Here is a 72,089-nt window from a genome sequence, read left to right on the forward strand (position 1 = left end):
ATTTTTACCCCTATACTATTCAACGCTTTCCCTACTGTTGCACCCTCTGGAGTGGGAATAGTAATTTTTACCCCTACGCTAGCCAACGCTTTTCCTACTGTTGCTCTCACTGGAGTGGGAATAGTAATTTTTACCTCTACGCTATCCAACGCTTTCCCTACTGTTGCACTCTCTGGAGTTGGATTAGTAATTTTTACCTCTACGCTATCCAACGCTTTCCCTACTGTTGCGCTCACTGGAGTTGGAATAGTAATTTTCACCCCTACGCTATCCAACGCTTTCCCTACTGTTGCACTCTCTGGAGTTGGAACAGTAATTTTTACCTCTACGCTATCCAACACTTTCCCTACTGTTGCACTCTCTGGAGTGGGAATAGTAATTTTTACCCCTACGCTATCCAACGCTTTACCTACTGTTGCACTCTTTGGAGTGGGAATAATAATTTTTACCCCCACGCTATCCAACGCTTTCCCTATTGTTGCACTCACTGGAGTGGGAATAGTAATTTTTACCCCTACGCTATCCAACGCTTTCCCTACTGTTGCACTCACTGGAGTGGTAATAGTAAATGTTATATTTATTATTTCATTAATTTTAAATTACTTTTAAGACATGTAAATAATTTCGATATTTTGACTAACTATATTTTTTTAAACTATTTTTGTTTTCAATATTTTTGTACTTACCTGTTTGTAGATAGGAATTCGATATTTTTGCATTCTATATTTTGTCTTTGATATTTTGGTAATTCTAAATTTGTGAATTCGATATTATGTCAGTGATCCTAATTATTTGTCAAGACATCCTTTTAAACTAGATAAAAAACACATTGATGAACTAGAGGAATATGTACATTTTATAATCAAACCAGTGGTTTAAGAGATAATCTCAGATCAAGAATGTATCCATGATTCTAACAAGGATAACAATCGGACAGAAGTAAGAATAAGAATAAAGTTAAACAAGTTGAACAATGTAAATGTCATGACAAAATGTCAACCCGAAGTCTACAAGAGAGATGTGCTTGTTTTCAAAAACATACAGACAGAGTTGATGATAACTTCTTCTGGCATTCTTCTAAGAGAAAACCGAATAGTCATCCCGGGTGTTGAACAAAGACGTGTGATTAATCTGGCACATGAGAGCCACAAAGGGATATCAGCAAAACTCTGCTACATGAAAAAGTGTGGTTCCCAAAACTTGATAGCCAAGTAGAAGAAACAGTACAAGCTTGTCATCTCTGTCAATGTACTACAAAGGAAAGGTCTGTTGATGAATCACACATGCCCAAACTGCCAGACGCTTTACGGTCTGACTTAGCATGTGATTTCTATGGACCGTTAGACTCTGGGCAATATTTGCTTGTTGTAATTGATGATTACTCGAGATTTCCAATAGTGAAAATGGTGGCATCTACGTCTACATCTGTAATACTTCCTGTTCTCAATTACATTTTTTCTGCATGGGGTTTACCCAAATTATTAAAGACAGACAATGGTCCACCTTTCAATGGAGATGAATGTAGCAAGTTTCTTGAATATATGGAAGTGAAAAATAGGAACATTATTCCACTTTGGTCACAGGCTAATGGAATGGTAAAAAGACTGATGGCCACTATAAAAAAAGGTGCGCAAAGAGCCAAACAGTTACAAATCTCTATAAATCAAGCTGGTCCTATGTGATTATAGAAATACACCTCATGGGTCAACTGGAAAATGTCCTTCGGAGTTGTTTGCACAACGCAGACAAACATGTTTGCTACAAGTGCCTTTGAAACCCCTAAGGAACATGAACACATTGCAAAGAGAGATGAGATGATGAAAGGAACAATTAAGCAATATGCAGAAGAAAGGAAACATATTCAAACAAGAAATTATCAGGTTGGAGATCATGTGTGGTAAGAAAGAACCAGGTATGAAAATCTGTCAGCAGATTTAATTGATTTCCTTTGGAAATAGCAAAAGTAAAGGGGTCGGTAATCACTGCGCAGAATGAAAAACTAGCAATAGAAAGATACAAAGTACATTTAAAAAAGTTTATTAATCTAATTCAAGAACAGCGAGAAGTAAAGGAGAATGGTTGTGTTTCTTTAATAAGGACAGGAAGGACCCTCAAGAAACCATAAAGACTGATTGAACAATGATGAATTATTTCATTGTATTTTTCTTTACTGTTTTATTTTATTTTGTTAATGAATATTTATTTTGTTAGAAGGGGTTAAGATGTAGTGATGTCATATAGAGTTAGGGTGTGGCATGTAGTCATGGCCGCATATAGAATGTAGAACGTTAGGTTTTAATTCAGTTGTAACTAGGAACGCTGCGCAGGAGCAGAGCTGAAGGAGCTGCTCCGGTATATGAACCATAAACATTTTGGTTTGTAATCCCTGTCATTATAAAAAATAGGTCTTTCCTCTAAGTCCGCCTTCAGCCACTGATCCATCTGCCATCTTTTGGGCCACTGAGGGGCTTATTTATGAGAGCCCTAGTTCACTTTTGCACCATGTAAAGTGGTAGATGGGTGACGCAGGGCTCTGAATCAGATTTAGGAGTCCACGCAAAACCACCCTGCGTATGTTTGAGTGGCCTCATAAATCATGAGTAAGGCGTAGCAGGGGAAATTGCTGCATCACCTTACCCTGGGCCTGGGAGGCGTTCCATGGGCGTTGCCATGGGTTTTCCCATGCAGCATCGATAGAATATGACGTTGGCCCATAGTTAATAAGTGATTTAAACCTGGGGAAGCTTCAACTCCGTGCACCTTCTGAGGTGAGGCGCAACGAGGAGAAATATGTTCATTTCACCTCATTTTTTCCTCTTTCCACGTGTGCTGCTGCAGTGCACATACAAATAGGAAAACGCCTCTTGGGCTTGTTTATGTGCAGGAAGGTGCCCCTTCCTGCACAAAAACAGTCCTGCATGCACCCTGGTGCACGGGTGCCTACGTTGGCACTAGGCTGCAGAAATGGCGCCAGCACAGGTAGAATGTACAGGAATGCCCGTATTGCTTAAATACAGTGCATTCCTGCCCTTTCACTTTCACGTAGGACAGCGTAGAGCGGTGCCTTGCTGCGCTGCCCTATGTCAAACCCCCATAAATGAGGCACTGAGTGAGTCACTGAAAGTATGACTAGGGACTTTGAGAGGTCCCCGAGGTCCTTCGAGGTTTTATGCTAAAAGTGGCGTGATAGCGGTAAACAGTGACAGAACCTTGAGTGGTGTTTGATTGCATTCAGATTTATAAATTCCAACCAAATTTAGAAAAATGTTTAGACCCACCTGATTACAGAATTTACAGACCTGAGCACTGTAGAGAGTTCAAGAGACACTAAAAATAAAATGTCACAGATTTTTCTAAGCAGTGGTTCTGATTTTTTTTAAATCTCATACCTTTTTCAATTAGACTTATTGAAATTATGTGTTAACTATTTTGTAATTGCCTATTTTCTTTTAGTACATTTTGGAATTATCTTTCGCCTTAAGACAAAATGTTTGTTTTCTGAAAACATATTTTTGATCTAAAGATCTGTTCTTATTTTTTTGCTTTTTTAAATTTTGCTTTATGTAAATACATTTTTTAGTTTTTGAAATTGTTCTCTCTGCTTTCTGTGAGTGTGCTTTTTTACTCTTTGTGATTCTGTTTTTACTTTTTCCAATGGCTTCTCTGCATTTTTCAATTCTATTCTGTCTAAATAGTTTTTTTATTTTTTGCAGTTATTTCTGCTTCTTGAAATCCTTTTAGTTTAATCTTTTTGGAACTGGATTGTTTATGTTTGTCATTGTGTTTAAGTTTTTGGGACTTCAATTTCTTACTTTGATATGGCTCTCAACTTTAGTTTTATTTTACAGGTTGTTTCCACTTCTTTATTAAAAATAACTAAGAGTGTTGACTCTAATAGCGAAGATTACAAAGAAGGAAACAAACTGACACTGTTGACTTTAATGACTACAAAGAGGGAAACCGGGAAAGACACATTAAAGAGATTGGCTGAAATGTTAGAACCCGTTACATCAGCAGTGCTGAGGTCTGGGACACAATGTACTATGGATTAGAGCCTGTAACAAGTACAAAGGAGCTCACACTTACAAAAACACTCATTTTGTAAGAAGGGATCTGGTCTAGGCATGCCCAGGCTGCCCGGCGTTCTTCGGAAACAGTGACACAACGCGTCTGTCAACGAGAGATGGTTCCTCCATTCAAGGGCCCATGGCACGCCAAGCGGCCCACCAGGACACCAGGATGTCTCACCAAGCTGGCTCCTCTCAGGTCTGCAGGACTTGGCAATAGCCAGTGATCTGTCAATCTTCCTCTATGTAAATACCTACAGTGATTTCTGGGATACCCGCTGACCGCATGTGCTGCGAGCTGTTTGAAACCAGTCGTGCTGGATGTACCAATCAGGATGCAGAGATCCTACCTCATCAATAAAGATGAGGATGGGTCCCTTCAGTAGTAAATACAGAGATGGTGGCTTGCAAGGGACAGCATACCTCAGTTTCTTGGTTGGCGTGTGTGAAGTGTCAGCATTGAAGACTATGGGGCTTATTTACAAGCCCAGTGCTCTGCCGGAACATCACTTTTTTTGACGTTCAAGCAGCGCACTGGGCTTACCCATTTATACGAGACCACGGAAAGCCACCCTGCATGGCTTTCATAGCCTCGAAGGTATGGTGTAAAGCAACACAGCGCAAGTCGCTGCATTGCGTCACACTGCCCCGGGGGGCGTGCCATGGGTATCGCAGTTGCTGTTCTCAAGCAACACCCATGGGTTTTGACACATTCCCGGATTTACAAAGCCTCAAAACCCTGCGCCTCCCCAGGGGTGGTGTAAGGGTTGTTTTTGTGAAGGAAGGTGTCCCTTCCTCCACAAACAACCTGATTTCATCGCAGGTGCAAGGGTGCCTGCGTTGGCGCATGGCAGCCACTTGTGCACCAGCGCTGTGAAAGAGGACAGGGATGAACCATCTCTCATAGATACGGCACGTTCCAGACCTTTTGTATTGATGCACACAACAGTGCTAAAAAGTGACGTGCAGCTGTGGCCTGCGTCGAATTGTAGTAAATGAGGCCCCAAGTGCGTAAAAGGGCCAAAGGTTGTAATGGGGAAAAGTACATTGTGAAAGAGACATAAAGGTGTGTTTTGGAGTGGTATGTGGGATTGTGACTTGGTCATCCATGCCCACAATTATCATTTGTACAATGAAAGTTATCTTGCACGTCCAACTGACATCTTCAGTGGAGGGGGTCAGAGGGGGACCACGCACAGCTCCAGGTTTACTGGCCCCTTTGGGCCCCAACACCACAGCTATTGATTGTCCCCCCTGCCCACACTGGTGACAAAGAACAAAAACAGACACTGCCCCTTGCCTTACACATTAGTCTGTCCAAGTGGTTTAAACTGCAAAGCAGCAACTGTCTTAGTCAATAACAGAGCCCACATGTTTGCTTTAAATATTTAAACATGGGTGGTTTTGCACGCTTGTGTTTGTATAATTATAGACAAAGAAACATACACAGTTATGAGCTATTCAAAACTACAAATAAGTCATTACATTTAAAGTCTCATTATACATAGAGAATTCTCATTCATTGTTGTCTGTACGCAGGCTTTTTTTGTAATGTGTTTTGTGGCCCTTGGGATATATATTTTTCATGATAATTTTGAATAATTTCATAACATGAATACATTTGTCTATGGAATATAATGAGTTTAATTGGAATTAATATTAGAATGAATACTTTGAATTTGATTATATTTAATTTGAAAGATTATATATGTATAATAAAAAGTAAAATGTATTTAATCATTTACAATATTTTAATAGCTCATAACTATGTACATTTCATAGGTATCCTTGAAAAAGCTGGTTGTCCGCGAAACATGTATCAGCTGGCTGTGAAATTTATTTAGTGGCAATTTGAGAAGAATTAACATTGTGAAGATACATTTATCATTTTTTTGTCTGTGTTCTATAAGAAATAGATAGACTGATTTAAAATAAATTATTGGATGCTATGAAAAAAAGATGGGAGTCCATTACCCCCGAATTGCTTCTTAAATTATTGTTCAATACTACAGTCTACCTAGAGGGTAACTAGGAAACTGAGAGGTGAGACACAGGGCTTTTTCTTGGGTTACCCCATTGTGTATACATATTCAGTGAAAACAACAAAGCTAAAGGGATGTTATAGTTAAGTGAAAATATCAGTTAAAACATACTATTTTAAAAGAACAAAACCACTGAAATTCACACATTATAGTTATCTCAAGTAACTATAACTCATGCTCGAAAGTAACCATAACTTGTGCGCCCACAATGCACAGTGCATTCATTAGTAATGTCATTTCAGATGTTGCAGTGATGGTATCAATTATAACTGTGCCATTGTGCAGTTGTAGTTAGGACCAGGTTTCCATACAAAATGGATTTTGGTTTTGCTCTTTTAACTTTGGCACCGTTTGAAAAATCTTAATTAAACTTACAAAAAAAGTTCATCCACCTGAGCTCCTTTCCGGAAAATTTCGGGATATTCCATCAAGCAGGGGCCAACAAAAATGGGGGTTATAAAACACATTTTCCCATGCAATTTCCCATGGGAATTTTCAACAGAGCTATAGCCAAAACTTCTGAATTGAATTATACCAGATTTTCCAGAAAGCTAGAGCTTTACCTAGAAAGTGGACATTTTATGATTCAGTGTAAATCAATTTTTTTGAAATTAAGATTAAAAAATGTGTATATATATATATATATATATATTAATTTTAAAAAATCAAGTGTTCTGAACATCTGTGAAAGCAAAAGGGGCTTCTTGGAGCGTGCATGCTGATTGTCTAGCTGCAACATACACAGAAATGTCGTGGCCACCATTACAAGACTCTGGGACTTGGTTCTTGTGTCCTGAAAATGTTTTTTAAGAAAGTGTAGGAACTGGGTTTGCCAGGTCCCCGGGGGTAGCATGGACCCAGCAGGCAGGCACCCGAAGCTTAGGTGTTAAGTGACTATACAACACACACATCCACTGAGACAATAAGTGCACGCAAAGACTGAGTCCACACCAGAATGCGTGTTTCAAATAAATACGTTTTATCTGGGTTCAAAATCAAGTCAGTCAAAAATCACAGCAGCATTACCACATGCTTTCCATTTCTTGGCCATAAATACTTAAATAAATAAATATTAAATATTAAATAACGGTAGGCCTGGTAACAGCCTTGCTCCTAGTCAGCACCTGCAAAGATTTCCCTTTTAAGACATTTAAATAACATTTCATTACTCAGCAACAGTCACTTCGTCGCTGCAGGAATCAGCGTGTCAATAAATGGGGGGGTAAACATTTCCTAGCTGCAAAGATAAGCCAGTTATCAGCAAATGTAGTGCATCTCACAAGGCTGGAATAAAGCAGTTCAATAATTAGAAATAAGCGTTTCTTTTAGGTAAACTCCATTAGTTCATTAGATAAGCAACAGGCACTAATAACCTTTCCTGCCGGAAAAATTAGCATTTCTTTTGGTCAGAATAGGCAGGACATTACTCTCAGGAGCTAAGCATGACAATTCCAATAACAATCAGGCCACCATAACAGAATAACCTTTCCCCTACTAAGGGGTTTACTTTTCCCTAGGGATAGTCACAAAAGCCCCTTGGAGGGCTCCTCAAACGACACAGGGCTCCTGCCCAGTCCACAGTACTTATCGGGGCCAACGGGGCCCAACTGCAGTCTCCTACGGGGAGGGCGGTCTTGGAGCCTCCCCAGGGGTTTACCTTACTTCTTCAGCCCCTTCTCGGGCCCTTGCGGAGGTTCAGCACGCTGGGGTTGATACCCGGAGGTGCGCTCTCACTACTGCGCTCTCCGGTGAAGTCGGGGACAGGCGGGGGCTCCGGTAGTCTTCGCGAGCCCCCCGGGCAGGTGTCAGAGCCGTTCCCTGTCCTCCCTCAGTGCTTGCAGTGACCGGGAACCAATGGGAGGCCCAGGCGCCCAGCGACCGCCAATAGCAGAGCGGCTCGCGGGGCACAGCACAGGGACTCAATCAGCATACGGCGGGGCGGAGCCAACACGGGCGCCCCCGTCACGTAATGCCAGATCCAGGCTTCAGGCCTAGCGAGGCCTACTGCGGCCTGACGAGATTTCACGGCGGCACTCTCCTGGCTCCGGGGGCCTCCGAGGGGATGCAGAAGGTGGCGTTGGCGTCTCGGGGAACGCACCGGGCCGCGGTAATGTCGGTGAGGCTCAGAGGGCCCCTGGGCTGAAGCAGTAAGTTCAGGGGCGCACTCGGTGGAAAGCGCGAACAGAGGGGGGGCACAGCTGAGAAGCGCCTGGTAGCTAAAGCGCTTGGTCCTCGTAGCGCTTTTGGGGGCAATTCACGATCGCGCCTCGGGCAGCCCTCATTGGGCCCACACAGGATCTCCACACAGTAGCGCTTCTCAGGGGGGCACAGTGCTTGCCAGTCAACAGTTCACAGCGCTTCTCAGGGGGACCATAGGAAAGCGCTGGATAGGGGAATCAGACAGAGTTGCAGGTCAGATAGTCCAGGACAGGCCACACAACAGTGGCAAAACAGCAGAGGGGTCCCAGGTGAAGTCAGGGAGCGCAGGGGGTGACACAGCGCCAATACCTGGTCGATTCCCCACCTGTCCTGTGGGCAGTGAGAAGGTCTTCTTGGCGCTAGCTGGTTCCTACGCCCTTGTTAGAAGTTAATTGAAGAGGGGGGGGAGATTTTGAGTTGAAGGCTTGTCAAGTTTCCTCAGCAGATCACTTCAGGTGGTCCCTGGGTTTCCCTCCCGCCGGGCCAGATCAGTGGGCTAGTTCAGTGTTCCTAACACAGCTTGGTGGGCAGCGCCTAAACCCTGTCACCCCCAGTGGCATAGGTTCTTGACTAGGCCCGACCGCCTAAGTCTCCTGCGTAGGGTCTCCCAGGTCAGTGATGCCCCTCCTGACTCAACTGACTAGAAAGATTCCCTCCCTTTCCTTTTATAGCGTCAGTTGGCAGTGGCAGTTGGTGTCCACTCCCCTATTCTGGAAGGTTCCAGGAGCTTCCTCACTCTAGCTATGGGCAGGCAGGCAGGCTGGTACTGCAACAATATTTAAGGGTTGCAGCCAGCTCTTGGCTACTAGAGTGCGCCTAACAAGACCACGCTGCGGTAGCAGGGGTCAGTGGCAGCCATGATGGGGGAAGAGAGCACCTGCACCTTAGCACTGATAAGCAATGGGAAGGTGCCCAGAGACCTACGGCCAACAAAAAGTAGGTGGGAAAAATTAGGCAAAAGCGGAAAAAAATGGGGAAGACCACCCTAAGGCTGACAGGTCTAACAGAAAGGACGTAGGGGGGCAGGGTGGTGATAATCTGGCCTCCTAGCTCTTGTGGAAGGGATTCCATAGTGATCCCCATGGGCCCAAATTATGTTTTTATATTTGTTTCAGGTCGTTGCCATCCCACTGGAGTCCCTGAGGTGTATCAGGGACCCCCTTGGTTTCCCTCAGGACTGGGAAAATAATCACAAAAAAAGAATGTGGGGTGGGTGCCCATGGGTGTTTGCTGCCCTTACAAGGTTAGGAGCATGGCCTGGTCGAAGGCCAAACACTGTGTACGGCAGAGTTGGGGCCCACAGTGGGATGGACGCAAGTCCTGTGCCCAAACCCACACCGCAAATTGCTGAAGGGGAGTTGGCTAACCACAGTGGGTTGGATATGGTAATTAAATCTTAGTTTACAATAAAAAGCCTAGAAATTCACTGAGCAAAGGTTAAAGTGAAATTATAAGTTAGTAATGAAACAAAAGGTTAAAATGATGTTATGGTTAGGTGAAAATGTCAGTCAAAATGTAACATTTTACATTCAACAATACACTGAAATTCACCAGTCGTAATTTACTGAATGAACTAGAACTTGTTCCCCCACCATGCTCTCCTTATGATCAAACACTCCGTCCATCATCCCCTTTTGTACCGCTTTGTTCGCCCTAAGTTGGCAGGGCATGCCCAGACGTGGTCTCTTGCTTACTCTACCATTGGATTCAAGATAGCCTGGCTGATGAGGATTATGAATCTGAAACCGGTCCCAGGATGCTTGTTTCCGGTCCAGGAAAGACATGGCTTGGCAGTTCGGGCTGGACTGTTCCCATGAGGCACAGGGTCAGACTGATTTGTATATGGCCATGTCTGAACTGGATGGTGGAGTGAGCTAAAGAATGGTGATGGATTAAACCCAGATCAGTTGACTGGGGGTGACTGTTTGATTTGCTCAAGCGCTCTGTCCATCATCCCCTTTGGTATCGCTTTGCTCGCCCTAAATTGGCAGGGTATGCCCAGACGTGGGTCTCTTGCTCACTCTACCACTGGATTCAAGATAGCCTGGCTGATGAGGATTATGAATCCGAAACCAGTCCCAGGATGCTTGTTTCCGGTCCAGGGAAGATGTGGCTTGGCAGTTCCGGCTGGACTGTTCCCATGAGGCACAGGGTCAGACTGATTTGCATATGGCCATGTCTGAACTGGGGTGGTGGAGTGAGCTAAAGAACGATGATGGGTTAAACCCAGATCAGTTGACTGGGGGTGAGTGTTTGATTTGCTCAAACGCTCCGTCCATCATCCCCTTAGGTATCGCTCCTTATGACTGAAGCACTCACAACATGTTCAATGACATCATTGATGACATCACTGATCATATTTCAAAAGACGTCATTGATGACAACACTGGGCATGGTGAGGGGTACAAGCTCTGGTTAGCTCAATAAATTATAACTGGTGAATTTCAGTGTTTTCTTTTTAGTTTAAAATGTTACATTTTAACTGATATTTTCACCTAACTATGACGTCACTTTACCCTTTGGTGATTTCAGTGAATATATATGCAATGGCCCATTGTAGGCGGCTTCACCAGAGTTGCCTGCGGTCCACTGTGCAGGTGGTTACAAGTGCAACCTGTGCCCATTCAATACTTTGTGACAGTGGCATATCTAGGGGGTGGTGCACCACAGGGAGGCACTGTTTTTTGGGGGCAGTGGCGAGTGCAAAGTGAATTTCCTTGTTTTTTTTCTTCTCGCTCATCAGTTGGCAGCACCCCATCTCAACGTCTGTCGCCAGCATTACCCCCACACTCATCATCTTCTGTCACCAGCACCTCCCCCCCAGCTCTTGCCTGCTCCAGCCGTCACTGGACGGCCAACACAGGGATGGCCCGGGCGGCAAAAGGTCTAGCTACGCCACTGCTTTGCGACCAACTGAGAAGAGAAGACACAAAGATTGATACACTTCATTGTCTATCTCGAGGACGTTGTGACATTCCTTTGTCCCCCTTTTCCTTTGTGATTGTTTACAAAGCCCTTTGAGACTCGCAATGTCACCTGGGTACGTTGTATTCTTGTTTTTCTTTCACTCAAATCCCGCCCCTACGCTTTGCGTGGTTTTGTGAGAGTGAAAATGTGAAATGCATGGGACCATAATGTGACCAAGGGAGGTGGTGTAGAGTGAACTGGTGAGGACATTCTGGTCCAGCTGCCGGGCACTAGCCTCACGGTGCCCGCGTGCCACAGAGTTGCCATACGTTGGCCCCAGAGAGCTGGACCACCCTATGATAAACAGTAAAAAGGCTCTAGTTTCACAGTCAGAGGCTTCTTGTACCTAAACCAATTTAGGTGTGAAGCATCTTCAACTTCAAAGGAGAGCCCTGAACAATGGACATAGACTTTCTGGCAGAGATTCCCTCCTAATGCAACACAAGAACAATCAAAGCATGCACGACGAAAGCCAAACTGGCACCACAAGCAAGAGACAGGCATGAAAGAGAAGGCGCCATGCCAGGCACGTTAGTGCCAGGCAATGACTCACATGGTACGCGCAGGTGGATGAGCACAGCTCTCTCAGTGCCACCGTGGTGAACTGCCCCATCCCATCACTCAGTAGGTGCAGCAATGGTCCTAGAAAGCAACCCAGAGAACAGAAGGTACATCACAGGCAGTAACAAAGCAACAGAAAGAAAACATACTGCTTGGGCAGCAGCAATACCACACAAATAACAGATTCAGATCATGTAGCAGCAATGCTACACAAATAACACCTACAACTAATGTAGCAGGAGTGTGACACAAATAATAGGAGCAGCTCATGTAGCAACAGTGTAACACAAAGCAACAGTACAACTCAGGCGCCATCCAATGCACCCCCGTACCAACGGATAGAACACAGGCAGCAACAGTGCAGCCCACAAAACAGGAGAAACAGCACAACAGGGAACAGCAGGGCAATACAAAGAGCCAGTACAAAACAGACGACAGCAGTGCTGCCCAGAAGTTGACTGGCAGCTCAGGCAGCATCAGTACAACATTGTTCATGGATGCATCTCTGGTGACAACACTGCAACCCACAGAACTGACGATACAGCGCACGCAGCTACAGAGTAACAAAGAGAACAAGTGCAGCTCAGGCAACGCTTGTGCAACACAAAGAACTGGTACAGCACAAGCCACAAAGCAGCACATACAGCTCCGGAAGAAACAGTGCAACACAGCACTGGTACAACTCAAGCAGCTGCAGCACAGGCCACAAAGCAGCACACACAGCTCCGGAAGAACAGTGCAACAAAGCACTGGTACAACTCAAGCAGCTGCAGCACAGGCCACAAAGCAGCAGACAAAGACCAGGCAGCAGCAGTGCAACACAAAGAACAGGTACAACTCAAGCAAATGTAGCACGAGCCACAAATCAGGAGACAGAGTTCATGCTGCAGCAGTGCAACACAAAGAACGGCTACAACTCAAGCAGCTGCAGCACAAGCCACAGAGCAGCAGACAGAGCTCAGGCAGCAGCAGTGCAACACAAAGAACGGCTACAGACCAAGCAGCTGCAGCACAAGCCACAGAGCAGCAGACAGAGCTCAGGCAGCAGCAGTGCAACACAAAGAACAGGTACAACTCAAGAAGCTGCAGCACAAGCCATAACGCTGGAGACAAGGCTCACGCAGCAGCATTGCAGCAAAAAGCACAGGTACAACTCAAGCCACTGCAGCACAAGCCACAAAGCAGGAGACAGAGCTCAGACAGCAGAAGTGCAACACAAAGAACATGTACAACTCATGCAACTGCAGCACAAGCCACAGCGCTGGAGACAAAGCTCACCCAGCAGCAGTGCAGCACAAAGCAAAGGTGCAACTCAAGCAGCACAAGCCACAGAGAAGCAGACAGAGCTCAGGCAGCAGCAGTGCAACACAAAGAATAGGAACAACTCAAGCAGCTGCAGCACACGCCACCGCACTGGATACAAAGCTCATGCAGGAGCAGTGCAGCAAAAAGCACAGGTACAACTCAAGCAGCTGCAGCACAAGCCACAAAGAAGCAGACGTAGCTCAGGCGGCAGCAGTGCAACACAAAGCACAAGTACAACTCAAGCAGCTGCAGCACGAGCCACAAAGCAGCAGACAGAGCTCATGCAGTGGTAGTGCAACACAAAGAACAGGTACAACCCAAGCAGCTGCAGCACGAGCTACAAAGAAGGAGACAAAGCTCAGACAGCAGCAGTGCAACACAAAGAGCAGGTGCAAATCAAACAGCTGCAGCACAAGCAGCAGAGCAGCAGACAAAGCGGAGGCAGCAGCATGTAACACAAAGAACAGGTACAACTCAAGCAGCTGCAGCACAAGCCACAGAGCAGCAGACAAAGCGCAGGCAGCAGCATGCAACAAATAGAATAGGTACAAATCAAACATCTGCAGTGCAAGCAAATAGAGCTCAGGCAGCAACAGTGCAACAAAGCAATCACACAACTCAAGCAGCTGCAGCACAAACCACAAAACGCAGACAGAGCTCAGGCGGCAGCAGTGCATTACAAAGAACAGGTATAATTCAAGCAGCTGCAGCACATGCTACAGCTCTGGAGACAAAGCTCACACAGCAGCAATGCAGCATAAATCGCAGGTACAACTCAAGCATCAGCAGCACAAGCCACTGAGCAGGAGACAGAGCTACAGGCGGCAGCAGTGCAACACAAAGAACAGGAACAACTCAAACAGCTGCAGTACAAGCCACAGAGCAGCAGATAAAGCTCAGGCAGCAGCAGTGCAACCCAAATAACACATACATAGGCTGTGGGGTTTTAGGTTTAAACCTATAACAACTGATAAAACCCCACTGAAACAGAAATAGCCCTCACCAGTGAAAACATATAAACACTGAAAAAACACCTGCACAACCACAAACTATATGCCATTCAAAGAAAGGAAAAAGAGAGTGAAAGAGTCATTTTGTTTCTTCCTGAAGGGGCCAATACAATGTAACTTTGTTATACAAGCTAGCAGTAAGAAAGACTGGGTTAACATTATTCTGCTTGAGTGTTTGTTGTTCAGGGATGCCACTAAAATATTGTTTCTTCTTCCTTTTGCTTTTTTCAGTTGTGTGGTCTTTGGTCTAAAGATTTAGGGTTTAGAAGCATGTTTTAGGTCTAGTTTAATTATTTTATAAACAGTCGAGAATCCGGAAATATCAAAATCATATTTGATATTTTGGCTGTGTTTGATTCATTCACTGATAGGTAAAATGGCTGGTTTCATAAGAATCTTTCCTAATATGTGTCATCACATTTACCCACAGAGAATGGGTAAACCCCCTTAATAAATCAGCCCCCAGCTTCTAGGGAGTCAGTATTGATAGTAGGTGAATTGTCAACACCTCAGGCTTTAAACATTCAATGCAAGGTATAGTGACAAGCATCTCGGATAGTGGTGAAAACATGACACCAGACTTTGGGAAACATGGAACACAGTGTCACTTGGAATGCTCTGCAAATAGATTCTTTCCAAGTTCAACAAAGCTTGGAGTGATATTGTTCTTATTTGCAGTGATTCAGCTATATATATGAACATTTTGTGTGATAACCTGTCAAAATTGATGCTTCAAAATAAAGGGACTGTGGGCTTTTCTATGAGGTCCAGCGTGTTTGCCCAACTGGTAGATGAACACAAGAAAGTACAAAGTTCCACTGAGGAACTCCGTACTTTCTTGTGTTCATCTGTCAAAATTGATTCCTGAGCTGAAGTGCTTACCTGTGAGAGATCCTTGCCACTTGTTTGAAGACTGTAAAGATGTTTTCAGCATACCATCTGAGTTAATGAGGAATGCTATTGACCTTTTATTCCATTCTGGTACACTGTTTTCCTATGCACAGGACCTAAAACACAAATATTTATTAATTTGTGCTTTGTGTGGCATCAAAGAAAGAGTCATCCCAACAGTGTCCCTTAGATGATGGTTCTCAGTCCAAGGGGCTATGAACGCTATATTATCCACGTGACAACCATTTACAGATTTTTTGCTGAGTGATAATGCCAAGGATCTTTGGTCGCATATTGACAGTGATGTGAAAAAAGTACACTCTACTGCAGATTTTTACAGGAAAACATAACTGCTGTAGTGGGCATAGTAAAAGAAACTAGAGTCTGAAAACACCCTTGTCTGCCAAGTGTCCAGCATAATTGGTGTAGATGTGAAACATCTCCTGGAGAGTAGGCTGGGCAACACCTTTAGTGACTTTGGCACTGCAACTTGTTCCATGTTAGAGCGCTTGTCACTTGGTAAGCAAAGCAATGTTGAAGAGCAACTCGGGAGCTTTTATTTTACAGTGTATGAGAAATAGCTTGCATTGGTGCATAGAAATGTCCCATCGCCACCAATGGCATTTGAAGTCAATAAAACCTCACTGTGGTACTCTGTACATGTTCTAGATCCCTTCTGTAAAGGAGAATTTACTCTGTAGTTTCAAAAGTGCTGCTTCATTTTTGACTGCTTCAATAACTCTCAGGGCATAAGTGCCCAGCTCAATGTAATTGTTGCAGAACCTGCCCTGAGAATCACAATCTTCAAGTGCACCAGTATTGGCATGGAAAGCTATGTCAGTGGCCAGAGTTAACAAATTGTGTACTGGCTGTTTTTTGCATTGCCCATCTCAAGTGCCAAGGTTGAGAGGGCCTTTTCACAGAAGTTTACATGGGAAAGAAAGAGCGAGAGCACATGACCAAAGACTTACTGAAGAAGTATTATATGGTGTACTACAATAAGTTTAATTTGCAAAAGTCTATTTGGACCTCATGTACACTATACGTGCATTGTCTATATACCATACACTGTCAGTGCAGAAAGCAATCAATAATAAAAGCAAAACGGTCCATAAACACCAGAAAAACACTGTTATTGTTGTTTTTAATGGCGTGAAAATGTCTAACCACTGATAATCACTGGTTTTTTAAGGTATTGAAATCGCTTGATAACACTGAAAAAACCCCACCAGAATTTACCAAAAATAGAAACTGAAAACATGAAAGCCTAACTCAAGCAGCTGCAGCACAAGCCACGGAGCAGCAGACAAAGACCAGGCAGCAGCAGTGCAACACAAAGAATAGGTACAACTCAAGAAGCTGCAGCACAAGCAAATACACCTCAGTCAGCAACTGTGCAACAGAGCAATAGTACAACTCAAGCAGCTGCAGCACAAGCCACAAAGCAGGAGACAGAGCTCAGGCAGCAGCAGTGCAACACAAAGAATAGGTACAACTCAAGAAGCTGCAGCACAAGCAAATACACCTCAGTCAGCAACTGTGCAACAGAGCAATAGTTCAAGTTCAAGTTCAGATATTTGTATAGCGCACTACTCACCCAGAGGGTCTCAAGGCGCTAGGGGAAGGGGTTAACTTATTTGTCGAATAGCCAGGTTTTCAGTTCTTTTCTGAATGAGATGTGGTTCTGATTAAGGCGGAGGTGGGTGGGGAGTGAGTTCCAGGTCTTGGCAGCCAGGAAGGAGCAGGATCTGCCACCCATGGTGGATTTCCGGATGCGCGGGACTGCGGCGAGGGCTTGGTTGGACGATCTTAGTTGGCGGGTGGGTTTGTAGAAGGACAATCGAGTGTTGAGGCATGCGGGTCCTAGATTGTAGAGGGCCTTGTGTGCGTGGGTGAGAAGGCGGAAGGTAATTCTTTTGTTGACGGGAAGCCAGTGGAGCTCTTTTAGATGTCCGGTGATGTGATCATAGCGCGGGATGTCTAATATGAGTCTCGCTGACGCGTTTTGGATGCGCTGGAGTTTTTTCTGTAATTTTGTTGTGATTCCGGCGTAAAGTGTGTTACCATAATCCAGTCGACTCGTGACCAGTGCGTGGGTGACTGCAAAAACAACAAGTGATGGACTGAATGTGGATCAATGTCACACACTCCCCCAGTCAAAAGATCTGGGCCCAAATCCATCGTTTTTTTGCACTCCACACAACCCTGGGTTAGACAATGGCGATATGCAAATCAGCTCTGACCCTGTCGCCCCATGGGAACAGTCCAGTCCGAACTACAAAAGCCATGTCCTTCCCAGAACGGAATCAAGCATCCGAGGACCGGACCGGTTTCGAGGTAACACCTCTCTTCAGCCCGGCTAGCTTGACTCCAAGTGGTGTGGAGTGCCTGGGACCCACGTTTGGGCATCCCCAGCGCACTTAGGGCGGCAATTGCAAAAACAACAAGTGATGGACTGAATGTGGATCAATGTCACACACTCCCCCAGTCAAAAGATCTGGGCCCAAATCCATCGTTTTTTTGCACTCCACACCACCCTGGGTTAGACAATGGCGATATGCAAATCAGCTCTGACCCTGTCGCCCCATGGGAACAGTCCAGTCCGAACTACAAAAGCCATGTCCTTCCCAGAACGGAATCAAGCATCCGAGGACCGGACCGGTTTCGAGGTAACACCTCTCTTCAGCCCGGCTAGCTTGACTCCAAGTGGTGTGGAGTGCCTGGGACCCACGTCTGGGCATCCCCAGCGCACTTAGGGCGGCAATTGCAAAAACAGCAAGTGATGGACTGAATGTGGATCAATGTCACACACTCCCCCAGTCAAAAGATCTGGGCCCAAATCCATCGTTTTTTTGCACTCCACACCACCCTGGGTTAGACAATGGCGATATGCAAATCAGCTCTGACCCTGTCGCCCCATGGGAACAGTCCAGTCCGAACTACAAAAGCCATGTCCTTCCCAGAACGGAATCAAGCATCCGAGGACCGGACCGGTTTCGAGGTAACACCTCTCTGCAGCCCGGCTAGCTTGACTCCAAGTGGTGTGGAGTGCCTGGGACCCACGTCTGGGCATCCCCAGCGCACTTAGGGCGGCAATTGCAAAAACAACAAGTGATGGACTGAATGTGGATCAATGTCACACACTCCCCCAGTCAAAAGATCTGGGCCCAAATCCATCGTTTTTTTGCACTCCACACCACCCTGGGTTAGACAATGGCGATATGCAAATCAGCTCTGACCCTGTCGCCCCATGGGAACAGTCCAGTCCGAACTACAAAAGCCATGTCCTTCCCAGAACGGAATCAAGCATCCGAGGACCGGACCGGTTTCGAGGTAACACCTCTCTTCAGCCCGGCTAGCTTGACTCCAAGTGGTGTGGAGTGCCTGGGACCCACGTCTGGGCATCCCCAGCGCACTTAGGGCGGCAATTGCAAAAACAACAAGTGATGGACTGAATGTGGATCAATGTCACACACTCCCCCAGTCAAAAGATCTGGGCCCAAATCCATCGTTTTTTTGCACTCCACACCACCCTGGGTTAGACAATGGCGATATGCAAATCAGCTCTGACCCTGTCGCCCCATGGGAACAGTCCAGTCCGAACTACAAAAGCCATGTCCTTCCCAGAACGGAATCAAGCATCCGAGGACCGGACCGGTTTCGAGGTAACACCTCTCTTCAGCCCGGCTAGCTTGACTCCAAGTGGTGTGGAGTGCCTGGGACCCACGTCTGGGCATCCCCAGCGCACTTAGGGCGGCAATTGCAAAAACAACAAGTGATGGACTGAATGTGGATAAATGTCACACACTCCCCCAGTCAAAAGATCTGGGCCCAAATCCATCGTTTTTTTGCACTCCACACCACCCTGGGTTAGACAATGGCGATATGCAAATCAGCTCTGACCCTGTCGCCCCATGGGAACAGTCCAGTCCGAACTACAAAAGCCATGTCCTTCCCAGAACGGAATCAAGCATCCGAGGACCGGACCGGTTTCGAGGTAACACCTCTCTTCAGCCCGGCTAGCTTGACTCCAAGTGGTGTGGAGTGCCTGGGACCCACGTCTGGGCATCCCCAGCGCACTTAGGGCGGCAATTGCAAAAACAACAAGTGATGGACTGAATGTGGATCAATGTCACACACTCCCCCAGTCAAAAGATCTGGGCCCAAATCCATTGTTTTTTTGCACTCCACACCACCCTGGGTTAGACAATGGCGATATGCAAATCAGCTCTGACCCTGTCGCCCCATGGGAACAGTCCAGTCCGAACTACAAAAGCCATGTCCTTCCCAGAACGGAATCAAGGATCCGAGGACCGGACCGGTTTCGAGGTAACACCTCTCTTCAGCCCGGCTAGCTTGACTCCAAGTGGTGTGGAGTGCCTGGGACCCACGTCTGGGCATCCCCAGCGCACTTAGGGCGGCAATTGCAAAAACAACAAGTGATGGACTGAATGTGGATCAATGTCACACACTCCCCCAGTCAAAAGATCTGGGCCCAAATCCATCGTTTTTTTGCACTCCACACCACCCTGGGTTAGACAATGGCGATATGCAAATCAGCTCTGACCCTGTCGCCCCATGGGAACAGTCCAGTCCGAACTACAAAAGCCATGTCCTTCCCAGAACGGAATCAAGCATCCGAGGACCGGACCGGTTTCGAGGTAACACCTCTCTTCAGCCCGGCTAGCTTGACTCCAAGTGGTGTGGAGTGCCTGGGACCCACGTCTGGGCATCCCCAGCGCACTTAGGGCGGCAATTGCAAAAACAACAAGTGATGGACTGAATGTGGATCAATGTCACACACTCCCCCAGTCAAAAGATCTGGGCCCAAATCCATCGTTTCTTTGCACTCCACACCACCCTGGGTTAGACAATGGCGATATGCAAATCAGCTCTGACCCTGTCGCCCCATGGGAACAGTCCAGTCCGAACTACAAAAGCCATGTCCTTCCCAGAACGGAATCAAGCATCCGAGGACCGGACCGGTTTCGAGGTAACACCTCTCTTCAGCCCGGCTAGCTTGACTCCAAGTGGTGTGGAGTGCCTGGGACCCACGTCTGGGCATCCTCAGCGCACTTAGGGCGGCAATTGCAAAAACAACAAGTGATGGACTGAATGTGGATCAATGTCACACACTCCCCCAGTCAAAAGATCTGGGCCCAAATCCATCGTTTTTTTGCACTCCACACCACCCTGGGTTAGACAATGGCGATATGCAAATCAGCTCTGACCCTGTCGCCCATGGGAACAGTCCAGTCCGAACTACAAAAGCCATGTCCTTCCCAGAACGGAATCAAGCATCCGAGGACCGGACCGGTTTCGAGGTAACACCTCTCTTCAGCCCGGCTAGCTTGACTCCAAGTGGTGTGGAGTGCCTGGGACCCACGTCTGGGCATCCCCAGCGCACTTAGGGCGGTAATTGCAAAAACAACAAGTGATGGACTGAATGTGGATCAATGTCACACACTCCCCCAGTCAAAAGATCTGGGCCCAAATCCATCGTTTTTTTGCACTCCACACCACCCTGGGTTAGACAATGGCGATATGCAAATCAGCTCTGACCCTGTCGCCCCATGGGAACAGTCCAGTCCGAACTACAAAAGCCATGTCCTTCCCAGAACGGAATCAAGCATTCGAGGACCGGACCGGTTTCGAGGTAACACCTCTCTTCAGCCCGGCTAGCTTGACTCCAAGTGGTGTGGAGTGCCTGGGACCCACGTCTGGGCATCCCCAGCGCACTTAGGGCGGCAATTGCAAAAACAACAAGTGATGGACTGAATGTGGATCAATGTCACACACTCCCCCAGTCAAAAGATCTGGGCCCAAATCCATCGTTTTTTTGCACTCCACACCACCCTGGGTTAGACAATGGCGATATGCAAATCAGCTCTGACCCTGTCGCCCCATGGGAACAGTCCAGTCCGAACTACAAAAGCCATGTCCTTCCCAGAACGGAATCAAGCATCCGAGGACCGGACCGGTTTCGAGGTAACACCTCTCTTCAGCCCGGCTAGCTTGACTCCAAGTGGTGTGGAGTGCCTGGGACCCACGTCTGGGCATCCCCAGCGCACTTAGGGCGGCAATTGCAAAAACAACAAGTGATGGACTGAATGTGGATCAATGTCACACACTCCCCCAGTCAAAAGATCTGGGCCCAAATCCATCGTTTTTTTGCACTCCACACCACCCTGGGTTAGACAATGGCGATATGCAAATCAGCTCTGACCCTGTCGCCCCATGGGAACAGTCCAGTCCGAACTACAAAAGCCATGTCCTTCCCAGAACGGAATCAAGCATCCGAGGACCGGACCGGTTTCGAGGTAACACCTCTCTTCAGCCCGGCTAGCTTGACTCCAAGTGGTGTGGAGTGCCTGGGACCCACGTCTGGGCATCCCCAGCGCACTTAGGGCGGCAATTGCAAAAACAACAAGTGATGGACTGAATGTGGATCAATGTCACACACTCCCCCAGTCAAAAGATCTGGGCCCAAATCCATCTTTTTTTTGCACTCCACACCACCCTGGGTTAGACAATGGCGATATGCAAATCAGCTCTGACCCTGTCGCCCCATGGGAACAGTCCAGTCCGAACTACAAAAGCCATGTCCTTCCCAGAACGGAATCAAGCATCCGAGGACCGGACCGGTTTCGAGGTAACACCTCTCTTCAGCCCGGCTAGCTTGACTCCAAGTGGTGTGGAGTGCCTGGGACCCACGTCTGGGCATCCCCAGCGCACTTAGGGCGGCAATTGCAAAAACAACAAGTGATGGACTGAATGTGGATCAATGTCACACACTCCCCCAGTCAAAAGATCTGGGCCCAAATCCATCGTTTTTTTGCACTCCACACCACCCTGGGTTAGACAATGGCGATATGCAAATCAGCTCTGACCCTGTCGCCCCATGGGAACAGTCCAGTCCGAACTACAAAAGCCATGTCCTTCCCAGAACGGAATCAAGCATCCGAGGACCGGACCGGTTTCGAGGTAACACCTCTCTTCAGCCCGGCTAGCTTGACTCCAAGTGGTGTGGAGTGCCTGGGACCCACGTCTGGGCATCCCCAGCGCACTTAGGGCGGCAATTGCAAAAACACCACTTGGAGTCAAGCTAGCCGGGCTGAAGAGAGGTGTTACCTCGAAACCGGTCCGGTCCTCGGATGCTTGATTCCGTTCTGGGAAGGACATGGCTTTTGTAGTTCGGACTGGACTGTTCCCATGGGGCAACTGGGTCAGAGCTGATTTGCATATCGCCATTGTCTAACCCAGGGTGGTGTGGAGTGCAAAAAAGCGATGGATTTGGGCCCAGATCTTTTGACTGGGGGAGTGTGTGACATTGATCCACATTCAGTCCATCACTTGTTGTTTTTGCAATTGCCGCCCTAAGTGCGCTGGGGATGCCCAGACGTGGGTCCCAGGCACTCCACACCACTTGGAGTCAAGCTAGCCGGGCTGAAGAGAGGTGTTACCTCGAAACCGGTCCGGTCCTCGGATGCTTGATTCCGTTCTGGGAAGGACATGGCTTTTGTAGTTCGGACTGGACTGTTCCCATGGGGCAACAGGGTCAGAGCTGATTTGCATATCGCCATTGTCTAACCCAGGGTGGTGTGGAGTGCAAAAAAACGATGGATTTGGGCCCAGATCTTTTGACTGGGGGAGTGTGTGACATTGATCCACATTCAGTCCATCACTTGTTGTTTTTGCAATTGCCGCCCTAAGTGCGCTGGGGATGCCCAGACGTGGGCGGTCCCAGGCACTCCACACCACTTGGAGTCAAGCTAGCCGGGCTGAAGAGAGGTGTTACCTCGAAACCGGTCCGGTCCTCGGATGCTTGATTCCGTTCTGGGAAGGACATGGCTTTTGTAGTTCGGACTGGACTGTTCCCATGGGGCAACAGGGTCAGAGCTGATTTGCATATCGCCATTGTCTAACCCAGGGTGGTGTGGAGTGCAAAAAAACGATGGATTTGGGCCCAGATCTTTTGACTGGGGGAGTGTGTGACATTGATCCACATTCAGTCCATCACTTGTTGTTTTTGCAATTGCCGCCCTAAGTGCGCTGGGGATGCCCAGACGTGGGTCCCAGGCACTCCACACCACTTGGAGTCAAGCTAGCCGGGCTGAAGAGAGGTGTTACCTCGAAACCGGTCCGGTCCTCGGATGCTTGATTCCGTTCTGGGAAGGACATGGCTTTTGTAGTTCGGACTGGACTGTTCCCATGGGGCAACAGGGTCAGAGCTGATTTGCATATCGCCATTGTCTAACCCAGGGTGGTGTGGAGTGCAAAAAAACGATGGATTTGGGCCCAGATCTTTTGACTGGGGGAGTGTGTGACATTGATCCACATTCAGTCCATCACTTGTTGTTTTTGCAATTGCCGCCCTAAGTGCGCTGGGGATGCCCAGACGTGGGTCCCAGGCACTCCACACCACTTGGAGTCAAGCTAGCCGGGCTGAAGAGAGGTGTTACCTCGAAACCGGTCCGGTCCTCGGATGCTTGATTCCGTTCTGGGAAGGACATGGCTTTTGTAGTTCGGACTGGACTGTTCCCATGGGGCAACAGGGTCAGAGCTGATTTGCATATCGCCATTGTCTAACCCAGGGTGGTGTGGAGTGCAAAAAAACGATGGATTTGGGCCCAGATCTTTTGACTGGGGGAGTGTGTGACATTGATCCACATTCAGTCCATCACTTGTTGTTTTTGCAATTGCCGCCCTAAGTGCGCTGGGGATGCCCAGACGTGGGTCCCAGGCACTCCACACCACTTGGAGTCAAGCTAGCCGGGCTGAAGAGAGGTGTTACCTCGAAACCGGTCCGGTCCTCGGATGCTTGGTTCCGTTCTGGGAAGGACATGGCTTTTGTAGTTCGGACTGGACTGTTCCCATGGGGCAACAGGGTCAGAGCTGATTTGCATATCGCCATTGTCTAACCCAGGGTGGTGTGGAGTGCAAAAAAACGATGGATTTGGGCCCAGATCTTTTGACTGGGGGAGTGTGTGACATTGATCCACATTCAGTCCATCACTTGTTGTTTTTGCAGTGCGTGGGTGACAGCCTTTCTTGTCTCGAGGGGGATCCAGCGGAAGATCTTTTTGAGGATGCGAAGTACGTTGAAGCAGGAGGACGAGACGGCGTTGACTTGTCTGGACATCGAGAGAGAGGAGTCTAGGATGAAGCCAAGGTTACGTGCATGGTCTGTGGGAGTGGGTGCTGTGCCCAGAGCTGAAGGCCACCAGGATTCGTCCCAAGCTGAGGGTGAAGGTCCTAGGATGAGCACCTCCGTTTTGTCTGAGTTGAGTTTTAGGTGGCTCTGTTTCATCCATTCGGCAACTTCTTTCATGCCTTCGTGAAGATTGGTTTTGGCGGTGTTGCGGTCTTTGGTGAGGGAAAGGATTAGCTGGGTGTCGTCGGCGTAAGAGATGATGTTGAGGTTGTGTTGACGCGCGATGGAGGCAAGAGGACTCATGTAGACGTTGAAGAGGGTGGGACTGAGTGAGGATCCTTGAGGTACGCCGCAGATGACTTCGGTTGCCTCTGAGTAGAATGGGGGAAGTCGGACTCTTTGAGTTCTCCCAGCGAGGAATGAGATGATCCAGTCCAAGGCTTTTCCTTGTATGCCGATGTTGCTGAGTCGATGTATAAGGGTGCTGTGGCAGACGGTGTCGAAAGCGGCGGAAAGGTCGAGTAGGATGAGGGCCACTGTTTCTCCGTTGTCCAGGAGTGCTCGGATGTCGTCGGTCGCTGCAATGAGGGCGGTTTCGGTGCTGTGTTTGGCTCGAAACCCGGATTGAGATGGATCGAGGGAGTTGTTGGATTCAAGGAAGGTGGTGAGCTGGTTGTTGACGGCTTTCTGGATGACTTTGGACGGGAAAGGTAGGAGGGATATGGGTCGGTAGTTTTTCAGTTCTGAGGGGTCCGCTGTGGGTTTCTTCAGAAGGTCGCTGAGTTCGGCGTGTTTCCAGCTTTCTGGAAAGGTGGCAGAGTTGAAAGAGCAGTTGATGACATCGCGGAGTTGGGGTGCGATGATGGAATCAGCTTTGTTGAAGATGTGGTGGGGACAGGGGTCAGAAGGCGAGCCAGAGTGGATTGAGTTCATGAGGTGAGTGGTGACTTCAGTGGTGATTGGGTTCCAGGCGCTGAGGATGTTAGTTGGAGGAGTAGGATCTGAAGGGGGTGGGGCGGGTTGATCGCTGGGAGAGTTTTCGAAACTGTTGTGGATGTCGGCAATTTTGTTGTAGAAGAAGGAGGATAGCGCATTGCAGAGGTCTTGGGAGGGGGTGATGTCGTTAGTTGCTGCGGTGGGGTTGGTGAATTCTTTGACGATATTGAAGAGTTCCTTGCTGTTATGAGTGTTGTTGTCAACACGATCCTTGAGTGCTGATTTCTTGGCGGATCGAATCAGTTGGTGGTGTTTGCGGGTGGCTGTCTTGAGGGAGGCCATGTTGTCTGAGGTTGGGTATTTTCTCCAGTTCTTCTCTATGGTGCAGCATAGCTTCTTGGATATTTTAAGTTCGTCATTGAACCAGGGAGCTTTTTTGCTGGCTGATTTCATCTGGTGCTTTTTCAGGGGTGCTAATTCGTCCGCACTGAGGGTAATCCAATGCCTGAGGTTTGTGGCCGCTTGGTCTGGGTCCAAAGAGAGGGTGGGAGGGTTTTGGCTGAGTGATGTGAGGAGTTGGTCGGTGGTGATTTTGTTCCAGTTTCTCTGAGGAATCGGTTGTGGACGGTTGTGGGTCAGGGTGGTTTTGTAGCTGAAGTGAACACAACTGTGATCCGTCCAGTGGAGAGCTGAAGTGTGATCGAAGGAGATGTTTGCTTGAGGTGAAGATAGGGTCGAGCGTGTGTCCGGCTGTGTGAGTGGGGGTGTCAACAAGTTGTTTGAGTCCGAGATTGGCCAGGTTGTCCAGAAGGGTGGTGGTGTTGTTGTCGTGTTTGTTTTCAAGGTGGTAGTTGAGGTCTCCTAGAAGAATGTAGTTTTCGGAGGTGAGGGCGTGTGGGCTGACGAAGTCCGTGATGTCATCTCTGAATTGAGTGCGGGTGCCTGGAGGCCTGTAAATGAGGGTGCCTCTAAGTGTGGTCCTGGGGTCGGTGTGGATCTGGAAGTGGAGGTGTTCGGCGGTTGCAAGATTGTCGTCGGAGCTGGTTGTGATTTTGATGGTGTTTCTGTGGACGATGGCGATGCCTCCTCCTGTTTGATTGATGCGGTCTTTTCGGATAATTTTGTAAGCGTCCGGTATGGCTATGGCGATGTCGGGAGCAGATGATGTGTTCATCCATGTTTCAGTGAGGAAGGCGATGTCAGGTGACGCAGTGTCGATTAGGTCCCAGAGTTCTGTTGCATGTCTGTGGACCGAGCGGGTGTTGAGCAGGATGCAATTAAGGCGGTTGGAGTTGTGTTTGGAGGACGTGGATTTGGTGAGGGTCCTGAAGCAGTTGAACTTGCAGGAGAGGCAGGCGAATGGGCCGTGGGTGCGTCCTGGAGTGGCTTCGCAGCATAGAGGAGTATGTCCGGGTTTGAGGGCAAGGAGAGTAGCGGAATCATATGTGAATCTAGAGGGTTGGGAGCGGCGGGGACCAGGGGGACAGGGGCTGGGCGCGGTCAAGGGGCGGACGGGCGCAGACGGGCTTACCTTTGGCGAACCTTCGGCGCGGCCGCAGCGCGTGGACGCTGCGCGTTGGGACATCTGCCATAAATGGATAGTGGAGGGGGGCGGAGCGTGGGCGGGTCAGCTGGGAGGCGGGATCTGGGAGGAGGCACGGGCTCACGGAGGTAAACAAAGTCCCAAAATGGCAGCCCTGTCCCTGAAACGAGACTGGGGCACAGCCGGAGTATAGCACAGTCACAAACACTCGCAAAACACTTCTCTTTACCCCACACAGCAAAGTCTACAGTGTGCAGCAATAAACAAATAAATTACGTCAGGCAAATTAATTCTGGCGCCGAGTGCGCAGCCACTGTACTCAAATAAATGTCTAAAGTGGGCAAAAGCGATACCAGGCGCTGCGAGCGATCTCTTTCCGTGCAGGCAGGCAGCAGCGCGATGTTCCTTCTGAGGGGCTCAGGCTGCGGGGAGCACAAGCGTCCGTAGGGAGGCAGAGGGCGAGGGGAGCGACCGTACAGGAAAGCGTCCACACGGTCACAAATGGCCAGGGGATAGAGCGCTGTAGCTGTACTCGTGGGTCAGCTGGGAGGCGGGATCTGGGTGGAGGCACGGGCTCACGGAGGTAAACAAAGTCCCAAAATGGCAGCCCTGTCCCTGAAACGAGACTGGGGCACGGCCGGAGTATAGCGCAGTCACAAACACTCGCAAAACACTTCTCTTTACCCCACACAGCAAAGTCTACAGTGCGCAGCAATAAACAAATAAATTACGTCAGGCAAATTAATTCTGGCGCCGAGTGCGCAGCCACTGTACTCAAATAAATGTCTAAAGTGGGCAAAAGCGATACCAGGCGCTGCGAGCGATCTCTTTCCGTGCAGGCAGGCAGCAGCGCGATGTTCCTTCTGAGGGGCTCAGGCTGCGGGGAGCACAAGCGTCCGTAGGGAGGCAGAGGGCGAGGGGAGCGACCGTACAGGAAAGCGTCTACACGATCACCACTCAACTAGTACAACTCAAGCAGCTGCAGCACAAGCCACAGAGCAGCAGACAAATCTCAGGCAGCAGCAGTGCAACACAAAGAACAGGTACAACTCAAGAAGCTGCAGCACAATCCACAGAGCAGCAGACAGAGCTCACGCAGCAGCACTGCAACACAAAAACAGGTACAACTCAAGAAGCTGCAGCACAATCCAAAGAGCAGCAGACAGAGCTCACGCAGCAGCAGTGCAACACAAAAACAGGTACAACTCAAGAAGCTGCAGCACAATCCACAGAGCAGCAGACAGAGCTCATGCAGCAGCAGTGCAACAAAGAATGGCTACAACTCAAGCAGCACAAGCCAAAGAGCAGAAAACAGAGCTCATGCAGCGGCAGTGCAACACAAAGAACAGCTACAACTGAACCAGCTGTAGCACTAGCCACAGAGCAGCAGACAGAGCTCACACAGCAGCAGTGCAACACAAAGAAGGGCTACAACTCAAGCAGATGCAGCACAAGCCACAGAGCAGAAAACAGAGCTCAGCCGGCAGCAGTGCAACACAAAGAACAGGTACAACTCAAGCAGCTGCAGCACAAGCCACAGAGCAGCAGAGCTCAGGCAGCAGTAGTGCAGCACAAAGAACAGGTACAACTCAAGCAGATGCAGCACAAGCCACAGAGCAGAAAACAGAGCTCAGCCGGCAGCAGTGCAACACAAAGAACAGGTACAACTCAAGCAGCTGCAGCACAAGCCACAGAGCAGCAGAGCTCAGGCAGCAGCAGTGCAGCACAAAGAACAGGTACAACTCAAGCTAATGTAGCACCAGCCACAGAGCAGCAGACAGAGCTCATGCAGCAGCAGTGCAACACAAAGAACAGGTACAACTCAAGCAGCTGCAGCACAAGCCACAGCGCAGGAGACAGAGCTCAGGCAGCAGCAGTGCAACACAAAGGACGGCTACAAATCAAGCAGCTGCAGCACAAGTCACAGAGCAGCAGACAGAGCTCATGCAGCAGCAGTGGAACACAAAGAACGGCTACAACTCAAGCAGCTGCAGCACAAGCCACAGAGCAGAAGACAGAGCTCATGCAGCAGCAGTGCAACACAAAGAACATGTACAACTCAAGCAGCTGCAGCACAAGCCACAGAGCAGCAGACAGAGCTCACGCAGCAGCATGTAACACAAAGAACAGGTACAACTCAAACAGCTGCAGTACAAGCCACAGAGCAGCACACAGAGGTCACTCAGCAACAGTGCAACACAAAGAATGGCTACAACTCAAGCAGCTGCAGCACAAGCCACAGAGCAGCAAACAGAGCTCATGCAGCAGCAGTGCAACAAAGAATGGCTACAACAGCAGACAGAGACAACACAAAGAACAGGTACAACTCAAGCAGATGTAGCACAAGCCACAGAGCAGCTGATAGAGCTCAGGCAGTGACAGTGCAACACAAAGAACAGGTACAACTCAAGCAGCTGCAGCAAAGCTCAGACATCAGAGGTGTAACACAAAGAACAGGAATAACTCAAGCAGATGCAGCACAAGCCACAAAGCAGGAGACAGAGTTCAGGCGGCAGCAGTGCAACACAAAGAACATGTACAACTCAAGCAGCTGCAGCACAAGCCACAGAGCAGCAGACAGAGCTCACGCAGCAGCAGTGCAACACAAAGAACATGTACAACTCAAGCAGCTGCAGCACAAGCCACAGAGCAGCAGACAGAGCTCACGCAGCAGCATGTAACACAAAGAACAGGTACAACTCAAACAGCTGCAGTACAAGCCACAGAGCAGCACACAGAGGTCACTCAGCAACAGTGCAACACAAAGAATGGCTACAACTCAAGCAGCTGCAGCACAAGCCACAGAGCAGCAAACAGAGCTCATGCAGCAGCAGTGCAACAAAGAATGGCTACAACAGCAGACAGAGACAACACAAAGAACAGGTACAACTCAAGCAGATGTAGCACAAGCCACAGAGCAGCTGATAGAGCTCAGGCAGTGACAGTGCAACACAAAGAACAGGTACAACTCAAGCAGCTGCAGCAAAGCTCAGACATCAGAGGTGTAACACAAAGAACAGGAATAACTCAAGCAGATGCAGCACAAGCCACAAAGCAGGAGACAGAGCTCAGGCGGCAGCAGTGCAACACAAAGCATAGGTACAACTCAAGCAGCTGCAGCACAAGCCACAGAGCAGCAGACAGAGCTCACGTAGCAGCAGTGCAACACAAAGAACGGTTTGTGAGGGACTATACATCAGACAAAACTTTCATGCTGCGAATCACCCCCAGCCTGCGGGTTTGGTTGAGAGGTACAATGATAGGCTCAAACTGAAATTAGCAATGATTCAGGAGAGCACAAGGTTGCAGATACTTTACCATTAGCCCGTTTGTCCACAAGAACGACTGCCCATTCTAAAACAGGACTGTTACCCTACGAGGTCGTGTTTGTGTGCCCGTCAAATGTTTGGGGCATTCCGCGACCTCGTAGTTTTTCAGAAATTGAATATCCTCTATTGGTAGACTATTTGTATGAGTTAACTAAAAGTCTGCATTCTATTCACCAACAGATCCAGGAATCCCTCCCACCAGTATCCGAGGGGCCAGGCCATGACATTCGGCCTGGTGACTACGTGTTGATTCGTAACTTTAAGAGACAGAAGAACTTGGAGCTGATAGAGCGCGCGAGGTCACCCAGCCAATGATTTCGCCATTTCCGGCTTCAGGGCCCATATACTTTCAATTCACACTATTCATTGACAGGGCGACTTCACGGGCTGCTACCAATTTGTGTGTGTTCCCTACCGTTATTACTCAGTGTACCCGACTTACCATCCACCGACACGGGTACCTATGACCTCAACGGATCAGGGGCCTAGCTGTAAAAGGAAAGGCAGCAAATGCAATTTCAAATGACATACAATACTGTTGTAAAATGACCACGGACAACTGGAAGTTTTAAAAGCTTTATCTAAAGTTCGTTTTCATCAAGCATCAAACTTACAAGAATAAGGCAATCAATAACCAAGATAATGAAAAGTACATAACTATAGAGAAATAAAGTCAGGGTAATCATTTAAATGCAAATATGAGATGCAAAGGAAAATTGTTATGCATTCAAGGCAAGAACTCTTTAGAAAATTTAAGTAAGGCCGTTCTAGACCATATCAGAAAATGACAAACTGCAATGCAAAATATGATTTCTAAAAGGTAGGGTAACATGGGAACATATTAAGAAAATATGCAAATGACTTTAAGTTTCAACAGTTTGCGGCAAAAGCATGGAAAAATCAACATATGCAAAGGTGGCTCTTTATTGAAGCAAAAGTCAGAAATATAGAAAGGTGCAAGTTTTAAAGAATTTAGAGCAGTATTTACCTAGACTGGTGTGGAAACCAAACCCTGGCCACGGGTCAGTTAAGGACAGGAAACCCTCAAGGAAGGATACCCCTCAAAGGACAGCAGGTGCAGAATGGACACCCAGGACAGGACAGGATACCCTCAGATTAGGAATCAGGACAGGACCTCAGGACAGGACAGCAAACCCTCAGGACAGGACCGCTCAGGACAGGACCGCTCAGGACAGGACCGCTCAGGACAGGACCGCACCCGCAGTTTGGAAGCAACGCCTGCGCTCCACCCTCTCTGCAGCTATCGATCAAGACCCCGATTGGGTCAGCGAACTCCCAGTAAAGTGCTTCACCAGCACTTTAAGGTTCAGTAAAACCTTAGTCTATGGTCAATTTCGGACAGAGTGCTCCGCAGCGCTCTGTATCTTCAGTCACCTATTGAGTACGATGGGTCAGTGACAGGTCAGCTAAACCAGACAAGTCGAACAATTTCCCTAGGTGAACCCAGGGTAGATATACTGTTTTGGGACAGGGTACCACCCCCCAAATGTTGCAAAGTGTCAGAATCCCCAATTTCGATTGGTCCAAGGTAGGATTTGGGTAACACACCAATCATAACACACTATTTGGATGCTTCATTTACATATCTGGGTACCGCCTAGCGAGATTGGGGTTCCCATGAGAAACTGCAGAGAAATACAATAGAGATATAACATTGTTTCGGAATAGGGACATGTGACTCCGTCCTGCTGAGGTTGCAGGTCAGTTCTCAGGAGCATCTTGCCCATCACTGCCAACTGGCGGTGTTCCATCAGCCAAGGTTGTCGGTGCCTGTTGGACAGGCCACGTGTAAGGCTTGCTCCCTCCCCGCACGACCAGGCCCGAGCCCCGCTCCTCAGGCGTTACACGCAGCAACAACCCGTTTCCCGTCTCCTATAGGGCCCCTGCCCCTGAACATCTCCACATCGTGGGCCCGATTCCCTACCGGCTCTCTCGCCCGGCCTGGGCGCCATCTTGGACACGGCACCACGAGGTAGCGTGGCCTCCGATCAACCCTAACCCTGGGCCTGGCCAGGCCCCGACATCCCGGCACCACCATCCACCCAGGAGGTGAGCGGACTACTTGGCAGGTCAATGGGAGAAAGAGGTGTCGATGGCTCTCCCCCGCCAGGTGCCGATCGCCCCCAGCTCCCCCAGGCGCTGGCTCCACCCCCCTGCTGGGTGTCTGGACTCCCTCATCCCAGACCTCCCGACCTCCCAGTGCGAGGGTCCGGACATCAAAGGGCGCCAGACCTATAACTGGCGCAGCTCCAGAGCAGGAAGGGAGTTGTATCCTGGAGTCGAGAGACGCAGTGAAGAACTCATCCTTGACGGACTACTGGCGCTGCCGTAGCCCTGCCTTGCGAACTACCGACCTGCCTGCTGGCGCTGCCGCGGCTCTCTGCACCCATCTTCATCGGGACCTGCTGGCTCCGCCGCGGACCGTCACTACCTTCAACCATCCCGGGACCTGCTGGCTCCGCCGCGGCCCGATCATCTAGAACGCCGAGCTCGAGGATTGTGAGCTAATTCATCTACAACCACATCCCCCAGAGTGGTAACGAGACTGTCCCGCTACCCCCTTACCCAACCAAGAGACTAGAATAGAGGGGACCCCGGAGTCCAGACCTCCTTGTACCACCTCACCGTACTTAAAGAATTGCTTATAAAGTAACGTTGAACCTTATCCTTGTGTGGTGTACGTCAGTGGGGGGGAAGTTATTGGTCTGTACGATTGCTGGAGACGGATCTCCCCGGAGACCTCTCCCCTTATCCTCGGCCGACCCTCCCGGTCCGTCTAACATTGGTGGCCAGCGACGGGATCCGAATCAACGCGTAATCGTACAGAGAGTAGCTCACCCCACGACAAAACCACAATGTCAACCAAAGAAAGCGGATCCACCGAAAAATTCCAGATTGAGAAATTGGAAGAATACAGCCATCGTGAGTTGAAACAATTCTGCATTGAACTAGGTATCGCTACCACCGGTCTGAATACTAAAGACGATTTCAAGCACGCCATTGAGTCATGGGCAGAAACCGGGGCCGTCAGACCCCCGGACCAAAATCTCGCAACAGCAGAGAAAGACACCACGGCTCCCGAGGAGCGAAGAACGGGTCTCTCGCAAGATGAGATCCAAGAACGAGAAAGAAACCGACTACATGAGCTAGAGATGGCCCGGCTCAAAATGGATGGCGAACTCAAATTAGCCGAACAAAAACTAAATCTGGAACATCTGCGGCTCCGAGAAGAACGGGAAGAGAAACAGAGACAAAGAGAGCTTGAAGAGAAGAGACTGGCGTACGAACACGAACGCAAACTAGCTGAGATAGACTTACGCAAGCAGAACAAAGAATTAGGAGTGCCCGAGCAACCGCGCCCCCCGGGGGTGACAGAAAGGAAGGTACACATCCCCAAGGATGTCGTTCGAGAATATTTCCGAGAGGACGACATACAGCAATGGTTCAAGGCCTACGAGATCGCTATGACCTCCCACCGGATCGATCGAAGCGACTGGGGAGCCGGTCTATGGGGGAGGTTCGTCAATGAGGGCCGCGATGCCCTGCTACAGCTCCCAGACCATCTGATGACCTCCTATGACCACATGAAAGCTACCCTCCTCACCCGCTATGGGCTCACACCCGAAATGTACCGCCAGAGGTTCCGAAACTGCACTCGGATCCCGGGCACAACTTGGGTGGAATACGTGAACTATTTCAGCCGGGCCTTCGAGGGGTGGATCAAGGGAAGCAACGTAACGACTTACGAGCAACTCTTCAATCTCATGGTATGGGAGCATCTATCGAACAACTGCTTCGTCGAGCTCAGGCAGCACCTCCTCGACAGTAAATTAACTGATCCACGACAGCTTGCCGCCGAGGCTGACCGGTGGGAAATTACCCGAGTGGGCCGAACTGGGCCCCATGAACCGACCCGGAACAACCACGGTCAGCACCGTCCCCGAGGAGGAGGAGGGGGCCAGGGACGAGGGAGAGACAACGCCCCGGCCGCTCCCGCTACCAGCACCCCACCCCCGGCCAACCGGGGCAACACCCCGGCGCGGCCGGGATACAGAGCCAATGTCACGTGTCACCGATGCCAGCGAGTCGGCCACTACGCCAACGACCCGAATTGTCCACAGAGCCAGACTCCGAGACCCCGCCAGATGGCTGCCGCCGCCCTGGGGGAAGAACAAACCTACGAAGAACATGAGGAATGTGAGCAAGAACGCCAGGAATGGGAACCAGCCGCCATGGTTCTAGCGTGCCTAGGGGGAAGAGACATGGTCCCGCGGGTCCCCCTACCCGCCAACACCCGGAAGTACAGTCAATGGGTGAACATTAATGGACGCCGGGCCGAAGCCCTACGTGACACCGGGGCCAGTGTAACGGCCGTCCGATGTCACCTGGTGACCCCAGAACAGATTCTGCCGAACGTCCTCTGCCCGGTCCGTTCAGCCGACAATTCGGAGAGTCTATGTCGGATGGCTTGCGTCCCCTTCGAGTGGGGAGGAGTCTCCGGCATGTTGGAAGTGACGGTCCGAGATGATGCCCCCGTAGACTGTCTCCTGGGAAATGATCTTGAGAGTTCCCCGTGGGCCGCCGTAGAGAGGAGAGAGCACCTAGGGATGTTGGGCATCCCGGATTGGGCGTGCGTAACCACCCGGTCCATGGCTGCCCGTGCCATCCCCCGACCCGAAGAACCTGAATGGCCGGCACCTCCTCCCCCGGTCGCTCCAGACACCGACCGTGCCGTCACCCCAGAACCAACTCCCGAGGGGCTCGTTCAGCCTCAGGACCTTCCCGGCCTGGATCAGTGGCGTCAGGAGGGGGGGCCCACCCAAGAACAGTTTCGCCACGAGCAGAAGACCTGTCCCTCCCTCGAGGGACTCCGCCAACAAGCCCTCGCCCAGAGTGCAGGGGATACCTCCGGAACCCATTGGGTCTATTGGGACAATGACCTGTTGTACAGCGAACAGAGAATCGCAGAGTTAGGGGCCAGTCAAGTACTAGTGGTGCCCCTCCGCTTTAGAGACTTCTTGCTAAACCTGGCCCACGATGTCCCCCTGGCTGGCCACCTGGGTCAGGATAAAACCTACAGTCGCCTGGTGACCCACTTTTTCTGGCCCAAGATGAGGAACGACGTACTCCAACACTGCCGATCTTGCCCCACGTGCCAGGCCAGCGGGAAGAGCGGCCGCAAGCTTAAAGCACCCCTGCAACCTTTTCCAGTGGTCACCACCCCGTTCGAGAGGGTGGGGATAGACATCGTGGGACCCCTGGACCCCCGTACAGCACAAGGACATCGGTTCATCCTAGTACTGGTGGACCACGCCACCCGCTACCCCGAGGCTGTTCCCCTGCGAACTGTGACAGCCCCGGTAGTCGGCCGGGCCTTGATGGGGATCTTCTCCCGGGTGGGCTTCCCCCGAGAAGTCGTCAGCGACCGGGGCACAAACTTTATTTCAAAATACATGAAGTCCCTCTGGCAACAGTGTGGGGTCACCTACCGATTCATGACCCCCTATCACCCTCAAGGAAACGGACTGGTTGAGCGGTTCAACCGCACGCTCAAAGGGATGATTGGGGGGTTGGAAGAGCCCCTCCGTCGCCAGTGGGATGTGCTACTACCGTGCCTTCTCTTTGCCTACCGAGAAGTCCCCCAGAAGTCCCTCGGCTTCAGCCCGTTCGAACTCTTGTATGGGCACCCGGTGCGGGGGCCGCTCAGCATAGTCAAAGAGGGCTGGGAAATGCCCCCTCTAAAGAACCCTCCAGATGTTTTCAAGTACCTCCTAACCCTCCGCAACCAGACCAGACGGTTCAGAGAGATGGCAAAAGCAAACCTGGAGGCCAGTCAGGAGGACATGAAAAGGTGGTACGATCAGAATGCATCCTCCATCGAATTTGAACCCGGCCAACAAGTGTGGGTAATGTCTCCCACCGAACCATGCGCCCTGCAAGACAAATGGACGGGGCCCTTCAAAGTAATCGAGCGCAAGAGCCCTGTCACCTATCTCATCGATATGGAATCTTCACGAAACCCTCTCCGGGTCCTCCACGCTAATAGACTTAAACCCCACTTTGTACGCTCAGAGCTCAGCCTCTTGATGGCAACCGACAATGGAACCGAGGAGGACTCCGAACCCCTCCCTGACCTCCTACGGTCTCGGGAGAAGGACGGCTCCGTGGACGGGGTCCGACTCTCGGAGGCCCTCACCCTGGAACAGCGCCAAGGCTGCCGAGACCTCCTGCTGCAGTTCGCCACCCTGTTCTCCCTCACCCCAGGGGTCACCCCCTGGTGCTTACACGACGTGGACACTGGAGACAGTCCCCCTGTCCGCCATCGGGCCTACCGCGTACCAGATCGGGTACGGGCCTGCATCCAAGAGGAGGTGGCCAAGATGCTCACGCTCGGGGTCATCGAGCCCTCAGACAGCCCCTGGGCCAGCCCAGTGGTACTGGTCCCCAAAGCGGCCGCCCCCGGCGCCACGCCGGAGCTTCGGTTCTGCGTCGACTACCGGGGCTTGAATGCGGTCACCAGAACAGACGCACACCCCATCCCCCGAGCAGATGAACTAATCGACCGCATGGGAGCTGCCCGCTACCTCAGCATCTTCGACCTGACAGCGGGCTACTGGCAGATCGGTCTCACACCCCGGGCCCAAGAACGATCTGCATTCTCCACTCCTGATGGCCACTATCACTTCAAGGTCATGCCATTCGGCATGAAGAATGCCCCAGCAACATTTCAGCGGCTAGTGAACCAGGTCCTGGCAGGACTCGAAGAATTCAGCGCCGCCTACCTGGACGATATCGCTGTGTACAGCCGCCACTGGTCCGACCACCTCCACCACCTCCGAGAGGTGCTACAGGCCCTCCAACGAGCTGGCCTCACGATCAAGGCCAGCAAATGCCAAATTGGCCAGGGGTCCGTGACCTATCTCGGGCACCAGGTGGGAAGCGGTCTGGTGGCCCCTTTGCAACTCAAGATCGCTGCCATCCAGTCGTGGCAGCCCCCCATCACCCAGACCGAGGTCCGCGCCTTCTTGGGACTCACAGGCTACTACCGGCGGTTCGTGAGGGACTATGGCAGCATTGTAGGGCCCCTCACGGAACTCACATCCAAAAACCAACCCAAGAAGGTCAACTGGACCCCAGACTGTCAAGCGGCCTTCGAGAAGCTGAAGGCCGCCATGTGCTCCGCCCCGGTGCTCCAGGCCCCCGACTACAGTCGGGAATTTATCGTCCAAACAGATGCCTCCGACCATGGCGTTGGGGCAGTCCTTTCCCAGCTGAACCCCGAAGGACTTGACCAGCCAGTGGCTTTCATCAGCAGACGGCTCCTGGCCCGAGAACAACGCTGGAGCACCATCGAGAGGGAGGCCTTCGCCGTGGTGTGGGCCCTCAAAAAGCTCCGGCCTTATCTCTTCGGCACCCACTTCAGGGTCCAGACCGATCATCGACCCCTGCAATGGCTAATGCAGATGCGGGGGGAAAACCCGAAACTACTACGTTGGTCCCTCTCCCTGCAGGGGATGGACTTCACTGTGGAACATCGACCCGGGCAAGACCACGCCAACGCAGATGGCCTGTCACGCTTTTTCCGCCTCGACGAGGAGAGTCCCCAAGAGGATGGGAGACTCTCCCCGCCTTCAGCTGGGGGGGACGCATGTTGGACAGGCCACGTGTAAGGCTTGCTCCCTCCCCGCACGACCAGGCCGAGCCCCGCTCCTCAGGCGTTACACGCAACAACAACCCGTTTCCCGTCTCCTATAGGGCCCCTGCCCCTGAACATCTCCACATCGTGGGCCCGATTCCCTACCGGCTCTCTCGCCCGGCCTGGGCGCCATCTTGGACACGGCACCACGAGGTAGCGTGGCCTCCGATCAACCCTAACCCTGGGCCTGGCCAGGCCCCGACATCCCGGCACCACCATCCACCCAGGAGGTGAGCGGACTACTTGGCAGGTCAATGGGAGAAAGAGGTGTCGATGGCTCTCCCCCGCCAGGTGCCGATCGCCCCCAGCTCCCCCAGGCGCTGGCTCCACCCCCCTGCTGGGTGTCTGGACTCCCTCATCCCGGACCTCCCGACCTCCCAGTGCGAGGGTCCGGACATCAAAGGGCGCCAGACCTATAACTGGCGCAGCTCCAGAGCAGGAAGGGAGTTGTATCCTGGAGTCGAGAGACGCAGTGAAGAACTCATCCTTGACGGACTACTGGCGCTGCCGTAGCCCTGCCTTACGAACTACCGACCTGCCTGCTGGCGCTGCCGCGGCTCTCTGCACCCATCTTCATCGGGACCTGCTGGCTCCGCCGCGGACCGTCACTACCTTCAACCATCCCGGGACCTGCTGGCTCCGCCGCGGCCCGATCATCTAGAACGCCGAGCTCGAGGATTGTGAGCTAATTCATCTACAACCACATCCCCCAGAGTGGTAACGAGACTGTCCCGCTACCCCCTTACCCAACCAAGAGACTAGAATAGAGGGGACCCCGGAGTCCAGACCTCCTTGTACCACCTCACCGTACTTAAAGAATTGCTTATAAAGTAACGTTGAACCTTATCCTTGTGTGGTGTACGTCAGTGGGGGGGAAGTTATTGGTCTGTACGATTGCTGGAGACGGATCTCCCCGGAGACCTCTCCCCTTATCCTCGGCCGACCCTCCCGGTCCGTCTAACAGTGCCCCAGAAAGTCGCACATGCGTAGAAGGGACCTCCAAGATGGCTTTTGGTGCAGTCAGACCCCCATTCCCCGCGGTACATGAAAAGTAAGCGAAAACAAATTAATACATAGAAATAACATTATGAAAACACATCATAGGGTTTATACTTTCAACTTATCACTAAGAAATATACTTATGCAGTCTAAACGTTAGCTACATATCAACAGACACAAGAGCAGTGGCACGAGCAGTACCACATTATTGGCAAAGCTATGTATTACGCATGCGCATAAATTTCCCTCCAACTCTGCAGACACGTCAGGACACGTGAGTGTGACTGACGCATGCGCAGTAACTAAATACAAGCGGCGGACATTTTAAATGACTCGAGTAAATTATTTTAGTAAAACACATATGCAAGCGTCGGGGAACCTCGTTTAAACATAAAATAACGTTAGTAAGACATACGAATTATTACCTTATTACACACAGACGAGGTTCATGAATACAGCAAGTCGCAAAATATGCGAAGCTTTGCTTCATCAATCCCCTCTTTGATGATATTTACTATCATCACAAAATAAATGGAACCAGATGCCAACTTTCTCTCACACTTTATACAGCTCTATCTCTTCCAGCAATCGCTCCAGCTTTTCTCTTTCAGTTTTGGTAGGGTGAGAATTCTTCACCTTTTTATAGATCTGATTATTCACTTCTTCTAATTCGAGCTCATCCACACTTCGTTTCACCCCTCTTGCATTCACTTCATGCTTTTTGGTGTGCTTACGACATTTGCAACAGACAAATATGAAAAATAGGATGAGACCTATAATTCCAATTGGCATCAGCACCTTGAACAATAAGCTTTTACCTACGCTAGCAAGCCAATGACCTACATTTGAGAGACCATCTACCAGTCTCTTCCAGGCACTATCAACCTCGAGTGGTTTGAGTTCCTTTGCCAAATTAGTAATGTTTTTCACGTATCTTTTGAGCTGTACACTTTTATCCGGAATATAAGTGCAACAATGTTGCGCCTTCAACATCCGGCAGACTCCGCCCTCTTTCGCTAATAAGGTGTCAAGGGCAAGTCGATTCTGCAAAACCATTGATCTGATCGCAACCATTTCGGTATTGACCAGCAGAAATCCATGAGCTGTGTCAGTAGACAACACATCCACTATAGTGGACAATTTGCAAATTCTGTGAGTGTTCAGAACCACTCCCACTCCAGGTATCAGTGCACTGAAAATACTACCCATAATTTCACCTATACTTTCTCTTTTACTACGCACTAAGCCATTAGTATTTTCACTGCTCCCAGCAACTCCATTCACATGGTATATTTTCGGGAAGACAATGCCAAAATAGCAGCTTCCATACCAGTGATCCGGCAATTTGAAATAAGCCTTGTCCCCACAAATATAATAAATGCCAGGAAACACAGGCTCTGACCCATTTTTGAAACCCCAACCTCCAATTACCTTGTAATTATGTTCGCATTCACTGGAACCAATGAAAATGTTATTATAATAGCTAGTCTTCTCGCGGTGAAGACATAGCTTGCCTTTCTTTTCAAAATCCAGCAACAGAGCAGGACCCGCCCCACCAGTTGAGGTGCCTTCCATGTTCTCTGCCCATCTTGGCTTTTTCTGACTTTCGTCATTAGCCTTCTTTTGTATTTTAATTCTCCTTTTCTCTGCCATGTTCAGGAACATCTTTTCCTGCTCACGCAAAGAACAAGTCAAGTTATCTCTGTGTGCGTCCGCTATGTCAATGTTACCTATAGTCAGAAAGTAGTCTCCCATATATCGTATTACGTCACTTTTGGTATGTACATGATTCAAGTTCCCACGTATAGGAAGCTCAGAAAAGATCACGTCATTGTTAGAGTAATAGTACTGTAACGGTCCTCTTTTGTAAAATAAACTAGCTAAAATACTACAGGAGATTCCATATGTCAACGGCAAGTGATGGTATGTCACGCCTTCAGCTACAGAGGTAGGTAGCTTCATGCAGACATAGCAATCTTCAATTTCCATAGTCTCTACATAGTGTATTAACAGGTTTGCGAAAACATTTAAGTGTGTCCTGTTCTTAACTCCATGAAAATGTAGTCCTCCCTCATCTGATGCTTCTAAATCTTGTTTTGTTTGTCTCAGTGCTCTCTCATGTCTTGCTACACTCTGTGTTGTAAGCTCCTCACTGTCAGTATTTACAATTTCAGTAGGGACAATATTAGTATCTTTACTTACAGCAAAGGGAATAAAAATTGTTAGTCCTATCCAAACTAATATCAGGACAACTACACTACAGACACATACCTTGCAGCATGTTTTGCAACAGCTGCGACTAGGTCTACCACTCACGTTTGAATCAGACATTTTGGCTCAGAAGAAGTTTCTCGACCCCTCTTTGTGACTTTACACGAGTATCTTACTTTGTGCAAATTCACGGTGGCTCGTCTTCTTCTTCGTCAGAGTACTCAGGGACGGGCTCTCCGTCGCTTACGTCAGTTATATCAAGATCTTCAAGTTCTTCCAACACAAGTGTCCATTCAGGTGACTTGTACTTTTTGTTTTGTCTTTTTATTCGATCACTCCTTCTTTTGGAAGTACCTTCTTGTTGCTCTGCTATGCGAGCACTTCTCCTTTCTTCTGCACGTTTTTCTTCCACCGTCTTTATCCTTAGTCTTAATTTCTTTACGAATCTAGGCTCAAGATGCTTTCTTTTCTTAAGTCTTTTAGTTGGTATTTGAACTTCGTTTCCTTCTCTTGCCCTTTTGTTCTCATTAACTGTTGGCAATTCTGTTTCAGTTTCTCCTTCTTCTATCTGACTAATTCCAGGGCTCGCATCTATTTCTTCTGCCTGGTTACTAATCTGGCCTTGTTCAGGTAAATTATGTGTTTGCTCTTCAAGTGTCTCTGACTCTGTTTCCTGAACACGTTCTTCTAATTCTATCTGATCCTGTTCGAGCACTTCGATCTCTGGACTTTCTTCTGCTCGAACTATTACACTATGTCTAGTCTGTCCCTTCCCGATATCAGGAGTCAGTGGAGGAGTATCAATCACTTGCTCTGTATCCTTCACCTGTTCAGTATCGGGCACTGGCTCTGTAGCATTCACTTGTTCTGTATCAATCACGTGCTCTGTCCCTGTCTGACCTTCTCCTTCCTCAGTTTTGATGTGAATCTCAAGATTCTGAGGTTCTTCGCCTGTGCCTTGCTTTTCCTCTCTAGTCCACTCTCTACCTTCCCGAAGTCGCTCACTCGTTCGAATGGGGTCTTCAGTGAGATCAATCAATGGAATCCACTCCTCTGGCCATATGCTCGGCAGCTCGTCTTCAGCTACTTCCGGCTCAGCTTCTTGGACCCCTTCAGCAGGCTGGGCTCTTGGTAGTTCGTTATCAACTATTCTTGGGCCAACGTCTGCTGATTCTGCAGCTCGACTGGTACTGGGCTGTACATCGTCAGCTACTTCCGGTCTGGCTCCTGCAGAGTCCTCTGCTGGACGTCCTTCTGCTTCAGGCACCTCATCTGGTGGTACCTTCTGGGTGTGGCTGGCGTGTATCCAACGCGGAACCCCTGCACACTTGACTGCTGTGGTAGTTACCAGGATCACCTGACGTTTCTCTCCCCACCTTGGCTCCAGGCAGCTCTTCCGAGTATGCTTCTTTATCTTCACCCAGTCCCCCGGGACCAGTTTGTGGAGAGGAGTCGTTGGATTGAGGATGGCGTCTCTTCCGATCTGGCGAGAGATAGAACGCACTTGGTCACCTAATCTCTTGCAGTATTCAAGCACCAAATCATCAGTAATACTCAACAGTTTGCTTCCTGGCACCCATGCTTGTCTCATCACTCTTCCCATAATGATTTCATGGGGACTTAGGCCTGTCTTGCGATCAGGAACACTTCTGAGTCCCATCAGGACCAGGGGCAGGGCCTTCACCCAGGTCAATTTAGTTGCATCACACAGTTTTGCTAGTCTGTTCTTGATAGTTCCATTTATTTGTTCCACTACTCCAGAAGCCTCTGGGCGGTATGCACAGTGAAGCTTTTGTGAAATTCCAAAGGCCTTACAGAGTTCGTCCATCACTTCATTCTGAAAGTGTGAGCCTTGATCTGATTCAAGAGTGACTGGAACCCCGAACCTAGGTATCAGTTCCTTCAGTAAACACTTAGCTACTGTTTTTGCGTCATTTTGGGGAGTAGGGAAAGCTTCCACCCACTTCGAAAATAAACAGACCATGACAAGGACATATCGCTTCCCTTCACAACGGGGCATGGTGATGAAATCAATCTGTATTCTCACAAAGGGACCTCCGGACCTCCCAATTTTTCCCAGTTCGACCACAGTTTTCTTCCCTGGGTTCATCTTTTGACATGACAGGCACCTCTGGCAGAGGGACTCTGCTACTTTCCTGAACTTTTTACTGTACCAAGTCTGTTGGAACACTAGAATCATGGCGTCCCTACCAATGTGTGATCCTTCATGTATCAATCTCGCCATTGTGCTGAGTAAGTGTCTAGGTAACACAGGCATACCAGCTGGGCCCAAAATGACACCATCCACACGTCTTGGTCGACACCCATCTTCCTTCCACTTCTCTCTTTCTTGCCAAGGTGCCGCCTGCTGCCACTCTTTCACTTCATCCCATGTAGGCACTTCTTCAAACACCTGAAGTTGGCAGCTGGTTCCTGGCCCCCCTCGTTTTGGATTTACGATATACCGATCTCTGGCGCACCACTGGGCCACTCGATCAGCATAATCGTTTCCCAGTGATACAGTGTCCATGCTCTTCTTATGAGCAACACATTTTACCACTGCCAGTTCCTTTGGTAACTGGATTGCCTCTAAAAGGTCTTGAACCACTTTTCCATTTCGAATAGGGGTACCTGATGAAGTCAGGAACTCCCTTTGTAGCCATAGCTGGCCAAAGTCATGCACAACCCCATAACAGTACTGACTGTCAGTATACACTGTTATGCGTAGGTTTTTCCCAATTTGGCAAGCTTTTATCATAGCAATCAATTCGGCTACTTGGGCAGACTTTATGTGATATAGATAACCTGCTTCTTCAATTTTCTCTAAGGAGACTACCACATAGGCAGCACTCAGGCCTCCTTGTTCATGCCTTAGACATGAACCATCCACAAATAGTTCCTTATCATGCACAGGCAATGGCGTTTCTTTTATGTCTGGGCGTGGCTTGGTGTTGAATTCTGTTAAATCAATGCAATCATGCTCATCATCCACCCCCCCTTCCATATCCTTTGGGTCGGGGAGTAAGGTGGCTGGGTTCAGAATACTGCACCTAACAATGTTTACATTTGCAGCACCCACAAGAATCCTCTCGTATTTAGTCAGCCGACTAGGGGTGAGATACTGAGTTTTTGTTCTGGTCAACAAAATTACCACTCCATGTGGAACATACACAGTTACCGGATGTCCCATGACAATTGACTCACTCTGCTCTAAACTTGCACAGGTAGCAGCTACTGCTTTCAGACAGCCTGGTAATCCAGCAGCCACTGGATCCAGGGTGGCAGAGAAATATGCCACAGGCCTTCTGGTTGTGCCATGTTCTTGAGTTAGGACCGACAACGCGCAATTATCGCGAGTGTCACAGAAAAGGGCAAATTCCTTAGTATAGTCTGGCATTCCCAACGCAGGTGCTGTGCACAGACAATTTCGCAGTTTGGTGAAGGCTGTTAAGCTTTCATCATCCCATTCTACAATATCTGGTGTTCCTCTCTTGGTCATTTTTATCAAGGGCCTAGCTAGGACTGCAAATCCCAGAATCCACTGCCTGCAGTATCCTATCACACCCAAGAACATTCTGATCTCTTTCTGAGTACGGGGTAACTGCATCTTTTGAATTATTCTCACTCTTTCAGATGTCACCTTTCTGACACCTTTCTCTATCTGGTGCCCCAGATATTTCACCGATTTTGCACAGAACTGTAATTTGTCAGGGGCCACTTTATGTCCCTTCTCACACAGGTGATTCAGTAGGGCAATGGTGTCAATCACACAATCCCTATGACTTTTAGATGCCACCAAGAGGTCGTCTATGTATTGCACTAAGACAGAGTTTCCAGGTAAGACCAAAGTTTCCAAACATTTTTTCAAGATCTGATTAAAGATAGAGGGGCTCTCTGTATACCCTTGAGGGACCCGGTTCCAGCAATACACGTGACCATTGAAGGCAAATGAGAAAAGAAATTTGCTATCTGGATGCAAGGGAATGGAAAAGAATGCATGACACAGGTCTATCACAGTGAACCACTCAGCATCCCAGGGAATCTGATACAGAATCACTGCTGGGTTCGGGACAATAGGGCAGCAGGGGACTACTATCTTGTTGATTTTTCGTAGATCCTGCACTACTCTGTACTTGCCACTAGGCTTCTTGATGCCCATAATCGGGGAGTTACATGGGCTACTCATTACCTCCTGTATGATGTTTCCTTCTAGCAATTTCTGTATTTCCACAGTAACACCAGCTTTCACTTCTGCATTCATTCTGTAGGGTTTAGTATTGGGGTATACTGCATTGTCCTTGATGGCTATCTGTATGGGGTCCACATTTTTCATTAACCCTACATCTTTCCCCGTAAAGTCCCACACCTCTGGCTTCACTGCTTCTTGAAGTTCTTTGGGCAAATCCTGCATGGTCATTCGTTTAATTTCCGAGTCAGGTCTGACTAACATTAATTTATAAATGCCGTCTTCATCTGGGGTCTGAATTTCAACACCCTTTGGTGTACAAAAGATGGTACAGTTCATTTTGCACAGCAAATCACGTCCCAGTAAGTTTACTGGACTGGTGTCACAAACGACAAATCTATGCATTTCCTTAAAGTTTCCAATTGAGATCTCCATGGGCTTGGTAACAGGAGTACTAATCAATTGATTAGATACACCCACTACTTGGATGGCTTCTCCCGAGAGGGGTAGGTTTGGAACGTCCACTGTTCTCACAGTAGAACGGGTAGCGCCAGTGTCCAACAGAAAAGTGACATCATTTCCGTCAACCTTTCCTTCAATGTATGGTCCGGACTGGTCTACCGGCAAGGAGGCGCCAAGTACGCACTCCTCGTCCTCCCCTCTCAGGCCCCGTCAGTACTGGTCATCACAAAGGAAGGTATCATTTAATAGATACTGCGAAGTTGCTGCATTTCTGTTCTCATTGCTTTCCCAGACTTCTATCTCATCTCCCTCTGCTTGTTTTCCCTTGTATACTTGCTTTGGTGCGCGGGGCACCTGCACTGTTTTTACCTGTGGTTGAGTCTTTCTTGGTCTTTCTTTCTGCGTCTGTGGAGTTAAATCAGGTGTTTTGGGGTTATCATCGGGCAAGTAAGGGCACTCGTTACGCCAGTGTCCAAATTCGCCGCACTGATGGCAGGGAAATTTCTTCATAGCCTCTTCCCTGCTCATTTTGGGCCGGGGCTTACCTCCTCCCCCAACCACTGGACCTTTGTTCTCAGTGTTTTTGACCATGTTACTCAAATGTTTTTCCTGCTGTTCTGCGAGCTTCACCTGAGCCCACATGACCTTTTCTTTGAGAGCCTTTTTCTTTTCTGCCATCTCGTCCTCGCAGTACTTTGCGTACCGCAGGACCTCGTCTACCTTTTTGGTATGCCAACAGATTTTGTTATCTTTTATCCATTGACAAATTTCGGGTCTTAAACCGTTTACAAACCTGTAAATGAAATGCGTCATATCCTTCATCTCGATGTTATCTATACCACTGTATGTTTTAAACACCTGCAACAGCCTTTCATAATAGGAGTGGACTGTCTCCTCTCTCTCCTGCGTTGTTCTATCTATCCTAGTCCAATCCGTTTCCTTTGCTGGCACTTTATTTTTCAAATGCTGAATTACTTGATCATATTTTTTCATTACTTCAATGGACGGCTCCCCTGTGGTAGAGTCCCTCGGGTACTCCTCACTAGGCCAGCCTATGGCTATTTTACACTCGGTCCATAGATCGACCGGGACCACAATGTCGAAAAACCCATCTAGGTCTTTCCACAGGCATTTTTGCACCTTTACAAACCTTTCCACTTGCCGGTACCAGTCAACTGGCTTTTCGCGCAGTTTCGGGAAATCATTAGTAAAGGACACAATATCCTGCCTGGACCACGGGACGTGCACATACCTCCCACCTGGTACTTCACGCATGGGGCATAACGTTTCGGGCTTTTCTGCTTCTCTCAAAGGGAACTCAGGGGTGGCTTGTCGGGATCGGGCCTCATCTTTCTTTCTTGCCCACCTTGTTTTCCACCTGTCTACGTCTCCCCATTTTTGCAAAACGGCGAGCAGCTCTTTAATCTGCAACTTTTTCCCTGACACATTCAAGTTCTCTATATCTTTGTCTGAAAATTCGGCTCGGTATGGTTTCTGCAATGGCTTGGATCTTGAAATATCTATTCCCATACTAGCTGCGGTGTCTGTCAGTTTTTCGTGGAGCACCCTGGTACTCCGGGTAAGGCTTTTACACATAAACAACAACTCTTCTTCAGAGTAGGTATTTAATCTGTCTAATCCCACATTTCCTGCCATTAATTCCTCTATTTCTACTCTCAGTTTGTAGAGGTCTAAAAGTTTCGTTTGCGGAGCCTGTTTTTCTAATTCACGACTCCAATTTTCAATTTCTTCCGGGGTTACCAAAGAGACACTCCTAGTACCTGATGTTGATTCTAATTTAATTTCTTTCGCATTAAAACGATTTTGCCGCTTCGGCACTCCCTTTCCACTCTGTTTGTTGGGCAGGTCCAAGAACGCAACTTCAGACTCACACTCACTGGACTGATCATCTATTATTAGAGGTTCCTGTCTGGGTGGGGCCATGATTGGGTTCATAACTGGAGGGTTCGGATTTCCCTGACTATTCCCATATAACGGAACCACTGGTCCAATAGTTACGGGAATAGTCAAAGCTTCAGGACTGGTGTTTAACTGGGAGATTTTCTGAATTATTTCTGTTCTCTGTCTAGCTAGAACTTCTTGCTCCCTCTCTTCCAGTATCCTTCCTAATGTTCGTTCCGGCACTATCTGTGGGGTCAGGTGAGGAGTAAAACTCGGGGCAGTAGGATGCGTCTCACTGGGTCCTCCACCATAATTTGGTTTCAGGAACAAAGTTCCTGTGCCAAATGACCTGCGCTCTTCCCCATATGGAGGCTGCAAAAAGGGCACTCCTGAACCTACTGGCTTTTCTTCGTTTTCATAAAGAGGTCTGGGGAAGAAGGCTCTTTCTCGGGAATATTTTTCCTCCGGGCTCACGGGCATACTAGGATATATATTTCGTACCTCCGCGGGTCCGGGATTCTCAAAATAGGGCAGTACCTGACCACCTTCCCCCCTACATAGGGATCTGTCCTCCTCCTTAGTAGATGGACGCTGGGGATTCTCTCCTGCACTGGAAGGTCGGGCTCCCTCATTATAAGGTGGCGGACTTCTCGTAAAGATGTCATCTAACAATTCATCGTCTGATTCCCCAAGGGCCCCCCAATGCTTACTCTTTTCTGTCCTTTTCTCTCCCACAGAAGGGTTACCTGCTGGCATCATGGGAAACAGACCCTCAACAATCATGCTCTGCCTCCACTGTTTCATCTTTTTATCCCTGGTCTCTTGTTTCAGCCTGGGGTACCACTTGGTCAGACCTTTGTCCATTCGGGGTTTCTCTCTTTCGAAAGCCTCAATCTCCCATTCCTCTAATGCCTCATACTGCGTTAGTCTCGGTCTGGGATGTAATTCATTCATTCGGGTTCTTAAATTAAATAAAATCCTACCATTGAAAGTACCGTCTAACGGAAAAGCCAATATTCCGTCATCTTTTGTGTACTTTACCCAATTCTCCAACCACACACAGGTATTGTACCCTCGGTCAAACATCATGAATGAGGCGGGAGTATTCGGTGGCGGGATAGTAACGCCCTCTCTAGACTTAATCGGTCTGTCCGTTTTGAAATAATTCTTTACCCTATTTACAAGGGACATCTTTCTCTTAGCTCCGTACATAATATCGTATCTATTAGCTTTCCACTGATCCCTTTCAAACCCTTGGTTTCTTGGATAGGGTCTAGTCTCTGGACAATACGAGTGCCACATACGATTTCTACGCTTAACTCTGTTTACAAAGTCACCTCCAATCAGAACGCGTCTTGTAATTCCGTGCAACCAATGAGGTGCACGCGTTCAAATAATTTCGGCCAATGGGTGCGCGGCCCCTTCGTGAGACTGTTCTCACGCTCCGGCGCTTCACCCCTCCTTTACAATTCCAGCCCCGCTACCCGCCCGCTGTTTCTACCAATCCCAGCGCGGCACGGAGTGACGTCAGAGACGCTTCGCGGCTGACTCCCTCCCTTCACAAGGTAACGGAAACTTTCTTTCTTTTTAAAGTGCTCAGTGCTTGGTTATTTTACAACGAATACACATTCGCCACAGTGCTCAAGTGTCTAGACAGGATAGCTTTGTTTTACTGCAAGTAAACTACTTCCATTTACTTTTCACGCGCTGCGGGTAGATCTCTTCCGCCTACCCTTCACTCTAGCATCGGTGCACCTGTTATTTCCTTAAACTCATCCACTTCTCCGGGATATCTCCGAGTCTAAGGTTTCCCAGCGGACCCCTCTGCTTTCACCCTAGCTCCGATGAACCTGCTACTCTTCCGATGTGACCCTTACTAGGTTACGCCACTATGGGAATTTTGCCAATGAACCTCGTTACTGACATTTATTCACACATGTATTCAGAAAAACCCTAGTTAGTGCTTCCCGGTTATCCTAACCTGCACCTAACTTTCCTTAAGCCTGTGACCTCAGGACAATGGATTCTATTCACCACTTGCCCTTTCAATTCCCCGGGGAGTTCGGACAACACTGACTGACACGGTTTACAAATGCATGGATTAATACATATAACAATATAAGAACAAGAATAATAATGAAAAAACAATTCATGAATTTCAGCAGCGTATTCACAAGAGAGTGATCGGGTCCCTCGGAACAGCCGCTCTTATAGCAGCATTAATGTACTAGCAGCTACCGACTTAACTAGTCTAACTAGTCCTACCTAACCTTTAGCTAGTCCCTAACCATCCTCTGATCTACCAGAAAACTGATAGAGCGCGCGAGGTCACCCAGCCAATGATTTCGCCATTTCCGGCTTCAGGGCCCATATACTTTCAATTCACACTATTCATTGACAGGGCGACTTCACGGGCTGCTACCAATTTGTGTGTGTTCCCTACCGTGATTACTCAGTGTACCCGACTTACCATCCACCGACACGGGTACCTATGACCTCAACGGATCAGGGGCCTAGCTGTAAAAGGAAAGGCAGCAAATGCAATTTCAAATGACATAAAATACTGTTGTAAAATGACCACGGACAACTGGAAGTTTTAAAAGCTTGATCTAAAGTTCGTTTTCATCAAGCATCAAACTTACAAGAATAAGGCAATCAATAACCAAGATAATGAAAAGTACATAACTATAGAGAAATAAAGTCAGGGTAATCATTTAAATGCAAATATGAGATGCAAAGGAAAATTGTTATGCATTCAAGGCAAGAACTCTTTAGAAAATTTAAGTAAGGCCGTTCTAGACCATATCAGAAAATGACAAACTGCAATGCAAAATATGATTTCTAAAAGGTAGGGTAACATGGGAACATATTAAGAAAATATGCAAATGACTTTACGTTTCAATAGTTTGCGGCAAAAGCATGGAAAAATCAACATATGCAAAGGTGTCTCTTTATTGAAGCAAAAGTCAGAAATATAGAAAGGTGCAAGTTTTAAAGAATTTAGAGCAGTATTTACCTAGACTGGTGTGGAAACCAAACCCTGGCCACGGGTCAGTTAAGGACAGGAAACCCTCAAGGAAGGATACCCCTCAAAGGACAGCAGGTGCAGAATGGACACCCAGGACAGGACAGGATACCCTCAGATTAGGAATCAGGACAGGACCTCAGGACAGGACAGCAAACCCTCAGGACAGGACGGCTCAGGACAGGACCGCTCAGGACAGGACCGCTCAGGACAGGACCGCACCCGCAGTTTGGAAGCAACGCCTGCGCTCCACCCTCTCTGCAGCTATCGATCAAGACCCCGATTGGGTCAGCGAACTCCCAGTAAAGTGCTTCACCAGCACTTTAAGGTTCAGTAAAATCTTAGTCTATGGTCAATTTCGGACAGAGTGCTCCTCAGCGCTCTGTATCTTCAGTCACCTATTGAGTACGATGGGTCAGTGACAGGTCAGCTAAACCAGACAAGTCGGACAATTTCCCTAGGTGAACCCAGGGTAGATATACTGTTTTGGGACAGGGTACCACCCCCCAAATGTTGCAAAGTGTCAGAATCCCCAATTTCGATTGGTCCAAGGTAGGATTTGGGTAACACACCAATCATAACACACTATTTGGATGCTTCATTTACATATCTGGGTACCGCCTAGCGAGATTGGGGTTCCCATGAGAAACTGCAGAGAAATACAATAGAGATATAACATTGTTTCGGAATAGGGACATGTGACTCCGTCCTGCTGAGGTTGCAGGTCAGTTCTCAGGAGCATCTTGCCCATCACTGCCAACTGGCGGTGTTCCATCAGCCAAGGTTGTCGGTGCCCCAGAAAGTCGCATATGCGTAGAAGGGACCTCCAAGATGGCTTTTGGTGCAGTCAGACCCCCATTCCCCGCGGTACATGAAAAGTAAGCGAAAACAAATTAATACATAGAAATAACATTATGAAAACACATCATAGGGTTTATACTTTCAACTTATCACTAAGAAATATACTTATGCAGTCTAAACGTTAGCTACATATCAACAGACACAAGAGCAGTGGCACGAGCAGTACCACATTATTGGCAAAGCTATGTATTACGCATGCGCATAAATTTCCCTCCAACTCTGCAGACACGTCAGGACACGTGAGTGTGACTGACGCATGCGCAGTAACTAAATACAAGCGGCGGACATTTTAAATGACTCGAGTAAATTATTTTAGTAAAACACATATGCAAGCGTCGGGGAACCTCGTTTAAACATAAAATAACGTTAGTAAGACATACGAATTATTACCTTATTACACACAGATGAGGTTCATGAATACAGCAAGTCGCAAAATATGCGAAGCTTTGCTTCATCAGAGCCGAGATGGAAGGGGCCGCTCCAGGTGCTCCTTGCAACATGCACTGCCATCAAAGCCACCGGCCAAAAGAACTGGATTCATTGTCAGCATTGCCTCAGAGTGCCTCTTCCCTTGCCCTACGACCAGTGGGTCAGAGATGGGAATTGGAGACTCGGAGTGGGAACAAGCCCCAAGTTTCGCCCCCTTTTTGGATGCCAAGCTCACATGGACCCAAACAGAGGCTGAGAAAGATGAGCTGCTAAATGCAGCTGTGCCCCCGGAGATTAAGACAATTCAAGGGCCCCTTTCTACTGGCCCCTCTGTGTCTGAACCCCTTTTTCCTGACCCCTCTCTGCCTGGAGTAGCTAGGTACAATTTGCGCCCCTGACGGAGGAACAGTGCAAGTCAGATTAGTAGGGATGGACTGCGCAAATCAGGGTGCACCTTGTCTATGGTACCAACTGTAGATTAGGGAGAGGCGAAATTGGTGTATTGTTCGGACATTGGCCAGGATAGATTATATGTGTTCCCCTGGAGGGGGGCACGGTATCCTAGATGACGTGGGAATTTCTTCAAGAGCTAGGATCGTACAGCTCAAGCGCTGGTGCTCAAAAGCACCAACATTGATGAACAATAGGAGTCTACCAGTGATGCTCTAACGAACACTGGGAACGCTTGCCCTTGCCATTAGTCTTATTGCCTTCCTTTTTAGGTCTCGGCTAGTAACGCGCGAAGCGCGTTCTCGCCAGACAACTTTAGCTGTCGTCTCAGCCGACAACGAGCTGGAATGTGGCTACAAGAGCTGGGCGCGCGCAGCATTCTCTATGGCAGCGTCGGATTCCGACGCGCTCTTTTGGATCGGGTCGCGCGCGTGAGCTTCTACCGTAGACAGCTAACGTGACGTCGCGCGGCCCAATCCGAAAGGCGCGCGTCGGAATCGGCTCTCGCAGTCCCGCCCCTTCTCGCCGGACCGGCACTCGCCCTGCACGTCTTGTTCTGTAAAAGGCACACACATTTTTTATCCCAAGAAGTGAGCCTGCTTGTGAAATCATGGTGCTCATCATGGAAACGTATGTAGTTAATCTGCGGCCACTGATAGGTCCGCGAATCTAGCAAGTGTTGCTTGGCGTGATCTAGCTAGTAGTACTGCTGCTTTAAAAGATGCTAATGTGCCCATCTGGTGTCAATATTGTCTGAAGCCCCATCTCCGGATCGTGCTGTGACATCAGCACCTCTCCTCTGTTGCGCGGGCTACATCAGTCCTATGGCGGCCCACATCTCACGAAGAGACACCAGGGCCGGTTTCGATGCCCGCAGACCGCTTCCGCCGTGGGTAGGGCGACTAATATCCCTGCCCGTGCCCCAGGTCCCTTAACGAGCAGCACCCTTGATTGTGCACTGCAGTCTCCTCCGATCACCGTCTCGCGGTGGCAGTAAATGGCGGTACGCTGCCTTCCCGCGCAGGCGGTCGTATTTGGCAGCATGGCAGAGCGCTGCGCACAAATTCCCAGCAGGACGGCATCCTCGCATTTTTATATCAGGCCCACTGCACACTCTCTGCCTCTAATTGCATCCAAACCTTTGTTTTCTTGCTCTGCTTGATGAAGCCAGCATCTGGCGCCATTCAGCGGAGTACATTGGACAGATGTGTGCGAAATGCAGGGAAAAAGCAAACAGCCGTGCCAAGAGCCGTGTGGATTAGGGTTTTATCTGCAAAAGAGATTTAAAACAATAATCATTTTTAAAAAACACCCCTAAGTGTACACATAGATTTATTTTAAACATAAGGTATTTGTATCGATCTCTGTCGCCGTTTTTACCATTACTCGCAGGGTCTCATCGTCCAAGTCTGAAGTGGCGTATTGGTATTCTGTCATGAAATCAGCATTTCTATCTATAATTGTTAAAACAATTGACTATCTATTTCTTAGCTACGTCGGTGCCCTTTTCGCCTTTGCCTGCACCATGTTTCGATTTTTTTGTTGTCTGAATTTATTTTGTATGTTACTACATGTTTTGAAATGGGCAGTTTTCACCTTACTGCAGCATGTACTAAATGTCTCATGATTTAATTTTAAGTGTTATGTAGTGTTTCTGTCTTATCGGTCGCTTGATGTAAATTCCGGAACCCCATTTCTCGCCGCCGGACCGTAGAAGTTATGTAAAATATCATTACGAGGAGCTCGAAAGAGAACGATCTCACCAGCATTAGGAGAATTTTCCTACTTAGTGGATGTTTACACGGCCATTGAGCCCGCTAATTGTTTTGCAATTATATATCCGGACGGCGAGAAAGCTAAGCACTTCCCTCCTTGTTATATCAGTCAAACGCTGCATATTCTGCATCTTGGACAGCAAGAACGCTAAGCCGTCTCTTCCTTCCTCCCTCCCTTTTTTTACATCAGTCCTGAGACCTGATATGTTGTTCATAGTTTGGATATATCCGCCTTGGTGAACATTTTGATGAAGAAAGAAAGAAACTGAGTCATCGATGCTCTGATCTTGAATACATCATGACATGTTTCACCCTCATCTAAAACACGTGGCTCCTCCAGAAGAAGGCGCTGGTCGCCGAAACGCGCGTCGAGAATTTTTTGAGCCACTTTTAATATGTTTTTTTACAAAAAATGTATCTGCTGTAATTTGAAAATTGTTATGTCATAATATTTTGTTTTATAAGTATTGTGACCATTTGATTCATTCACATATAATTTTTATATGTTTGTAATTGATGTGTTGTTTTTTATATAGATATATATGATTAAATATTAGAAATTCATCTGATTGGTAGCTTCTTTTTCGTTCAATATTTTATTGTAAATTGCTTTTATTATGATTGCCCAGGTTGTTTTATGTCATTTGTGTTTCTGTTTTTGGACATCTTGACCTGGTGGAAAGAATGACTTTCAGGGTTGGTCATGGTGGCAGGTCCAATGTGGGCTCTAGAGTAGGGTGGAAGCTTCTAGAGATTTACTGGGTAATATTTGGTAATATTAAAATTCATGGCCAGTGAATTTGATGTTGTTTTTTTTAAACTAGCAACTGCACTTGTAACAATTCTCATAAGAAAAGGCAGCATAACATTACCAAAATGTTCTGTTAAGTTTTAAAAACACTTAGCAATTTCGAGGCTGCGCTGCTACTGCGGCCCTTTGAATCAACAATTAGGCTTACTCGAATCCACTTTGATTATTGGACTGAATCAAAAGGGAATTGCCTGTTTCCTAATTTATAGCATCTAAAATTAATAATATATATCCCGTTTTTGGAGAACACCTCTTTTTGTGGCCAGACGTTTGACACATTTGGAATTTCCCATCTCCTAAAACCATGAGCTGAAAGATAAATGTAAGTACCACCTCAGTATTTATTATTTATAATAGAATACGTGCATGCCCCTAGTGTAATTATTACACCGAAGGAGCTGAAGCGTATTTGACTCGTGTTGAATGTTGCATGTCTGAGCAGCCCCTGTATGCTTGGATGCTCCAAGAACGACCTTTCTTTCCCCAGCTACTTTTGGAGAAATAGTGTATGGATATAAAATCCGAACTCTTAGCTGCTGTCTGTTGTTACCTTGGTCAGTGGTACTCTTGCCATATGAACAGTCTACCAGATTTTGTTGGATTGTGATAATGATTTGGTATTAATTGTTCCTTTGACTCGAATGTGTATGTAATGCAAGTGAGATTTATAGAGCAACTAATGCTCAAAAGAGCTTCTAGGAGCTATGCCATCCAAGGTAGATGAGAATAAAAGCCTCTTCCTTCATTGCGGTCCATACATTTATTCCCCAGAGGTAAGTAACACTTACCTAGGGATTGTGTACTCACTTTACATTATTTTAAATAAACTGGGGTTGCATTTATGTGCATGGTATTTGACCATTGTAATTCCCTCAAATGTAGCCTGGAAGCAACAGAGTGCTTTATTGAGTAATGGGGAGGGAAAAGTTTCATGTTTTCACTCATAGTTGGACGGGATAGAGCTCCGTTCATGATGCCTCCTAAGAAGGGCAGGTTGAGATGATGAATCATATTGAAAATACAGGCAAGACGAAGCAAGTTTAATCTGTGATAAATATTAAAAATGCACAGTTTGAGATTGTTAATATTGTGGTATTTTCCTTTTTGCACCTCTAGATTCCTATGTGCTGGCTTTTTGTGGCACTGCTTCCCGAGGGGGTGATGGTATTTGTTGTCACTACCTCGTATGACCATTTAGCAGACGTTGAAGATGCAAGCCACTGTCATTCTGCTAGGGTTAGGGTGGGGTGATATAGTCTAACTTCTGTAGGTGTTTGAGGTAGCAGCATACAGTGTGTTTTGCAGTGGAGCTAGGTTGCTGGTCAGGATGGCCGACGAGCAGTCATCTGCTACATCCTCCGATTGGCAAAGGATTAAGACTTGCGCAGTGGTTCGAAGGGCCGACTACGGCAGTGTTTTTTATTATTTTTAGGTCGCGTGGCGCATCCACAATCAACTATTGTAGCAATCGCAGTATGGCGCACTTTACTTTTAAACATATTCATCTAAAGCGCAGCATGCCACCATTGCTACAAAAATAAATACTCATTTTTTTGTCCTACAATTTATATACTTTTGTTGCAGTTGGTGTTGCAATATTTAGCAATGCCAATAGCTCAAACTTAATTAACCCGAGACCTATTGCATTGTAAATGCTTGTTTCCTCTGTTTCCACTATGTATCCATTTTGTTGGGCCATTACTGAGGAAGAACAGCCATTTGCATCTCCGCGCCTAGAGTGGTGTTGGTCGTCAAAAACTAAAATAGTTTTTGCATCCATAATTGCAATTGCATTGATATTTGTGTTGGGGATATTTTGGTTTTTGGAGGAAAAGTATCCTGCACTTTCTTTAATTGGGACAACACCCGTTCCAGTTCCCCCTGAACACATGATTGTTACTTTGGCCCCTCACAAAGGGGAACATCGAAAAACGTATGCAGAAACTTATGCAGACAATGTCTTTTTACAAATGTTGCATCAGGCCCATGACACTTCCAATGCTTCTAATTGCTGGATCTGTGGATTGCTCCCCTCAGTTACATATAATAGGGATATTTTATTATTGATTCCATTATCCTATCTCGGAATTTGCTTGGGGTGGTTTGAACTGTTTGCTATGGTGCATTATCACTTTCGATTCTCTGCTATAAATATGACAACTGCTGACTCTCACACTGTGACAGAATATATACGTTTCCATCAAGGGTTTACTCCCGCGGGGCTGGGAGAATAAGGGACCCCTGGTACATTGTCTCCAACAGCTTGCTTGAATGTAATCAACGTATATGAGCAGGTAGAGAACGAAACATGGATTCGAAATTAAATGTTAGATTTGCAGGGGTTCAATGCTACTGAATATTTCCGATCTTTCCAAACATGCAATATTACAAAGGATAAAGCGATGCCAGTGCCAGTACTCAACACAACAGCTGGTTTCTGTGTTCGGGGAATGGGGAAGGTGAAGCTGGGAGGAAGTAATTGCAATTACACATATAGATTGAGTACGATTAGTAGCCCGCCTTTGCTCCCACCATATAATGTCTATTTTGTTTGTGGATCCCAAGTTTATGTGTGGCTTCCTAGGGGTCTGGTGGCTCAGTGGACTAATGCGTCCACTGTAGGGGCCTGTGTTCGACCTCATGGTCACAGGTTCAAATACCGGTGGGTCCACACAGCCTTTCATCCATTTGAGGTCGATAAAATGAGTACCATTGAGTTGGGTAACAATATATATCCGTTATTTCAGCGCCAAGATGCCCCGTTGCTGGGGCGAACATGCGCTTTACAAATACACCTGTTATGTTATGTTAGGGGGTGGTCCAGTATATGTTATCTCTCTTTCCTTCTTCCCCCGTATATATAGCACAGTCAAATTACTATAAGGACCATCAATTGCAGCGTATGAGTGCATACCTGCCCGAGTTATAAGGATACAGAAGACCTAGATCAGACAGATACCATTTTGCAACAGTTCACAGATGCCATGAAAGGTATCATACCCTTTTGGGGCCCCATGTCAAACAGCCGTAATACTCGTCTACTCACAAGAGTTGTAGAAGGGGGTCATTAATGCAACAGCAGGGATTCTAATGAATATCACAGCTGAGCTCCAGGCTACAAGGCTTGTTGCTTTACAAAACCGGATGGTGTTCGACGTCATCCTTGCTGACAGGGGAGGGGCCTGTTGCATCATGTGCAGTAGCTCTTGTGTATACATCCCAGACCACGCCCCCAACATATATGCTGCCATACAGAAGTTGCATAGCCTTTCATCCGACATACACCAAGAAAATGGTACTTAGACACTCTCCAGATAGTTCTGGGGCATATATACATCCTGGAGTTGGAATCAATCAATTAATCAAGACATTTGTAGAGCGCACTACTCACCTGTGAGGGTCTCAAGGCGCTGGGGGGAGGGGTGCTGCTACTGCTCCCCCACCGCTTGGAAGATCCTTGCTTTCCTAGAGGTAGTGACTAGTATTTTCCTCACCTGTTGCCTCTGTATGCAATGTCTCCCAGACTGTTGCTCTTATTGTATCACACTCCTCACCCCAAAGCAGAAGTCACCCAACCATGATTCTAATGCTGTGATTATTACTCAGAAGGAGATAGATAGCTTTATGCAAATGGATGAGGGTATATTTGAGGACTCGTCCTCCCTAGATGCTGAATACATGGAGTGCTCTGAAATTTGAAGATTGTTTGTTGTATACATGTTATGATGCACTCTCTATATTTTCTCAACTTGCAATGGTTAGGTCGTGCTAAAATGAGGGTCTGTTGAAATGTAAAAGTTCTGTATTCATTTTGCTAGTGTATTGCTCTTTGTAAAGTTAGCATTTGCAGTACCATTTTAAGCTGAGCTGCCATTTTGATCCATGATCTAAACTAATTTCTGTCTCACTCATATATCTGCCTCAGCAAATGTAGCTGCTATAATATTTTTTTTCTTTTTCTTGTATTTCTTCAAGGTTGAGCTTTGCTGTGCTAATGAATACATCGTTTTTTGTCATTGCATACCTTTCTTACTAGATAGGCCTGCTCCCATCTGTAGAGTGGCGGGCGCAGGCAGAGTAACTTTGACGTTGAGATAACATGTACCCTATCCTGGGATTGCAGCTCATTCTTCTGTATTTCCATTGAGTACTAGCTACCAACTGGAAATTTCCAGTCTGGGCATGTCTTTAGTGATCCTGAAAATGTACATTATACGTTTTCCTGGTGGTAGAATTCAGTCCCTCTGCAGCAATTCAAGGAGACTGGTCAGACCGGACTCCACTCGAGTGCACTTTCAATAAATACTTTTAGTTTGTATTCTCTGTCTGACCGGCTCTTCATTTGTGAGGAAGGCAGAGAGGTGGTCGCGTGTGACCCGGGTGGCCCTAATCAAGTCACTTTCTACACTTCTGTATCACACTCACAAAAGGGACACAGCACATTACAGATGGCACCAGTGCGATCTTCTGTATCACACTCACAGAAGGGACAAAGCACATCACAGTCAGCAGCAGTGCAAGCTTCAATCAATCAATCAATCAGAGTACTTGCAAAGCACGCTAATTACCCGTGAGGGTCCCAAGGCGCTGAGGGGAGAGGGGGGTGCTGCTACTGCTCGAAGAGCCAGGTCTTGAGGAATCTTCTGAAGGCGAGTAGGTCTTGGGTCTGCCGTATGTGGGTAGGGAGGGTGTTCCAGGTCTTGGCGGCTAGGTAGGAGAAGGATCTGCCACCGGAGGTCGTTCATTGGATGCGGGGGACAGCAGCGAGGGCGAGGCTGGCTGAGCGGAGCTGGCGGGTGAGGGTGTGGAAGCTGAGTCTGCTGTTCAGGTAGGCTGGTCCGGCGTTGTGGAGTGCTTTGTGTGCATGGGTGAGGAGCTTAAAGGTGATACTCTTGGCGACGGGGTAGGTCTCGCAGGTGGGGGGTGATGTGGCTGCGGCGGGGTACGTTGACGATCAGTCGGACGGAGGCGTTTTGGATGCAAGCTTCTGTATCACAATTATAGAACAACACAGAGACACTATCTCACACAAACACAGGCACATACATAGGCACACACACCCACCTATATATGCATGCTCTGAACAGTCTAAGTTTTCCTCACACACATAGCCCACCCTTTGCTCCAGTGCTTAATTTGAGCCGTTAGTTTACGGTGCTTGGCACCGGAACTTAACTGTCAACACCAGCACTTATGACAGTCTGCCACATGGTGGCGCTGTTTGTGTGATTAAGAGATAAGCAGAACAACAGTTGTTTTAATAATTCAATATTTTTAATAACAACTAATACCTGCGGCCCAATCCATTCTTATGGGTTTGGGGGCCTCGAACAGTCCGAATTGTTACCCTTGTCGCAGTGCGATGATTTGTAATTGTGTTGGTGCTGTCGTTGGCAGTGCTGACCGAGCCAATGTGTGGTGCAAGCTGCAGTGGCCTCCTGACAAGGGCCCTGGAACGTATTTTTTACAAATTAAGCACTGTGTTGCTCTTTCCTAACTGCGGAAAAAAAATCTTGGCAGCAGCTGTGATTGGCTGTGCATGTCACGTCGGGGCCTTTGGAAGCAGCTGTGATTGGCTGTGCATGTCTGGTCGGGGCCTGTGGCAGCAGCTGTGAGTCGCTGTGCATGTCAGGTCGGGGCCTTTGGCAGCAGCTGTGATTGGCTGTGCATGTCAGGTCGGGCCTTTGACAGCTGCTGTGATTGGCTGTGCATGTCAGGTCGGGGCCTTTGGCAGCAGCTGTGATTGGCTGTGCATGTCAGGTCGGGGCCTTTGACAGCAGCTGTGATTGGCTGTGCATGTCAGGTCTGGGCCTTTGGCAGCAGCTGTGATTGGCTGTGCATGTCAGGTCGGGGCCTTTGACAGCAGCTGTGATTGACTGTGCATGTCAGGTCGTGGTCTTTGACAGCAGCTGTGAGTGGCTGTGCATGTCAGGTCTGGGCCTTTGGCAGCAGCTGTGATTGGCTGTGCATGTCAGGTCAGAGCCTTTGACAGCAGCTGTGATTGGTGTCGTGCCGAGGGAATGGCACTAGGACCCTGGGGCACAGGGTGGGGGACAGGGGACACTGGACACCACATCCGGTCAGGGGAGGGGACCAGGGACAGTAAGGAGCAGGACCTCGGGGTGAGAGGTCAGAGACAGCGCGCTGCAGGCATGTAAAGGAGCAACCAATAAAAGAAGCCATTGAATGATCCTACCGTTTCCTGTGTGTTCCTGGGGTCGGGGAACACGACATCTGGCGACGAAGGCGACGGCATCCATCTGCGTGCCCATCGACGAAAATAGCGATTTTACACCAGGAGCCCACCCTGGATCGCATCGTCCCCAGAAGAGAAGACTGCAGCAAGTGCCCAACAAAGAAGCGCAGCGACGCGGGAGCCCACCCGACCGCTGCGAGAGAAGACTGATTGTGCCGGCAAGCGCCGTGTAACAAAGCGCGAAGTTTAAAGAATTGGCACGAGCTCTCGCGAGAGTCTCGGCGGCCATCTTGGAGTCAGGCGCGAGGGCCAATCACCGAGCAGCAAGGCGGGGGCGGCCATTTTAAAGTCAGGCAACACCACAATTGGCTGCGAAGTCTCGCGAGAGTCTCGGCGGCCATCTTGGAGTCAGGCGCGAGGGCCAATCAGCGAGCAGGAAAGCCCGGGTGGCCATTTTAAGGTCAGGAAAAGATCAAAAATAGAGGAAAGCGCCGATTTGTAAAGGAAAAAAACAACAAAGCACAGGCAAAGACAAGGGGAAGAAAAGAAAAGGAAACAAAGTGGAAACAAAGGAATAAAAAGGAAAATAAAGGACATTACTGGGCAAACAAAGGAAATAGAAGTAAAGAAAGAGGAACAAATTAGAAAGAGAAGAAAGCAGGAAAAAAAAGACATAAAAGAAGGAGGAACAAAGAAATGGCAAACCCAAAACCAAGTGCGCAATACAGAAGGCCACTACCATTCAGCCTTTCTGAACCACAAACAGGAATCTGAAGGGAAAAGTGGGGCAGACGATTTGAAAACTATGTGGAAGCTACTGATGTAGCAGCAGCAAAGATGAGAGGTTTATTTGTGAACCTAGTAGGAGATGAAGTGGAGGACCTACTGGTGACTCTGCCGAAAGAAGAGATTGCCACCTATGGCCAACTAAAGAAATGCCTAACTGATAAATTTGATCCCCACAGAAATGTCGATTTCGAACGATACAGCTTTATGATCGCATTCCAACAAGCAGAAGAGTCTCTGGATGACTTCGCAACAAGGTTGCAGAAACTGGTAACTCATTGCGAATTTGACAAATTCGACAACGAACAGGCAATAAGATTGCGCATCATCGAAGGCTGTCGTGACATCGAATTCCGCACAAGGATCCTAAAAGAACCGATCTCATTAGAAAACATTCGGGCGCTGGGAAGGGCTGAAGCCAGAGTGACAGCACATGCAAAGGAAATGGAACGAGGTAAAGCAAGAGGCACAGAACAGATTCAGCGAATGACGAACAACAACCGCTCAGGAGGCTGGAGAAATGAAAAGAGTGAACAGACGGCGAAAAAACAGCCGGAAGGAACTTGTTACAGGTGCGGACTCGAGTTCCCACACATAGGCCCATGCCCGGCTTTTGGCCAGACCTGCAGAAAGTGTAATGGAAGAGATCACTATGCCAGTGTGTGTCAAGGGAGGCAGTTCAGAAACTACTGAGGAAGGCCAGGAAGAGCACGAATGCCAACAAACAGACACATCAGACATGTCGAGACAGGGGCAAGAAGCTCATCAATAGAGTCGAAAGAAGAGGAAGAAGAAGAAAAAACGAAACGATTGTATCTCATGACCGCAGAGTCAGAAACAGAAGAGGAAGATGAAGAAAGAATATGCCTGATAGACAAAAAATAATAAAGAAAACAGAGTCGGTGAACATAAAGGTGGGGCCACATGAAGCAGAATTTGTCCTGGACAGCGGTGCAACATGCAACATTTTGTGCGTCTCTGTATATGACAAGATGGAAATAAAGCCGATTCTAAGACCATCTCGGGTCAGAGTATTCACGTGGGGGGCCAAAAGACCAGTGACAAACATGGGAAAATTCAAAGAAGAACTGACGTACAATGATCAAAGGACAACTGAAGAGATACATGTACTGAAAGGAGACATCCCGGCGCCATGCCTGCTGAGCAATGTCACGGCTCAAGTAATGGGTCTCATGGCAATGACATACAACATATCAGAAAAGAAAAATATTCTGAGAGAATACCCTAAGTTACTACAAGGACTAGGAAAGCTGAAAGACCGACAAATTACGCTGCACATTGACAAGACAGTAAGGCCAGTCGCACAGCACCACAGAATAGTGCCAATATATCTGCAGCCACAGGTAGAAGAAGAGCTGGAAGCACTACTAAAACAAGACATAATAGAACCAGCGGAAGGACCGACGCCCTGGGTGTCGCCCATTGTGGCTGTCCCAAAGAAAGACACATCCAAAATAACAATATGTGTAGACATGAGGATACCGAACAAGGCCATTGAACGTGAACGACATCCTGGACCACACTTGGATGACATGATCCGCTGTCTTACAGGCACAAGGCGTTTTTCCAAACTGGACTTATGTAAAGGATACCACCAACTAGAACTGGATCCTCAGTCTCGATATATCACAACATTCTCCACCCACCTAGGTCTGTTTAGATACAAATGTCTGAGCTTTGGAATTTCATCGGCTGCAGAGATATTTCAAGAAACAATAAGACAGATAATAAGACCCATAAAGATCAGCTTAAATTATAGCGATGACATTCTAGTATTTGGCAAGTCAGACGAAGAGCATGACAAAGCTCTAAGAGAAGTGTGCTCACACCTGGAGCAGTCTGGTTTGACACTGAATGAAGATAAATGCGAGCTAGGGCGAAATGAACTGGTTTTCTTCGGCCACATCCTCTCCAGGAAAGGAATGCGGCCGGATCATAGCAAGGTGGAAACATTGGAAAAAGCAAAAAAAACAACGGATGTAGCGGAAGTAAGGTCATTTCTTGGTCTAGCAAGTTACTGTGCAAGGTACATCAAAGACGTTGCCACTGTAAGCGCACCACTAAGAGAGCTGACAAAACAAGGACAAAGTTTCTTGTGGACCGACGAATGCAGCAAAGCATTTGAAGAAATAAGACAGGCCGTAACAGCAGTGGATCATCTGGCCTATTTCGACCCAAGACTATGCACCGAGTTAACAGTAGACGCCAGCCCAGTGGGACTAGGAGCAATACTGGCGCAGCATCAACAAGGGAGGGACTCCCCAAGACAAATAGTGGCATACGGAAGCAAGAGCTTGTCGGAAGTTGAAAAAGGATACTCTCAACCAGAAAAAGAGAGCTTGGCAGTGGTGTGGGCCTGCGAACACTACCATATGTTCATCTACGGGAAACCATTTACAATCATAACAGACCACCAGGCACTCACAACAATTTATGGAAATCCGAACGCAAAAATACCGCCCAGGATATAGAGATGGGGAATCAGGCTCATGGACTACAACTTCAAGATTAGTCACAAGCCAGGAAAAGAGCAAAACCCGGCTGACTATGTGTCATGGCACCCTCTGCTACAAGCATCACAAGCAACAACGATGGCAGAAGAATACCTCAACTTTGCACTGAAGCTCAGTACACCAACAACAATTACATTGGAAGAACTGGAGTACGAGACAAAACGAGATCGCACCATGCAGGAATCAATGAAGATCACCAAACAGCAAAGATGGAGACACGTGAACAGCAACAGTTATGTGGAAAAAGGGGTAGAAAAAGAAGAACTGTTAGCTTTCAAAAGGATAAGTGAAGAACTATCGGAGTGCGGGAATGGAATAATAATGAGAGGCACACGGATAGTGATGCCCAGGACACTGAGAAAAAGGACCGTGGAGCTGGCACATGAGTCACACAGAGGAATTGTAGCAACAAAAAAAATGTTGCGGGAAAAAGTGTAGTTTCCGGGACTAGACAATATGGTGGAAGAAATGGTGATGCGCAGCTACATTTGTCAAATAACAGGACCGTCATCAAAACCAGAACCACTGCAAATGTCCCCACTACCGAAGGTGGTGTGGACAGAGCTGGCAGCAGACTTCTATGGGCCCCTGGAAACAGGAAGTTACCTGTCAGTGATCATAGATGAATACTCAAGGTTCCCAATAGTGAGACCAGTAGCCTCAACGTCAGCCAATGCGACACTGCCTGTGCTAGATGATGTATTTGCAGCGTGGGGCTCGCCCCAGACACTAAAAACAGACAATGGCCCGCCATTATCCGGAGAGGAATTCAAGAGGTTCATGGCATACCTGGGAGTAAACCACAGAAGAATAACGCCGCTGTGGCCACAGGCAAACGGCATGGCAGAACGGTTCATGGGAACCATCAAGAAGGCGATACAGAGGGCAAAATTGACACAAATATCAACTGGGCAGGCCCTATGTCAGGTACTAAGAGACTATCGCAACACCCCCCACAGCTCCACAGGGAAATGCCCTGCAGAACTGGTACTAGGGCGCTCAAGCAGAACGAGATTGCCACAAATAAAAGAGGTGGAGCAAACAGAACAAAAAGATATCTCGACAAGAGACAAGGAACAGAAAGCGAAAATGAAGGCATATGCTGACCAGAGAAGACAAGCGACAAGCACAACAATTAAAGAAGGAGACACCGTGCTAGTGAAACAGAGACGAGTAAAAAAGTCGGACAGCGCTTTTGCAAGGGAACATTTGAAGGTGACTGAAGTCAAGGGGCCTATGGTCACGGCATCAGCCGGCAGATATCACATCACGCGGAACAGCTCCCACTTCAGAGAAATGAAAACAAAAGAAGAAGAGACACCAAAGCAAGAACAGAATGAAGACACATCACAAACAGAATCACCAACTGACGTCAGAGAACAACGACCAAGAAGAGAGTGCAAGAAGACAAAAAGACTGATTGAGGAGATGTAAAGGGACACAAGAGGTGGACACGTACGTGTCCGAGGGATAGAGATCTTTTCACATACATCCATCTCTCTATCTCTCTCTCTCTATCTATATCTCTCTCTCTCTCTCTCTTCTCTCTCTCTCTCTCTCTCTCTCTCTCTCTGTTTTGTTCACAACAAAGGGGGAGATGGCGTGCCGTGGGAATGGCACTAGGACCCTGGGGCACAGGGTGGGGGACAGGGGACACCGGACACCACATCCGATCAGGGGAGGGGACCAGGGACAGTAAGGAGCAGGACCTCGGGGTGAGAGGTCGGAGACACAGCGCGCTGCAGGCATGTAAAGGAGCAACCAATAAAAGAAGCCATTGAATGATCCTACCGTTTCCTGTGTGTTCCTGGGGTCGGGGAACACGACAATTGGCTGTGCCTGTCAGGTCGGGGCCTTTGGCAGCAGCTGTGATTGGCTGTGCATGTCAGGCGGGGCCTTTGACAGCTGCTGTGATTGGCTGTGCATGTCAGGTCGGGGCCTTTGGCAGCAGCTGTGATTGGCTGTGCATGTCAGGCGGGGCCTTTGGCAGCAGCTGTGATTGGCTGTGCATGTCAGGCGGGGCCTTTGGCAGCAGCTGTGATTGGCTGTGCATATCAGGTCGGGCTTTTATGAAAGTGGGTGGAAAGCGCACTCAGTTATGGCGATAATTCCGCTTTTAACTCGATATGTGTGCAGTGTTAGAATTATGTCTACTGGACATATTTGCAACAATGAATGTAAGTGGCCTAGCTCCTGAACAGGCAGCTAGGACTCTAAAACGCAACGACATCATCGTTGCGTGTTAGAGTCCTAGCTGCCTGTTCAGGAGCTAGGCCACTTACATTCAGGGCGGGGCCTTTGACAGCAGCTGTAATTGGTTGTGGACGTCACGTTGGGGCCTTTGGAAGCAGCTGTGATTGGCTGTGCATGTCTGGTCGGGGTCTTTGACAGCAGCTGTGATTGGCTGTGCATGTCAGGTCGGGGCCTTTGACAGCATCTGTGATCGGCTGTGCATGTCAGGTCTGGGCCTTTGGCAGCAGCTGTGATTGGCAGTGCATGTCGGGCGTGGCCTTTGGCAGCAGCTGTGATTGGCTGTGCATGTCAGGCGGGGCCTTTGGCAGCAGCTGTGATTGGCTGTCTGTGCATGTCAGGGCGGGCCCTTTGGCAGCAGCTGTGATTGGCTGTGCATGTCAGGCGGGGCCTTTGGCAGCAGCTGTGATTGGCTGTCTGTGCATGTCAGGGCGGGGCCTTTGGCAACAGCTGTGATTGGCTGTGCATGTCAGGTGGGGCCTTTGGCAGCAGCTGTGATTGGCTGTGCATGTCAGGTCGGGGCCTTTCACCAGCAGGGTTGTGGTTGAACAAGACACAAGATGGGGTTGTGATGCACAAGCGTGGGGGAGCAGATTTCTAAATTCAAAACAGGTCAGGGGGGGCACAGATTATGCAGCTTCTATGCACTAATGATTTAATTAACAGATCTCCTCAACCAAAAAAAGGTACTAACATTCTGAGTTTGTTATTTTGTGATCATAACTTTTTGACTTACATTATTGCTGCTAACTAATCATGTACAGACGGCTTATCTCCATCTGTCTTTAGTTCCACCTCTTAAACAAGTATTGGCAAAAAGCAAATAGGTCTGGCATTGGCTGTCAGCCCTCTGGCTTGTTTCCATTATTGATTTTGCAAAACGTTCTTGTTGGGGAGCTGCTTAGCAGTCAACAATAATAACAAGCATTGGCAAAGACAATAGGTCTGTCTTTTGCTGCCCCTCTTTTGGTTTTGTCAATACTTGTTTTGTCCTGGTGTGGACTTTGCAAACATTTACTGTTGGGAAAGCTGCTGGGCCCTTGACAAACATAAAAAACACTGACTAAAAGTGGGGGGAAAAATGTAGTCTCAAAAAAGCACACATTGCTGTAGTAGTCCTTGGCACTGAAGGGAACTTTGGGGCAGATTTATGATGACTGGCGCATCCCTGCAAATCACTAGAGATGCACCAGATAAGATGCGTCATGCAAGTTTACCCTTGTACCACCACAGATGCGCCGCATTTACAGGTTCTGAAACTGGGATGGTGCAATGAGCTAAAAAACGGTGTTGGATCTAGCCCTGATCTCTTGACTGGGTGAGAGTACTCTGCTTAATTCAGAGACTCTGTCCATCACCACCCCTTGTTGTAAATTATTTTGTCCACCCTAAGCGTGGAAGGGTATACTCAGATGTGAGTCCCTTGCTCATTGCACCATCAGGATTCAAGCAAGCCGGGCCGAAGACGCCTGAAATGGCAGAAACCGGTCCCCGGAAGCTTGTTTCCTTCCCAGTGTAAGAATTGGCTTTTGTAGTCTGGTCTGCCCTGTTCCCATGATGCACTGGGCCAGGGACAGACTAATTTGCATACAGCCAGGTTCTGAAACTGGGATGGTGCAATGAGCTAAAAAACGGTGTTGGATCTAGCCCTGATCTCTTGACTGGGTGAGAGTACTCTGCTTAATTCAGAGACTCTGTCCATCACCACCCCTTGTTGTAAATTATTTTGTCCACCCTAAGCGTGGAAGGGTATACTCAGATGTGAGTCCCTTGCTCATTGCACCATCAGGATTCAAGCAAGCCGGGCCGAAGACGCCTGAAATGGCAGAAACCGGTCCCCGGAAGCTTGTTTCCTTCCCAGTGTAAGAATTGGCTTTTGTAGTCTGGTCTGCCCTGTTCCCATGATGCACTGGGCCAGGGACAGACTAATTTGCATACAGCCAGGTTCTGAAACTGGGATGGTGCAATGAGCTAAAAAACGGTGTTGGATCTAGCCCTGATCTCTTGACTGGGTGAGAGTACTCTGCTTAATTCAGAGACTCTGTCCATCACCACCCCTTGTTGTAAATTATTTTGTCCACCCTAAGCGTGGAAGGGTATACTCAGATGTGAGTCCCTTGCTCATTGCACCATCAGGATTCAAGCAAGCCGGGCCGAAGACGCCTGAAATGGCAGAAACCGGTCCCCGGAAGCTTGTTTCCTTCCCAGTGTAAGAATTGGCTTTTGTAGTCTGGTCTGCCCTGTTCCCATGATGCACTGGGCCAGGGACAGACTAATTTGCATACAGCCAGGTTCTGAAACTGGGATGGTGCAATGAGCTAAAAAACGGTGTTGGATCTAGCCCTGATCTCTTGACTGGGTGAGAGTACTCTGCTTAATTCAGAGACTCTGTCCATCACCACCCCTTGTTGTAAATTATTTTGTCCACCCTAAGCGTGGAAGGGTATACTCAGATGTGAGTCCCTTGCTCATTGCACCATCAGGATTCAAGCAAGCCGGGCCGAAGACGCCTGAAATGGCAGAAACCGGTCCCCGGAAGCTTGTTTCCTTCCCAGTGTAAGAATTGGCTTTTGTAGTCTGGTCTGCCCTGTTCCCATGAAGCACTGGGCCAGGGACAGACTAATTTGCATACAGCCAGGTTCTGAAACTGGGATGGTGCAATGAGCTAAAAAACGGTGTTGGATCTAGCCCTGATCTCTTGACTGGGTGAGAGTACTCTGCTTAATTCAGAGACTCTGTCCATCACCACCCCTTGTTGTAAAGCATTTACAATGCGGCGCATCATGGCGCAAGAATAAACAGATGCGTGACGCATTTCCCGTCGGAAGGGTGGCATATGCTGGAGTCGTGTCACAAGCGCGACGCAACTCCAGCAATGCTTGTGGCCTGCCCATACACAACGTGGGGCATCAAGCCTTCCGCCTGCTTCAAGCAGGCGCAAGGGTTTGACGCAGCGGCGTCGGAAAAGTGACTGAGTGAAAATTTGTAGATTTCACTCAGGCACTTTTCCGAGGCGTTCCTGTGCCAGAACGCCCACCCTGCACCTGAACGCCCACAAGAAACCTGACACAGGTTTCATGTGGCGCAGGTCTTCACAACGTGACGCATCTCCCTAGATGCGTCACATTATAAATCCGTTGCAGCATGGCACTAGCTTTACGCCGCCGCTGTGTCACAGAAGTGACGCAACAGCGGCGCAAAAGTAGCATACGGGGCTTGTAAATGTGTCCCTATTTTTTTAGTATTGTGGTCTGACTTGTTCCCTACGTTGTATACTCTTGTGAGCAAAAATAGAATGTGAATGACACAAGAACAGACCAATGGATGAAAAGGGGTTGCTGAACATCCCTATAAGTATTGTACATATACTTTTTGTAAAATCAAAAGCTCTTGGCTAATGCCAGGCCTAAAAATTGCCTAAAGGCAAAATTATTTTTGTGATATCATTAAGCCCACATTGACATACTAGTCTACGCCACTGAAAGGAACTACTTTGTTTGGGGATATGCTGTTTGTGGAAGACCACAATGACGTCACTTACAAGTTAGCCAATGGATGAAATGGCTGACCCACCCACGCCCCACTCTGTAGTGGGTGGCATAAAAATATGAGTGACTCAACAGACCAATGGATGAAGAGGCCTGGCTAAAAACAGCTGTAAGCAAGTAAATTGCAAATATAATTTCCGTAAAAACATAAAAGGTTTGGCTAAGGCCAGACCTAAAAACTGGTAGATAAATCACCTTTACAGAGACCTGCTGAACAGACACAATAACAGGGAAAAAGCCAAAAAGTGTGGTCACCCTGAATGTCATGCTCATTCAACACCTCCCAGTGACTGTTGGGGAGCAAGGCAAGGAAAAGACTTCCCAGAGAAGGGGGCTCTTTTCACACACCTCCTTCTATTTTGCTGACACCTCTGACAGTTAGCAATGACATTTGTTTATTTATTTATACATTTTTATACAGATCGGACAAGACCCAGAGGTCTCAGAGCCCTTTGCAATAGAGCGAATAACATTCGTGAGAAATTCAGAGTGACCGGGTAGTAGATGACAATAAGTGTAGCTACTCCGGTTACTCATGGTGAGAGTTACGCATTTACAAATAACATGTTCAATACAGATTACATACTTACAAGAGTTGTCCATCCACATAAGTAGGAATTCGGTTTTAGAGGGATTCAGTTTGAGGTGATGAGACGTTATCCATTCTCGGATGGAGTTGAGGGTGGTTGAGGGTGGTGCGGGCAGTGAGATGCTCGCGGTAGAGTCGGGCGTCCTCAGCATAGAGGTGATAGAGGGCCCGGCCTCTTTTAATAGGGCTCTTGCCAGTTCAATGTACAGATTAAATAGGGTCGGAGCAAGGATAGATCCTTGAAAGACACCTTCATCCACAGCCTCTGGAGAGGAGAGACAGTTTTCAATTTTAACCGTCTGAGATCTCTCCGTGAGGTAAGATTCAAACCACTTAGGTACTACTCCTTCAATTCCCATTCTCTGTGTTAGTGTGTTCAGAAGTGTGCGATGGTTTACAGTATCAAAGGCTGCAGAGAGGTCAAGAAGGATCAGAAGTTACCCGGGTCTAGGGCATCACCGATAACCTGCTTTAAGATTGACATGAGTCACATCACACTGCTTCAAAGACTAGAGGCCATGGGCGGGCCGGGCACCGCCCTGTCTTGACTGACTTCTTCTTTGTGAAACCATGTTTTCTGGTCTTTTCTCATCAACATTGCTCCAAACCACACCGTCTTCCATCTGGAGTCCCTCAAGGTTCCACTCTAAATCCTACCTCGTTCAACCTCTATGTACGGCCACTTGCAGACACTGTGGAGAGTATGACGTTTCCATCTTGTCATGTGCTGATGATGCTCAGATGGTTGTGTCTTCGTACTCTCAAGAAAAGAGCAGCGCAGAGGCCTTGACCCGCTGTCTTACACAAGTCTTTTCATGGATGAATGCCAGCTCCCTTAAGTTAAATGGGGACAAGACCGAGGCGCGGCTGGTGGGCAATCTTCCTCACCTCTGCGGTCCCATCTATGGTCAGAGGAGATGGATACTATTTCTAACCCCACCCCTGTGACCAAGAACTTGGGAGTTTGGTTGGATAACCAATTATCCAATAGTCACCAAATCACTAAGGTGGCGGCCACTTGTTTTGGCATCCTGAGATGGCTTAAGAACATTTTGGGGGTCTTTGCAGTTCTGCTCAAAGAGCGATCATTCAGGCCTTAGTTATTTCCAGATTAGATTATAGAAGCATTCTCTATCGAGGGGTCAAGAAGAGCTTACTCAGACACAGGGCCGGCTTTAGAGGCAGTGCGACTGGTGCAGCCGCACTGGGCGTTGAACTTTGGAGGGGGCACTTTCTTCAGGGGAGGCACTGTGTTTAGCAAAAACGTATGATTGGAGAGATGAGGGGCACTTCTGCATGCTGGTAGTGAGAGAATCCGAGGAGGACGTCAAGGGGGTGGGGGGCACCATAATTA

Source organism: Lissotriton helveticus, chromosome 10 (assembly GCF_964261635.1).
Source record: "Lissotriton helveticus chromosome 10, aLisHel1.1, whole genome shotgun sequence".
Lineage (NCBI taxonomy): Eukaryota > Metazoa > Chordata > Amphibia > Caudata > Salamandridae > Lissotriton > Lissotriton helveticus.